General features: G+C 35.5%; 1 protein-coding gene across 1 annotated transcript; it reads right to left on the bottom strand.

Annotated features, from left to right (window-relative positions):
- Positions 1–14,058: 14,058 nt before the first annotated feature.
- Positions 14,059–58,394, bottom strand: LOC134542559 (UPF0047 protein YjbQ). Its single transcript, XM_063386921.1, has 5 exons — positions 58,003–58,394; positions 55,149–55,203; positions 35,974–36,013; positions 24,067–24,108; positions 14,059–23,340 (listed from the first exon to the last, which is right to left on the bottom strand). The coding sequence occupies exons 1-5, from the start codon at positions 58,160–58,162 to the stop codon at positions 23,125–23,127; spliced, it is 513 nt and encodes a 170-aa protein (XP_063242991.1). The 5' UTR covers positions 58,163–58,394; the 3' UTR covers positions 14,059–23,124.
- Positions 58,395–59,725: the final 1,331 nt, after the last annotated feature.

The following is a 59,725-nucleotide window of genomic DNA, read 5'->3' as shown; positions in this document are numbered from 1 at the left end:
ATATCGTGCACTGTCTTAACTTTATAGCCTCGAACACAGGTGCAAAATAAATCAACAAATTTACAAAAATTAAAAGTATGAGCATAAACACTAAAGATTTTAAGGGCAGTGGTAGAAGAAGTAAATAATATGCCTAAATTTAATGCCTGCGTATTCCATATTTCAGTACATTTCTGCATTCAATGTACAATAGCACAATGAATTGGGTGTTAGCTAACGCATGGCAATACATTTAGCTATATTACTTAAATTATCGTAAAAATTATACCACATAATATAAACACCTTGGAGCTTCAAATGTGTATTTTACCAGCAATATTATAAAAGGCTTTACAGAGATACAAAATTAACAAATCTTATCAAAAATATAAGTGGCTACCTTACAAATTGAAAATATAAACAGCCCGGGCTGAACTTCCTAAAATAATTACAAAAATCTCAAGTTCTAACTCCAAGTGGGCGGGCTCATTTTATTGACGTGCGATACATAAGCACACTATTACGACTCGTAACACAGTCTGTCTCAGGCCTTCATGTAAATTTGTACAAGTCTTGCGCACTTGAAACCACACTCCAAATGTAACTACATACAATAGTATTCAAATGACTGAAACCTTTTCAACAGACACTGCAAACTTATTCGTGGTCTCAATCAGCTGAGCTCTCGTCTCTTTTAAATTTCACAGATCATAGCTGGGTCCAGGGGCGTACCCAGGGGGGGGGTTTTTAGGGGTTCAAACACACCCCCCCCCCCCTTGGACCCAATCTTTAATTAACTTCTTATTCATCACTCAAACAAATTTCATATTAAAATTAATACAATTTTTACCATTACAATATTTAAATTTAAGTACCAAAAACTGCTAAAACAGCACTATTTTACACCTCAAAATCCAAATTTTCCCGGAGGAGGACCCCCGGACCCCCCGCTTTAATACGGGGGGGGGGGGGGGGGGGGGCATGCTTCTTAACACCCCCCATACACAAATCCTGGCTACGCCACTGGCTGGGTCCAAGTAAAATTGGGTACACAGGGACTGGAGCCAATGTGCGTTGGTTTGCGCTTCAAGGCATGCCTCTTGACTTGCATGCACTCATGTTGCGTGCCGACAGCTCCGAGCTCACGAAAGACACAATACAGCCCATAAAATGGACTGTGCCGTCGCTTCACCGGACATCAGCACCACAGCTCGTGTTCAGCACCAACGTAGTTTCTCACTTAATGTAAAAGTAAGGAGACGTGAACACTCCCCTCGTATTTAACGGCCATAGTCCGGCCCGAAGGCACCCGCGATGCTCATGCCTGCGCGCTACTGCCCACTAGCGCCGTGCTCAAGTTCAGGTCTGTTTCTGCAACTACCTGATGATCACATTTTAAACTATACCTTAATTATGTGTAAAATACACTTACTAAAAATAGGTAGCCATTTTCATTATTATCAAGTTCTAAAATACAGTTAACACAAAAACACTAAAATAGCATCTATTTATTTTACTTTGGTGGAAAACTTCTCAAGAAATTCTGAAATTGCACACCAAATTAACGTCTTGATAGTCGCCAAACCAATAATTGTCAATGAAGTCTCATTTCCAGAACAAAGTATAAAACTAGGTAAAGTATTTAGAAGTAATATTCTTTAAACTTGAGACCAATAAATTTAACATATAAAAAAAAAGTTCACAACCAAATGACTAAAATAAAAATATGTGCAAGTACCAAACATACGATGTACCAAAAGGGGACAGGGGATACGCCACTCTCTTTGTTCAGATTTTGCCCACTAACAAACTTGACGAAGATTTTCCATTACCTACTTGTTATATATTGGTTTGTGAGCGATTTGTTAAAAATTACGACATTTATTGTGTCTATAATAAAGTTATAAACATAGAGTCTATTGACCACGGAAAAAAAAACTCTGTAAAAATGTTCCAAAAGTTGCACCGCAGTATAGGCTACAATAGATAGACTATTCTTTCCTTTAAATCTACCGAATACATACTGTCATACCTTTACTACACAGAAGTTTTATTCTAACTGCAGGTATAACAATCTTTGTGTTCAGTATTTATTGAGAATAAATTTACTTAACAATTTTTAACCTTTTAACTTAAAATTTAGAAGCATATGTTATAGTTTTATACCAAGCTACCCACTAACAGCTACATCATAAGAGTAAGGCAAAGGTTTCACACTACAAATGTACTTTTTAACACAGAATCATTTGTGGACTGTGTTGTTCCTTATTAAAACCTTATTTTCTGGTGAATTTATAGTCTGGATTTGTATACCTAAGCTAAAATATTTTTGACTGACTGACCATTTTCCAAATTAGTTGGGTACTCGTAAGGTGTTTACAATCAAAAATATGCTACTCACTGATTTGCACCTGTTATGGAGGAGAGAGCAAAACCCTACACTCCATAAATTGCCAAAACATCTGTATTTAGCAGAAACATTTGATAATTGATACATTAATAAGTAATTGTATTCTAATACTAATTTAAAAAGTGTTAGAACATTGGTTGTCCTTAAAACCAACAACTTTTATAATGGAAGAAACATGTCCAGCAGTATGGGTAAAATGTAATTTTGTCTTCTTTAGTTTGAATTTTTAAGAACTATGCATGATGAAATAACATTAAATCCAATATTTTATAGGAATTTTTTGTAATAACAAGAAACCTCATTTCTTTGTTAATGACTAATGATCATATAAATTTGTTAAATGTATGTGATGTTTTGAATAAAAGTGCAAATAAAAAAATATATACATATATTTTGAACGAAGTACCTACCTACATATTAAGTGTAAACTATTTTAAATAGTGACCAACAGTACATGCATAGTCCAGTGTGAGCCATACGTGAGCCTGCAGCAGACCAACAGAATACAGGCTTTACACCTAGACTCTAGTGCAGCAGTCTCTGCTGTGACATTGTAGCGAGAGTATCTCAAGCTGGCAACCCCTGAATGTGAAATATAATTTGGAGCGCTCTCACTGGTAATCTGAAACCACACAATCCCACCCCAAACTTTGTAAATCAAATGAATTGATCTGGGTCAACATGTGGGACAAAGACAAGGAAAAAAAAGTCACGTGGATTCAAATACAAATTCCTCCTGGAATTTCTAATACAGTAACTTTTATAATGCATTTTGAATTAAATCCATGTCGTATGAGTAGGAATTACTGACCAAATTAAGCTCACCGGATAAAAAATTAGTCACACCTGGGAAAATCATTACAAGCGCCATTTATTATCGTGCAACTCCACCTCTGGACTTGATAACCACCTGGATTTGGTTAGGAAGTGAGTCCCCAAGATTGTGCAGGCATGGTAAACCACTGGCTGGAGGATTTGACTGAGCAATACCACCAAATTGCGGGGACGCTGATGCCGCGTTTTACCCGCTGTTCCAACATGTGCCACAGATTTTCAAAGGTGTTCAAGTCAGGTGATTTTGCAGGCCAATCGAGATGTAACAGGGTGGGGGGGAGTGTTCATTAAACCAGTCACATGTGTGTCCAGTCCATCGATGAACTTTCGCTGTTGTTACCTTGAACAATTGGGGTGTACTCATCATGCAGATATTGACTGATCACCCAGAATGTTTAAATAAACATGCTGGTTCATGTCAGTGGTCACTGCAGTTAGTGGGCCCAATCCACGATACGAAAAACACCCCCAGCTCCGGCTTGAACCTGACCTTGAACAAATCCAAGATGAAATGCTTCAGTTGGCCTTCAGTGCACTACACAACGTGCATCATTGGGATACAGGTAAAAATGTGATTCGTCTGACCACGTTACGTTCCGCCAGTCAGCTACAGTCCACGTTAGATGATTTCCAGCACATTGAAGATGCGCAGCTTTATGTGCCTGTGAGAAATGGCCTCCTGCGAGGTGACAGTCTCCAAATGTTTATTGCATGCAGTTCCCGTCGCAATGTTCTCTCACTAACAGGTCAGGATGGACCTTCAATCACTGGCTGCAGCAATTCCTGTCGGGTTTGGAAGCACTTTTGATTCCCAAGCCGTGAAACGCGCCTCCGGTCCCTGTGTCAGGATCTTTTTCCGACCACAATTCTGAAGTTGTGTTTCATGGCTACGTGCAGTACACCACTGCTTGTAGACACGCTGAACAATCTGCTGTGAAACACCAACAAATCCAACAACTTCACGCACCGTATGGCCAGGGACACGGCCAAACACGATCGCCCCTTTTTCCACTTCATCCTTACATCTACCCATGTTGATGTGCACTGTACGCTTAAAACATCAATGTCTCCCTGATCGCTACTGCCTTATGCTCATGTAAAGGCAGTGTGGTTGAGCACAGGACTCGTTTGCTGTGCTATCTGTGCAAGCTTAACAATCCATTTGTGCGTGCCAACTAAGGTGACTAATTATCGTCCGGTGAGCATAGAAGCAAATAATGAATATTTTAAAAGTGCAATACAAATTGGTAACATTCAGCATTTTAATTTTGAGTATATTGTTATAGTTAAAAATGTTTTGCTCAAACATCTAGTGATTTGCACTGTCCAACTTCAGGTATTCAAACTTCAAGACCGTTCATCCATCACTCAATTTAGTCATTCATTCATCAACCAACTTCATTTATAAGTAAAATGCTTTTTTAGCAATTGGTAACAAATTTATGATAAACACTAATGAATTTAGTAACAAAAAGTAACTAACTACCCAAAAAAAATTAATGATATAGTCAGTGTTGCATACCAAAAGATTGTATTCACTCAATAACATGAAAACATACAAAAAGTGAGTCAGACTTCAACAACAAGGTTCCCTTGAGTTGTATTTTGTCATCTTATATTTTGGTAAAACACACCTATCATGCGTCCCACATGGTAAATTTGAAATAATTAAACCACAAAAAAATGTTTGCTCTCAACATGGAATTATCCTCAGTATTTGTAGTTTAAACGTAGATTATTTCATATACTGGTTATCCAATTATAATTCCAAGCTATCACAGTTTTCCAGCTATATCCATAGCACTGGTTTTAACAGGTTACCTAGCATTTACTGCTGTATCAGAGGGCACACAGACCCACACGAGACTCTCGCTCGTACAGGTGGTCGCTTGGCCCGGGCCGCTCTCAGCGTCAGACACACCGACGCCGTGAATGCCTGTGGGCTCAGCGTCCCACGTGCTCCCTCGCTGTCCAGCAACTCCAACTGCGTGTCAGATGAAGGCACGTTTATAATGGCCCGTCTACAATAGCAATGTCCTAAACTGTGTCCGAAGGACACTCGTCGCTGATTGGTCCACGTGACCCTCTGACGTCACGCGTCAAGTGGGCGAAGGTCCGAACCTACCTGGTCTGAAGACATTCGTCAATTTGAACTTTTTGTCCCAACCTGTGTACTTCGGACACAGAAAAAGAACAGAACACTCACGATACTTGAATTTCCGGTTCCCGTTTGAAAACGTGGTGTTTTTTTTTGTTATTGAAGGAATTGGAAGGTGTTGTAAGTCACTTATAACTTACATAACTTTCATAAGTTCAATCTCAAACTACAAAGCATCAATTCAATAAACAAAAACATTTGGTTTGGCACATTTACCGCGCTCTGGTGACAATTTTAGAAATCAATACAGTCGGACATAGGACATCGCAATTGTGGACAGGGCAGTTTTCGGTGAGACAATGTGAAGTCACTCACATTCGGATAAGGACACGGACCACACACAGGTTCGGACTATTGTAGACGGGCTCTTACTCTCAGCACCGGCTCACACACGACTTGGGTACAAGCCTGTTGGGACCCGGACCAGCCGCGACGTCATGCGGCAGAGAAGTTCACACCAGCACGTCCACTCTCTCCGGCGAGCGGATGTAGCCGGCGCTAGGCTCGCGTTCATCATGAAAGAAAGACACAATTTCAAAAATATCCCACTAAAGTTAATTCAAAATACAAACAATAAACTCTATTGCTAAAAGTAAAAGACCCCTTATTAATAAAGATTATGCAAACAATACACGATTAAACAAACAACTATATTACGTAAAGTTAAATTTAGTGGCATCACTCAGAAGTTCTTTAGAAAATGATGAATTATTAATAAAATATTTTTAAAACAAACACTCATGTCTAATCTTAAGGAACACATTAAACAATTACACAAACTATACTGCAGACACATACGCTTTGTTAACAATCCTTCAGGGGTTGTCGGTGTGCATTTGTACACAGTAACTCGTACACACACACTTGTCTGCAGTGACTGATCACCAGAAATGTGGCATGCCACGCAGGCTTAAATGACACGGATGATGTCAAACAGTCTACAATTGGCAGCCTAAACTAACAGTCACATTTTACACTTTGTTTAAAATGCCTCGGTATTATATATTTCAAAAAACATGTTTTATAAAATATAAAGGGAACTCCTTTGAATTTTTTTTTTTTTACAAAATATTTATCATTATTTTAGGTTTGTGCGAATTATATATCTACATATTATGTGAAAAACACTTTTTGTATCTTATCCTGTTTAGGAGCTATAAATATCCAACAGATGGACAAAGGAGTCACTCTTAACATTACCATATCTGTATAGTATAGTGTTCCATCACTCTTGTTCTGCTTTACAAACACTCAAAAATATTAGGTACAACATCTAAATTTCTGAATTGATTTGTTCTATATAACGTTTCTTCTTTGAGTAGTATTTCAAAATCTGTGATGATTTTAATCAGTGATGGTACAACTTATCTTTATTAAAATTATATTCTGCTCTCTTCACGAAAATTATTAGTATTAATAAAAATGTGTGATGTACATTCACAATACAGAGATTAGAAAGATTTTCAATTCTGAAGTTCTTGAATACCAGTTTGAATAATGTAAATATCTAACTTCCTAAAATCATCACTACATAGTATAAAACCAAGTTGCTTCCCGCTGTCTGTCTGTCCCAATGTATGCTTAGATCTTTAAAACTATGCAATGGATTTTTATGCGTTTCTTTTTTTTGATAGAGTGATTCAAGAGGAAGGTTTATATGTATAATACATGCATAATATAGTAGAGAAACACTGATAATTTTAGAGGTTTATAATGTGATGTCGTAAATAAACACATTTTTTTGCGCTTACATTGCAAATGCTGGCTGAACCATACGAGATAGATCAAAATAATGTACTACAGTATTGTACACCTTAAAAAGGTCTACAAAAAAGTCTGCGATGGTATATGTCTATCTCTTAAGGATAACCCACAATAACCATTTTTTATCCTTTACTTCTTACGAGAAATGGCTTATTTACGAAGCGATTTAAAGCAATACAGTATTAATCCTTATCCAATTAAGTACCTTAAATACAGTATGCATTTAATTGATCTATATTATGTTTGTATTGTCTAATGACAAAAAAGCTGTGAACATTGTATATAAAGACATTCTGTAGTATATTTAGTATCAGCATTTCACCCGTGCGAAGCCGGGGTGGGTCGCTAGTATGTAATAAAATTAGGCTATGGAGAAATTTAGATATTAAAACCTTTTGTGTTTTAAAATCAGCAAAAACATCTGTAGGTGCTTTGGAAAAATAAAGCTGCTTATTTAATGGATATTTAAGTTATGGTATTTTCTGTAATTTGAACACTAATTGCTACAAATGATATACGTAGCTACACAATATTATTTTAGGGTCATTTTAGAATAAAAATTACCTGTAAAGACATTTAGAACCTAGTACTAGAATCACAACAGCTCAAAAACCCCAACACGATGATTAAGGCACAACGAACAAAGATAAGGTTGACCCTTAATATGTTTGGGTTTGTTAAAAAAAAAATTGATCATTGTGTGAGTTTACATTCATACCACAAATACAATAAAAATAAAAATTGGTTGTCTGTAAAGTCGGTTTACGGACGATAGTTTAACGTGACGTCATAACAAAACATTTACGAAATGATTGCATAATTTATGAATAAAATTGAATCATTTTTATTTTAATAATAAAAGAATAAATAATTGAAATTATACTAGTAATCAGATTTTTAAAATGCAAGAATAATTAACCTTTATTGCTGAAATTATTATTGTTGTAATAAGCAATGAAAACCACATGAACTTTTCACTTCACTTTATAAACAGTCGAGTGGAAGAGAGATAGATGCGGCGCAAGCTTATAATGAGCGTAACGGGACACAGTGTAACGGAACAATGTGCATAATGGGACACTTTTTCGTGCATGCAGCCTGCGTTCATCGATTTATTAGACGTTGTCACGTCAAAAATGTCTGTGTTAAATATCCCTGAGCCCTACTGTTTGAAAAAAAAAGGGTTTAAAAAAAAAGGTGCCTTTTGAAATTCTGTAAAAAACTATCAACCCATGCGGTCACCAAGATTCTGTGATAAACACATAAGTTAGTGTTTGAGCATACGTGATAGTGATAGAGAGTTATGGAAGTCAATTTCTCAGGAGCAGCAACTTACAAATAATCTTCCTGCCTAGCAATAAACTTAATTTAAGACATGGCCCTCACATGATACACAGTGCAGTATGTCCATAAAAGTATGTCCCCAATTATAAATTTTAATAGCATCAACTGTAAGCATTTTAGTGTGTTGGTTCAATGTCACAAACAGTAACTCCGTTTTAGATAATTTTTTTTTTCATTATTACAGTTATGACATGCACACCAACACCTCATAAAGAGGGTACTAGGGTGTGCACGGGGATATAAAAAAGAAATGAAAACAATGAAAAAACCATATCACAATAAAAGATACAAACAAAAACAAAATGCAAAGGACAACATAAACAATAGACACAGACACAATAAACAATTGATTAATGATACAATCATTCTCACCAGGAAGAGATAAGATAAACAAATATAGACAAGTCAAAATCAAAAAGTTAAATTCTCCGGATGTGGATGAAAAATAAATTATCTTTATTAATACATAATTTTTATTTATAGTTAATTATTTATTTATTTTATTTATTTATTTATTTATTTAACACTTGAGAATCTAAGGATGAGCAGAAGAAAAAACTTTTTTAATGAATATTCTATTAGGTATTTGTTGTCTTTAGGATTTCCTGATATTTATTGTAATTGGTAATTAATCTGTAAATTATATCATGAGTATTATATAAGGCAGGGGTGCCCACAAGGGGGGGGTAACGACGTAAACCGAGTCATTAAAATTTGGGGGGGGGGGGGGGGGGGGGTTAAAAGACGAGAAAAATGTATATATTATTTACATAATTATAGCTTCTAATGTGAAAATACGTTTCTAGTGCTTTGATAATTGAAAGGGATCAAATTGGCAACCCCGCACTTTCCTCAACAAAAGCAGTTTGGCATCTGTCGGTTCAGGATGGAAATATTACCCGATATGACCAAAATTATTATTAGAAAATCAGTTTTAATTAATGTGATAAAATATAATACTAAAAAAGTATAATATTATAAAATAATTGAGTAAATCATTGAGAAAATGGCATAAAAAATTTCGGGGGGGGGGGGCACCTCTGTATAAGGTACATAAAAATGGCGGTTTGCGACTGTTGAAAGAAGGAATTTTAATCCCAGTAGTTTCAAAAATGTGGGGACAAAACAGTTTATAGTTTTAACAGGTATGAACAAACACTGCATCTAGAATATTTCTTCTATCACATCCAAGAGTACTGCTTTTTTTTCTTCTTCCTTGCAGCGCCACCTACACAAAATGGCGACTCCTGAATGTAATTTCCACAACTAGTAGAGGGTGAACACACAAACTTTATTTGGCAACAGGTTGGAGCCCCTCCCCATTGGAATGTCTGAGTACAAGAGTGGTTGAACATTGAAGTCCCTGACCATTGGATTGGTCGTAATAGTCGAGATGACAGAGCTCTTTCTCACTGGCCTCTGCGTTCACCTGACATAATGCCATGCAATTTTTTCCTATAGGGCTTTATAAAAAATTGTATCTACGTTCTGCCGCTACCTAATGATTTGCTACTTTTGAGACACATCACTCCGGACGTGTTAATCAAAGTGTTGGAAGAATTGGACTTTAGGTTGGACGTGTGCCGTAAAACTAAAGGTGCACATATTGAACATTTGTAAGAAAAACTAGGTTTGTTTGCCTTTGCCTTTAATTGGTTGTAAATAGTCTAAATTAAACTGTTATAATATTCCATTGAAACTGGGACATTTTTTCATTATTCTATATACTTCAGAAGACAGCACAGCTACAGAACGCTTCCAAAACCACCATATATGTCTCCCATAGTTGCGACAATACGCGAGGCAAAATCTTCTTATGATTTCACAAGGTTCTTGTATGCCAGGCTATCCACATACCCTCACAGAGAAAGTCAAGAGGATTGAGATGGGGTAGCCATGGCAACCAGACAATGGAACCTCCTAGACCTATACATTGTCTGGGGAACACACAATCCAGATGATCTTGTGCCGTACATGATCGATGGGCTAGGACACCCACGTGTTGCAACCATATCTGCTCCCTGATCTCCAGTGGAACTTCATGTTCCACGAGCAAAATATCCTACAGGACGACACAATACAAGTTGCTGGCGAGACAGGGTGGTAACATGTAGGGGCTAACTAAAACATTACCACAGAAACACTGTTCAGTAACTGCTGACAAATGTATTAAGCAGATTGTCCGATTCTCACACTTAGTTCTGCAGGTAAACTGAATGTTTATACTGAACTCTTAGTGTGCTGTTAGTAGTTCAATCTACACCATTCTGCAAACTCCATCTGGCAGGGTTGATCTGTTTTGAAATACCTGCAAATGGCGTACTTATTGCTCCAAAAATCCCTGAAAAACTCGCAAAACAGTGCTCTGATAAATGTACAACCCACAAGCTACAGCACGCGTACTGGTTTCTTGATGCGTTCTCCACTCATCCCAACACATTCTTAGAGCCCTGATGTTCACACAGTTCATCTGCAGTCAGTCAGTTCATCAGCATTGTCATTTACAAACTTCCACCTCATCCGTCGGTTCACAGAAACAGACGTGGTGCGGCGAGGTTGCTGTCAGGGTATTGCTCTCCGTACAATTGTTGAGCAGTTCGTCCATTTGCTGCTCCTAACAGTAAGGTCATGTCTGCAAGTTCTGGTCAAGAGAAATGTTTCATCATGCTGATTTAAAAGTCCTTACACAAACATAAACACAACTACTTAGTGCTGGTCACTGTTATGATACACATCTGTTTTTTGGTGATTAATGCACTCCTTTCCAAGCAGCTGCCTCTTATAACGTGGTGTTCCCATTACTACTAGTTAAAAGTGCTGCTTCACTTCCAGTTACCCAACGTATTCCTCAGATATTACATGCTACATTTTATGAACTGTGGTACAGAAACTAAAAAAGTCCCTTTATCATAAAGTTTTTGTTTCAAAAAACTCATTTACTTGCTAATTATTAAGCTGTGGTATTTGTCTAATGGTGATTGAAGACATGCATGCTCTGCATACACCAGCCTTGAGAAGCACTTTAGACCACAAGACTGTATATTTTTTATTTCCACATGATGGACCTCTAGCCAAAGTTAACAAGTTGATCTGAATGTGTAATAGAATGTATGTAATGGTATCACACGGCTCACCACAGCAGGATCTGCTACTGAAAGCTAACGGCCAAATCAGAAAAATAACTGGACACAACTTGGACAAATATGAATCATGTGACAAGGTAATGTTCTCCTTCTAATAAAAAAAATACAGAGGACTGCCACTAATACATAAATAATTTAACAATGGTTGACCAGATTTTCAGCTACAAATACTAACTAATTAAAAGGGACCTAAAAACACTATAATGCTAATAACTTACGAGGTGTGTGAAGAATATCATTAAAAATTTGAATTGAAGTCACATACAAGAATCTAAAAAGTCGCATACAAGAATCTAAGTCTACACAAAGTTCTTAAGTACCTACATGTGTTAAGAACATAATGTGAGTGTTTCACAATGAATAAAAAAGAGTGGAAAATATTTAGTACAGTAAGCAACTGCCGCTGCTTGTAAATAAATAGAAATACGGTATGTACAAAGGATATGATAAGATCAATTCCTGATTAATTTATTACACAAGCCAAGTAATATGTAAAAAATAATTTCTCTTCTTTCATTTCAGCAAAAAATACTAACATTGGTTAACATTCATTAACTCAAAGGATTATTTTCTTAAGTTAGTACAAATTTTATAACCACCTTGCAAATAAGACACCATCATTTTTCAGTAGAAGAACCTGTTCAGTAAAAGTACTTATCTTGGGCTAATGGTTCACATTATTTTTTTTACTACATCACACTAAATTACCAAACATTTACACATTACTATTAAATTGTTTACTCAGAACAAAAAGTATTTGATGTTTTCACATGTTTGCATTTTGCAAAAATTGCAGTGTGGTTTGTTTTAGGGATTGAGAAATGTACAAAACATTAGAAAAACATTGCTTAACATGCTTTCTTGTGCTAAATAATTAATACTATTTGGTTGAAACTGTTTGGTTTCAATACTTCACCTTGGATGTTAACAGTTACTTTCCGAACTCTGCATGTAAAGTACAAGGATGGAAGGAACATAGCAGAGGCTGACAGACATGACCATTACGTGGTCCTGGCAGACAAGAAGTGATTCCGCAGTGGCTCACCACTGCCTTACGTATCATGGAGGTAGAGGGACAACACCACACATCCTAAGCCCGGAAAGGAAATCTTCTAACCTTGAAGTCCTCCAAACTGACTGGAATTCAAACACAGGACCTTCCACTTAGCAGCCAGAAGCTCTGATCAGAGCTAACAGGTTGGATTATTAAGTGTAATAAAAAGTTAAATTACTACATACAAATTATGAAAAAAAAAAATTCCTTTAGAATTTATGGAGAAAAAAAAGTATGAATTACAATGAAGAAATAAAAGTGTGACTAAATGGAAATGATTACTGGTGGGAAACAAAGTAAAAATTTATTTTTAACTGTGAATTAATTTGTTAAAAATTTATCAATTGTATTCTCCAAAAAGGTTTGGAACTTAAGTTTTTTTTTTTTTAATTTTCATGACATCTAAAAAAAGTTACCCGTTGTATCTTTTCTAAGAGCTTTGCAGACGTCTAATACAACCATCAATCAAATGACAAGCATACACACTGCTTTATACTGAAGTAAACACACAATCTCTCAAAGACTTGAGAGGAAGCACAAAACTAAAAACAAAGGCAGTCTGTCACATACCTAACCAGATAGCACATGCTTTCACTTCTACATTGTGTATTTACTGATTAAGACTCTTCCGCCCCTTCGCAAGGAACCAGTACTCTGTCAACAACCTCCCTTCGAACACTTCCCTCCACTCAAGATCTGCCACCCCCAAAATCTTACCACAGTACATAACATAACAAGAATAAGGGGATTATTTACCAGTCTAGTAAACTCAGTGTGTAAACAAACTCCCTGGTTTCCTGTTCTGGAGCTGAGAACCTCCAGTTTGTCGTGTGCCAAAGCACGCAAGCACACGTGTGAGTGCATCTGCCTCTACAAATGATACAAGAGTTATTGAAAGGTGATGAATTCCAACTAGCTACATTTGGAAGTTCGTTCACTATGGTCTGAAGCCCTTGTACTCTATTTATCTTAAAAATTTCCTACTACATTGAATGCTATATGTACCTATAAGTAAATACGTGGAAGATAAAAGAGACAAACACACAAGGCTGGCTAGCAAAAATGCACCAATAAGTTATTAGCTTGACTGAATTTACTAACTTGCCACTTCAGCTTTGTCAAGATGGTCCTGAAACGAACTAATGAACACTGCTATGAAAACCAGCTAACCAATACAACAGTCATAAGAGATGATAGCAGAAAAAAAAACAAGCAAATTAAAAAATTTAACTTCATATTTTAATGGAAAAATCAGTGGGGGTCATAAAGTATTTGAGTTACTAACCATAAAAACAAATTTGTGAGGCCATAGTCACAGATGCACATTAACACATTGCTTGGAGTAAGGGTAATGAAATAAAAAATATATAGAATCTGTAATAAAAGTATTTATAGCAACAAAATATAGTAATTCACAAATACCATAATAAAGAATTCTATATACTAAAAACAGTTGTGCCATGTAACTTGCATGCATACCATGAAGAATATATTACACTGTGATTCAAATGAATCCCTTTCATCGTGATTACCAATACGCTCTTATATACCGACGAAGAGTCTAAAATATACACAATATACACTCCTTACACCATGCATGTACAAGAAGCAACAGAAATTGTTAATTAATTGTAACCAAATTATGAGAAATGTTCACATCATATATATTCCTGAATGTTAGACTTGGCTTTTATTTTATCATCCATACTTACTCCATAAATATTTATTCATTATAATAGTTACCACACCAATTTCATTACCGTTAGAATGTTTACACAAATAGATTATAGGGAATGAAAATTCCAATTTTTTTTATGCAGTCACATTAACTAAATGAATATAATTTTTTTTATAGACAGTCATGCTCATAACATCAGTCTATTTTCTTAAGCAATGTTGTTTACATTAAACAAAAATTTCTGTATACATTAAAAAAAAAAAAAAGGAAAATTTTCTTGTATTTTGGATTACAGTTATTGCAAACAATATTGTAGGAAAACCTTCTCCTTAAGATGAAAGAGTTAGTGGAAGCCATTAATTTATTTGCTCAAGCAGGATTTGTCTATATAGTTATATTTCTTCATACAAAAGCTGCATTTGCATTCATTTTCACAAGCAATTCTGCAACCATCTGCGTCTGTCAATACACAACCTCCACATCAGCCACGACTGCTCTAGAGGATGTCACCAAGTCTGGTTAGCAGCACTGGGGTTCGCGATCCACCACCCTCACCTCAAGTTTCCGACCACCAACATGAAGTGGGGACATCACCAGGCACAATCGTGCAATGACGGCATATAGCTTACTAATAAAATAACTCCGAAGTCAAACTTCCTTGGCATACTACACCTATGAAATCCAAACTGATATTTAATAACAGTAAATTTAGAAGATTTTGTCAAAAAAAATGTTTATGGCACCACAATAATTTACAATACATTCTAGAAAAAAATTTAATATATTTTTTTTACTCCCCTTCCAAAAAATAATCTGCATGCAAGAATGTTTTGATTACTAAATCAAAATTAGGGTTAAAATACTGCAGTACAAGGGTGTGTCTGAAACGACACAACACTTTTTTTTTACTCTGTTGCAATGGAAATATACGCCCACTGTAGTAAATGAAATTCAAAAGCACGTGTGGTCCATTTTGCAGGAATTCTCCCTAGTACAAGCTCAGGCAAGACTCCCACTAAGTCTTAGGTCAACATCTTAAATCCAGGCACAATGCCAGTGATTGTAACAAACTCATATTTTTAAACAAATAAAATAAAGCATTAACTAGGATGGAATTTATTTTTAAATGTAAAAGTACGATGCCAGCTAATCAACCAAATTTCAAAAAGGTTTCTAAAAACCATTTGTGATTTTCAAAATTAAACAGTGTTAAATATTTTAAATAGATCCCTTTTTTTTGAGCTTCACACCAACTTAAATTTCATCAGGGAACTGAACCTACACAGGTTACAGCCCTCTAATGGCCAACAATTATTGTATTTGAATCAGCTTATGAGCACATTTTATTTATACCACAGATATCTGCTGGAACTTCAGACACTGTACTTCAAGATGGTTTAGTCTGATTATTGCATAAGACTTCTCATCCCAATTTAATTACATTCAGTTTTACAAACTTTTTTAAAAACTACAACTTCATATAGCCAATGAGAAAAAAAAATTGCAATGTACATATGTCGCATTATCAAACTGTAGGGATGAGAAAATAAAAAACTTCAATAAAGTTACATAGTATACTACACAGTATAAATTTGTACATAACATTGGAGAGAGATTAGTACAAAATCATGTGGCTAAAATACCCTGTCAATTTGTAAACAATCACTTTTCCACTAAATAAGCATAAGTTTATGCTAACTGAGTATAAACTGACTATTTATACTAAATTATTTCTAAAGATTAATTTTCTAACTAATCATATATTTTATATCATGAGTATAAATCATGCAGTTTTAAACTCTAGATCAATGTGGCTAGTAATTCCAAATATCTAAAGGCAAATATATTTTGGAAATAAGTTTTCTCACCCCTACGATGGGAAAATAAAACAAAAAAGGAATGTGTTTTGTTAGTTACTCTATGTGATACAATCAATTTCAAAAGTGAACAAACTTCAAACATACAACTATCTAAAAGAAACTTACAGAATTCGTATAATTACAAAAAACTGATTATGATTTGGAATGGTCTTGATGTCTCAAGAAAGAATATTATTAGCTTTGATAGTATAGTGCGATAACTAGCTAAAGAACCTGCCCTAACACCAATGTCAATGTCCGAGAAGGTTCTTTTGTTTCTCGTCGCACTATAACATGTCATGTACTTGTTACATAATATTTACACAACAGATAGTAGGTACTTCAAGAGGCACAAATCTTGGTACAGCTTCAGACTTTGAATATGAGCTTACCTTTTAATCAAATCTGAACGTATTACTAATAAATAACACAATGAAATGAAAACTAAAATATTTATAAAGGCCACACAAGCATACACACAATGCACACAATTTGGAACAATCAGTAATGCACATGTGATGTGCCTACGCGTTACACAATAAACTTCACACAAATACAAGAAACCATTAAAAAAAATATACAATACATATTCTACAATGTGAGATGGTTTCATAGTATGCTCAGAAAACCGTTTCAATTCTTAAATTAGATTAGCAAAGGTTATAGACTTGTACAGAAGATTTATTACATTCAGAACTTCAAAATTATCTTGATACAAACACATTTTAATTTTGTTGTTTTATTGTTATAAATTGATTTGAAAACAATTTTTTTATATAACCCATTTATCTTAGCAAATTAATAAAAAGTTTACTTTATATCTGTAGTTCTCAGGTATATCAAGTGCACAGTTAAACATGTATACTCTTATGTACGTAGGTCCAGGGAAGCCCAGCACAGCATCCAAACACCCCCCCCCCTCCCCACATCCCCGGGAATCAAAACGTTTTCCCGCAGGCAGCCCCTGGAAATCCCACAGCTTGTTGCCCATGTATACATTGATTATTATAAATACTGTATTTACCCATGTACCACCCGCACATTTTTTCCGAAAAACAACATTCAAAAATCGGGGTGCGGGTCATACACGGAATTTGAGGTTTTGGACAAAAATTAAGACTGAAAAAAATGGATTTATCGTACATTACAGAATGCTGGAAGCATTTATTACAATGAAAATATAAGTATCCAACCCGTTACTATCATATTGTAGCGCGGGTGAATAGCAAACAAGCAATATTGTTAACTACGTCGTGCGCCGCGTGTACAGCTTGCGTCGCCCGCTGGGATGTGCCAAGGCGGCACCGAACCGTGCCGTGCAGCGCCGGACCGTGCCGACCTAGCATTCCAGGCAGCGCCGGACCGTGCCGAGCAGCATCAAGCCAGTACCACCTACACCTCCACCCGCCGTTATTGTTCTGTTAACGGTGAATAAGTAGTGAAAATGAGTGCTAAGCGATTGCGATCATTCACTGTAAGTGAAAAACTGAAAGTGGTAAAAGAAGCAGAAGAAATTGGAAATTGTGCTGCGGGTAGGAAATACAACATTGATGAAAGCTGTATACGAGATTGGAGAAAAAAGAAGGACATATTTTTTAACAGTGCGGGCAGTCGGAGAGCATTCCGTGGAAAAAAACCATTTTATCCGGAAATAGAAGAAAAACTGAATGAATATGTAGTTGAAAAACGGCAATTTGGATACGCAGTCTCAACAGAAATGTGCACATTGAAGGCCACACAAATTGCAAGAGAGTGTGGGGTGGATAATTTTAAGGCCAGTCGTTCGTGGCTAAACAAGTTTTTTATTCGGTTTGATTTGTGTTTGCGCCGTCGTACCAACATTGCACAAAGACTTCCAGATGCATATGAAACAAAACTGACGAACTTTCAGCGCTTTGTGATTCGGCAGAGAACGGAACATTCGTACCTTCTCTCTCAAATTGGGAATGCGGATCAAACGCCTGTTTATTTTGAAATGCCATTGGATACCACTATTAACAAGAAGGGGGAAAAAAGTGTCTCCATAAAAACCGGTGGTAACGAGAAGCAATAGCAACGCTGCACGGTAATGCTATGCATTACGGCCGACGGTCGCAAGCTCCCACCCTACCTCGTGGTGAAACGTAAAACGGTGCCTAAAATAAACGTTAAAGGTGTTATCGTGAGAGCGCAAGAACGTGGGTGGATGGACATTACGCTCGTTGAAGAATGGGTAAAGTTAGTGTGGTGCAGACATCCTGGGGCACTTCTGAACGTTCCCAGCATGCTCGTGCTAGACAGTTTACGCGCGCACACATCGGAAAGTGTGAAATCTGCCTTAAAAAGGCAGAAAACGGATCTTGCAATCATTCCCGGTGGATTGACGTCCCTTCTGCAACCCCTCGATGTCTGTGTAAACAGGCCTTTCAAGGCAACGTTGAAACGCCTGTACACAGAGTGGATGGCAAGTGCGGAGCATCAATTGACACCAACGGGCCGCATTAAGCGACCTGACGTAGATGTTATCTGCAAGTGGGTGAAAACAGCGTGGGACAACATACCCGCAGAGCTTGTTGTCAAAACCTTTAAGAAGTGTGGGATTTCCAACTCACTTGATGGGAAAGAAGACGACGCAGTCTGGAACGACAATGACTCTTCTGATGACAGCATGATAGATGATCTTAGTGACGGCAGTGTAAGTAGGCCCTATTTTTACTTGCAGTTGTTTTCTTTTGTGGCAGGTTTTATGAATGAGTTTGTTAACACTACGATCTTAATTTTTCTTTGCAGGATGTTGAAACAGACTGAACAGTTGACGATCGTTTTTATTGCATTCCAACATTTTAAAATTTATTTCACCAAATTGACATCTGTTGTTTTAGCAATTGAATATTACTGGTTTTTTCTTAATATTCCATGCATTTATGTTAATAAAATTCTGTGTTTACTTTGTTGTTACAATGACAGACTCTTTTTCCCTATTTATGCTGGCACATGTAAATGACATTATAGTGAAAAAAAAAAATTTTCCTGGAGTGTGTGTTGAAAATTAGGGGTGCGGGTCATACATGGGGGCGGGTGGTACATGGGTAAATACGGTAAATACCTGTATGATGTTTTGTGTGATTTCAGTTACAGAACTTTTGTTTTTTTGTACCCTACACATGTACCAACATTTAAGTGTTTTAGCTAACCACCCTTATACTGTACGTACATTTTTAGATTTTTTAAGTTGAAATTAATGTTTCCTTTTTTGGCTCTTTTGCGGATTACCCGCGATTTTCACTATCCGCAGTGGCCCTGCCACTTAATTTCGCGGATAATCGGGAGTGTACTGTATGATCATAACACAACAAATCAATGAACACAAAAAATGTGTACAAATCTATGTAACTAATTAAGTCAAACAAAAGGGTTTTTAAGTTAATTTTTTCCACAGAAATGGTAAAAATAGTGAAAAATATGATTTTGAACATAAGGTGTTGAATACCAATCAAAAAAAAAAAAATTTCATTAACAGTGAGAGATAATTTGTGTCTGGTACAATTTGTAATTAAATAGTTATCAATGATCAGATTTTTTTTTGCAAAACTATAACATTATCTAACGGTGCGTGCCACTATTACTAACGTAACACCCCGTTGTAGGAATAGTTTTCCTATCATCTACAAGTGGAGGAAACAGGAGAAAATCACCTAGTGTACGCGTGTGCTTGCCCTGTTTACCGGTGGGTTACCAGCAGCGAGACAAATGCGCTTGACGTCACACTTGCTGCCCACTGGGTGTGTAAACCAGCAGTTCCCCAGGGGGCAGCGCTGGGGGGAAATAAGAATCGTGGAGAGCAACTAGTAACTTGTTAGCCAGAGAAGAGGCGTGGTCTGCCAGATCCACGCACAACAGTGAGCTGGTGAAACAGTGAAGAGGATGAGTGGCTTGGAGGAGGTACCACTGGGCCATCAAACCCCCTGCAGCCACCACTATTTCAGCGAGGCGTCGGAGAAACCCATCGAGCAGGAACTGGAGTCAATGCAGAGCAACTTTCTGCGAGTCACCAGTGCGAGAGGAAACACGCCCGGAATCAGAAACGTCAGGGACGTGGAAACTGATCACTGCCAGCAGGGAGTGCAACTTGCTGGCCTGCCTCGCATCAGTATCCCCGACTGCCGAGGGTCCGCATGAGAAGCTGGAGGTTCAGCGAGCCGAGAGCCACCTTCTCCACCCACGAGCGCACGGCAGAATACTTACGGAACGTTCCCAACTTTAGTTGCACCCACGCACTCCATGGAGGAAAAATTATCAGGCATTAGCTTGGACATTTTCAGATAGGACTATATATACCTGCTTCTTAGCACATTGAGAACAGTGTTTGCCAAGGCTCAGAAATAGTACATTGCGGGGCCTGAAGGCCACAATTACTAGTTCCTTAAACTGTTCACTTATCTCACCTTATTAAGTATTGAAGTGAAGCGGTGATGTTCGAGGACATTGGATTTGTCAATATAATCTTATCTACATATGTATGCCATCACAAAGATTATGTATTATTTTTTAAGTAAATATAAAAATGTGTTGATGTGGAGTGGATGTACAATGCTATTCACTTCCAGAACATTTTTTTCACTTGCCTTACATTAAAAAAAAGCTTTCAATTATCTTTAACATTATTCTCTTTTACATATAGACTTATCAGTGAAGTGTTTAACTGACCATTAGTTAGCCCCGATGTGCAAATACTTTTTATATGCACATATTAATTCAGCGGTGGTCAGGTACAGATTAACTCACAGAGTCTAACATAGTCAGGGTCCTTAACCATAAAAAAAACATGTGACGCTCAAATGGTAAGGGTTGTGAGTTTGATCCCAACAGCCTGATTCTCTCAAATTCATGAGCACTGAGTCGGAATCAAAGTGGTTCAGAACTCTATAACCTTAGTAGTTCAGTCACCTTAAGCCTCCGAGCTCAAATGTGGGACATTAGCCTTGCCAACTCAAATCCACTATGTTTACAACCTAAGGCAGGTCAACAGTGTAAAATTCCACTACTATAAAATAACTCGGTATGTAAATGTAAGGAAGGCGGAAAAACATACTACCTATATTGTAATACTTTTCACTAAGGGGATAATTAAACATTTAGTAACATGGGCCATTAGATACTGTCATTGCTACACTGCCAAAACCTGAAGATGGAAGAAACCGAGTGTCTGTAAACCGACCAACTTGAAAGCAAAATTACCTAAAAACTACCTACTTGCTCCATAAATATACCCCCTTGTAGAGCAGTATGGATAAGTTTAGCAAGGGTATTCAAAATTACATAAAAATACATTGTGCAGAAGCAACACTTCACTTGTGAAAAAATTACTCTTAACCACAAACATTTAAAATCCACAATTCATAGAATAAATTTTAGAGACCACATCATGAAATTAATTTGTTAAACTATTCTATAACAAATAATTATAAGGAAATCACAAACATGCACCAAAAGAAATTTGCCTTTTCTTGTTCCAAGGTGAAGTAAATGAATTAGAAAAAAATATATTCACTATTATTAATAAAATTTTCTGCTTAAAATATTTATGATTTCATACTGCACAAGTCTATAACCTTTTAATTGTAAATGACTGACATCAAAGTTTAATAGATAAGACAAAGAGACAGGAACAATTACAACTCCAGTATTAAAAGAAAAATAAAAAATTTTTATGCACAAATATAAGGCCACAATATACTAATGTATGTACTTGATTTCCAATAAACCTCATATGAGCTATGTAACTGTGTTTGCAAGCATAGACATGTCTGTCTGGTTTGTTCAGCTACTTCACGTGAATTATTCTGTATGTACAAAAACATGAAGTATGTACTGATGTATCCCCAATGTCGTATTTCTTTACTACAGAATGTGGAAGACTTCTAAAAGTGACTAGCAAGCACACCTTTATTTCACATCAGACACCAAAATTAAACAAATAATTAAAAAAAAAAAAAATAAATAAGTACTGATAAAATGCAAGTCACAAGATAATGTCATTATGGTCAAAAAGCATACATTCATTAATTATTCTTGAGGCATCAAGATATTAGAATGTACATATGTATTACACTTTTTACATAAACTTCCTATTCTTGTAAGTCTGAAATGAAGATTCTACGCAGCTAGATGCTAAACGAACCAGCCAGAAATCCATATGTAGTTGCAAGCACTCTTAAAATAATACAAGAGTAGACTGCAAAGTACCATGTAGTAACTTGGTTTAACAGTGGGCATGACAAATTTAAAATAGGTATTACAACTAGTTTTAAAATGCTTATCTCTTACATAATGCTATTGTATAACTCTATAATCGTTGGGATTTTTTTGTTATCAGGTACGAAGGAATACTTTTTTGTTTGTATAAAACTGCAGTAATTAAAAACAATTGAAAATGCCACTGTGAAATTGGGACAGTCAAAATTCAACATGACGACCCTCTGTCTCAACAGTGTACGAAGGATTGTAGATTCATTCAAGTGTAACACAAAACTGATTGAACTTAAATTTTCACATATGCAGTACATAACTTTTAGAAGGCAGCAACCTAAAAAAAAAATTAGTAATTTTCTAAGGAATTCCTATTGACATCTTGATGGTTGTGTACAAAATGTGACAATTTCAACACTAGTTATGAAACTACATAGTGTTTTTTTGTAGTGTGTGTGTGTGAGGTTCCCAAAAAGTTGCCAATGAATTATGGTTTTGACTGCGGAACAACTCCGTGCTTGTTTTTGCGTTGATGTTGCATGTCCGCACCACGTACACCACATATTTATCGACCCAACCCACAAATACGAACTAAACGTTTTTGAGCTGTGGCAGTGAATAGCCAAAATCTTCTAGACGACTTCTCTCCACGGCACGGCGGAAGGAGCGTGCCTTAACTGCTGGTGGAGGCCATGGGCGACACGGGGGAAAGGGGGCTCCGGCTAGAGTCCCTGAGGCAGCCGTTGAGGGTGATGACCACCTTGCGGGAGCCCGCGTGGTCCCGGTGCTCGCACAGCCAGATGCCCTGCCAGGTGCCCAGGTTCAGCTTGCCGTCCGTTATCGGGATGGTGAGGGACGAGCCGAGGAAGCATGCCTTCACGTGCGCCGGCTGCCGAACACACGCCCGTGCGTCACACACTGCCTGGTGGCCTGGTTGCCACCGTCACACACCGACTGAGTTGCATGTTCGGATGGCAACCTTTGTAACGGGAACAATTTCCCCTAACACTAAATATTTGGTAAATACACATCTATTGCTGGGGACACGATTATGTGATGAATCACGATAAAATGGAAATCACACAAAATTCATTTCAATACACAGTAAAACAACGAAACATAAACACACACACACCATATAGCACCATGTGCAAGTTAAATAATGAAAAAAAAAAAAAAAAAAAGTAGAATTTAACCAGAACGTAATCAAAATTACTAAAAAGGAAAAAAAAATAATTAATGTTTGAAGTTCAAGGTTATGTCATTATTTACAAACAAAGTTTGTACCAAAGTGCATAGAAAGTAAAGTTAATTTAATTTGTTTGATCATGCATCTCTTCTGAAATCACTTTTAAACTGCAAATGCTAGCCAATTTATTTTTATTGTTAGTTGTGAATGTATTATGATTAGACAAACTTACTAAAAATTATTTTACCATCATAATTCAGCATGTCAACATGACTATGTATTTCCGTAGAATAAGTATTAGAAAACAGGATATCTAAAAATAAAACCATAAAGACCTTTATCTATTACAGAGTATATTAAAACTGATTTTGTACAGGCAATACTAAAAAAAATACTTTCATGATCTTAAATAAGTTAAAAACTTACCATGTCATCCGGGCCTTCACAGGAATGTCTATACGCCAAACCCTGATAGAAAGAGCAAAATAATTAAGTATTCTATTAAAAGTTCATAATCTGTATACTCTAACATAATAAAGATAACATTACTTCAGGAATTCTAAATTGGCTATCATACACAAATCATGCTTTAACTCGCTCCTGGGGAAAAAAATTAAATAGTCATGTATATAGAAGAAACAGCTACAACCAATCGTTTAATGTGAGAAAAAATCTCTGAGCAGCCAAACATGACATAGTCTTAATGTAATGACACATCTAACGAGTCCCATGCAAGAGTTTCAAAACTGTAGTGTGTGTACCTCGAGTGTATTCTCCAACGATAGTGAGTAAAACCATATTAATCACCTAAATCTGGATATTAATACAGTAAATTTGGTAAGCTTGATAAGGGTGCCAGAACACCACTAATAAAAATAATTTAAAATAAATAAAGAGCTGAATTTGTATAACTATTATATTCTTGACAAATTCAGTGTACAACAAACCTTTAAACATGAATTTGGACATCTTTTACAAACAATAACAAATTTAACATGTTTTAGTTAAATTAATTAGCAAGTTAGGTAAGGAACTTCTGAGTGAAAGATAACTCAAGTTTAGCTTTTATAACATACTATCAAGTGAGAATTCAATTAACTAGGGAAAACTAAAATGTCTTAAAATTAAAACATTGAATAACTTCAATAGCAACGGAACGAATTAGTGTATTCTTGCTTAAACCCAAATTTTAACAGAGAATACAATTATTTGAGTATAAATAGTTAGAGTGATGTAGTTTGACGTAAGGTGATTGATGCAAAATGAATGCACAATATGTAAGTTAATTAAATAATTAAAAAAGACGTCACAAACTATTCTAGTATTACTTGATTCTTAAAGTTTAACTCGAGGTGATAATCAGCTCATCCTGAAGACAATTAGTATTACGCATGACAAGGATGTGGTGTCATCTACTTGATCCAAAATCCAATTGTGAGGCAAGGGAAGGTTCAAAGTCATAATCAGCTGGGCAGAACAGCAACTTGAATGTTGACACCAACAAACATCCCTCCTTCCTTCTTTCCTTCCTTCAATGACTATGGGTCCGCTCTAACCGGTAAGTATCGTTGCCACGTAGTTATATCTCTTCTGGGACAGCACAGCGAAGTTTCGTCTTCTTTTAGTATTTTCTGTACGCTGAACATAGATCTGCTATCCCCTTCATTGGTACTTATGAGTTTACTATATCGTGAAATCTTCTAAGAACTGGTTTGAAATCTTCTATATCAATGACGGGTCTTCCTTCGACGATAACACAAATTTATATCTGGAGAATAAATATTTTTATTGATAATAATCGTTGAGTATTCAGTTAAGAAGTCTTGAATAATTTTTTTCTTTGAGTAATCTCACCTCTTCCATGCAACTTCATAATAAAATATTTTTAAAATAGTACGGTCGCTTCCAGAATCAACGAATGTTCTATTCAGACCGTTTTTAAATCTGTTTTCTGCTGTTGATTCACACTCCATGGCCAAAACTTGAATTCTCTCTTCAAACATAAGGGAATAGTTTTATGCCTTGTATAAACTGTTTTGACCAATCACATTACTATTTACTATTTTGCATCAATTCCTAAAGGCGAATGGTGCATGTAAAATATTACGACGAAACTAATTTAACTGTACATATTTATTTTTTATGCTTCTTTTTAAGACATAATATACCTAGGATCTTTTTTAATAAACTTTTTTTACTGAGTTATGTCATTTTATAAGCATTTATTTTTATTCCAAGCCAGAATTATTAAGAAAACACATAATTATGTTAAACTTAAGTATTGTTAAAGAAACGAGTGTACAAATAGGTTTCTGCACCTATAAAAGTAAGAAATTTTTTTTTTATCATCAAAATTACAGTTTAATATTGACAATTTTCGTTGATAATTGCTGGACTACTTCAGGAGCGATTTAAAGAATAAATTTAAATGAAAATGAAAACATAATTGGCAAAACACTATTGAGTTATGTATATATTTTCATATCCTTTTGTTTTTGATACGATCCGACTAAAAACACGCCCTCTGGAGTGGCAGTTCTAGTGCTGCGTGTAAAACTCTTGCCGCCGGGAAGAATGTCCCCGCGACGTGGCGCTGAGGGGCGGCGCTTGTCAGAACCAGGTAGATCGGCGGAGTTTCAGCCGACTGGACGCGGGAGGGGAGGGGGAAGAATGGGGTGTAGAGGGAGGACAAGAGAGGAGGCCGAAGAAACAAAGGGTCTGTCACGGTCACACTTCTGAGTGGAGTCTATCTTCGCTCAAGCAAGGAAACTGTCTCTGTACAGAAAAATTTGTACCGCGAAATTCTTTTTAGCGGTTATGTTTTGACTTGAAGTTGAATACCGACACGGTGATTATTCTTTGTGGTGGTTGTTTACACATATGAATAAATTTTTACCCTCCAGATTAATATGTTTTGACAGCATAGAACTTCAGTTGTGTATTCCGGTTAGTTAGGGTATGCTATATGCACACTAGAATGACAGATCTAAATTTAACCAAGAACAATAGATTTTATATGTATTAAAATTTATTTAGAACATCAAATTAACACTAGGCTATTCCAGTTATATGAAATAATTTTTTTTTTGAAATGTTAGCTAGCAATGCCAGAATATCCGGCACACTAATTACAAATGTCCATTTGTAATATTACATTGCACAGAACACTGAAACCTTAATACTTCAAATGTTTGTTTAGTTTTATTATTCTGTGCTACGTTATTTAAATTTATATGTTTAATTTATTTTGGGTTTTGAACTATATTTCTGACATAGTTACAGACATTTGGGCTTTTCTCTATGTAATTATTAAGTAATTGCGGCTTTTGGAATTACGTTTTTCACGGCCAGAAATTGCCCGAGGTTTCGGCGGAACTTTCAAAAAGTGCCTCGAGCCTATTGTTGTAAAAGTTACGCTACTAAAAAGAAGCTTGGTTTTGGCCGTTTTGGAGCGCATCTCCGCGTCAGAGCGTTCCTGACGCGGGCCTACCATAAGTTATGTTACGTGTGCGGTAATAGTATGTATAAAAAGGTTATCAAACTGCTGATGGTATGTTAAGTTGCGAATGGGAATACGCGATTTTAAAGTTATTAACGTCAGAAGATATAATTAGTCCAGGTATGGCCATTTTGTTATTACTCTTATCACTAACGCTGTACTGATGCCCTGCAACTTTTTAACATTGCCGATTGATATTATGACTTTGTTGATGATGCTGGGATAAACTAAAACCAGCCGCTATTAAATATTATATTTACTAAATTAATTAGCCTCTCAGTATTATTAATGGCACGATCATTTGAACATACAATGTACAACTATCTTAGTGGTCTTGAGTCTGTAGGTCTTATGTTTCATCGGACAATTGATTTAATTTATGTGTTAGTGAATTTTTCGAACCGTAAATCCATTTTTGAACTTTACGTGAAACATTTACATTTGCGAAGTCGTGCCCATGTACCTGGCAACGATAGTTAAAAAAAATCGGAGTAATATTTTGGTCAAATGGAATTACTGTATTGAGGGATATGTGGTATTTGTTTATTCGTATGTAAGTAATAAATCAGTCTTAAAATCAGTTAATTATTTTGTCTTCCTCGTTCGTATTCTAATGGAGATAAATATCAGATAAGCATGTGTTACTTGTATCACGACATCTCGGTATTATTTATCAGTAATTAATATTTTATTTTTTGTTAATTAATGTGCATAGGGCAGTGCACTAGACATCACTACCTGTGTGTAGTGTTGCGTTACACTTTTTAACGCATTAGAGTTCACATAAAATGATAAATCCAAAATTTCGTTTAAAAGTATAAATATCAGCGATCAATTTAATTAATGTCCAGTATAACTCAGTCAGTAAAACACTCGAAAATATGTATAGGACCTGTTAACCTAAATATTTGTTAACAGTTAAACTAAACCAAAATGTGTTAGTGTGTTTTTTTTTTTTTTTTCCCGTATGTTAGAGGTATGGGACATCAAAATACGCATCTGTCGCCCATTGACTTTAAATACAGAATTATAAACTACATATTGTGAAAACATTCTGCAGCAGTTATTGCTGAACGGAAAAACACGGATGAGAAGACAGACAAAATGTGTTTGGTAAGTGATTTTTCGTCAAATGAAATGGAACAGGGCAGTGCTTATCAGAATGAAAGTACAGAACTACTTTTGTGCAAGGAAATGCATTTTACAAAGACATTTCAAGATAAATCACCTTTAAATGAAATAGATCTTGCTGACATGGAAGAAATAGACTTAGATTTAGAGGCCAGGCCCCTTTCAAATGACGAAATTTCTCTTGAAGGGCTGAAATATGTTTCTGGCTATATAGCTCACCGTTTCAGAAATAAATATCCTGACCTTGGCACTACGGATTTCAATTCGGAGGACGATAGCTGGATACATGTACAATCAAAGGGTAACTTAAAATGTCCCACTAATGAATTTTTTGAATTAATAAATATCACTGAAATGTGTTTTGATAATGTTCATGGCAACAATTTGTGCAAAAAAGAGCGGATTTTTGAATCACTGACTAAAATTATTTGCGGAACTACTGAAAATAAATATCCAGAAGAAGTTATATACTGTTTTGTCAGGACAATAACGTATATGCTTATCAAGTATTTGAACATGAAATATTTTAACGAACAAGACCAAAAACGCAAAGAAAGAAATACGATGAGGAAAACTCTCCTTTAAGATTTTTCAGCGTGATAGTGTCCACTTTCCTTCACCATAATATGTATGTTCATAATTTATTTACGATATTTTTTAACTTATATATTTAAGAAAAGCATTTATTGTGAATATCACAGCAATTATGTAGGGCTTAAGGTATTTATTGTATTCCAAATATTTAGTATGCCATTTTTATTGCTTTTATTAAAAATAACAAATATGTTAAAAATGTAACATAATTGCGATATTTTTGTATTGCTATTGCAATTTCGTTTCTTGTAAACATTATTGTAGACTTTTTCATATTGAAATTAAATTTGCTATAGGGTTGTTTGTATTTTAATTTTACAGTTATAAGATTTTTTATATGTTGTTTACTGTTTACAAACATTTGAAAAATATTTCCTTAACCATATTTCCATTTCCATGGCAATAGTCTTGTTAGCTTTTCAGGTAACTCTTCTACATGGATGATAAGATGGTGCGACATCTAAAACATATCACACAACCTTTACATAACTATTAAACTAAGAGGTTTTTTCTTTACATAATATTAAAGCACAATGTTTCCTTGTGGCGTAGGTGATTTAGAATTTCCATTTACATATCTAGAAAAATGCGCTTTCAGAATGTTTTTTAACACACAGTGTTTCGGAAGGTTTTTGAAGAAAAAAATTGACTACGCGTTTTATTTTTTTGCAGCTGAATTCGGGCACGTGCATGAAATATAATTAATCCGTAGGAAGCGCAATGGTTTAAAGTATTGAAGTTGAAGATTTGAAAAGGTTTATTGAAATAGTGTGAGAGAACGAGCGAGTTGAGTGAGAAGATGTGCGAGAGTGGCAGAGGTTAGCTCTCAGCCACATGACGTTGTGCGCAGTTGCAGACAAAAAAATAATCCATTCCGCCTGCCCATGGCGAAGGATGAGTGAAAGAGAAACCTGCTAAACCTTCCCCTCCTCCGGGCACGATAGAATCGTATCGGCTGTGTGTTAGAGGGAGAGCGAGATACAATCTTCGAGGTTCTGTTAGTTACCGCTAGATGGCAGGCCGCAGAGCGACCGCCAGCAACACCCTTCTCTTCTGAAGGCCATCTCGCCACTGACGAGCTGGAACTAAGCTCCTGACCTCCCTACATAGTAACGGTCACCCACATAGGCATCTAGACTCTTTAGTGATCATATGATACAAAATTCATTGTTTTCGGGCCTGTGACCGTTTTTTACAGTGCACCAATTGCCTTAAAATTTAACACAAAATTTCACAATTCAAAGATAAAATAACAACCATGTTAATTTCATAAATTTAATATTTTTTTGGGTTCTTTATCTACTTAACAACCAATAACTTAAATATATATATATATTTATATGGCACATTTATATATTCATATATCTATATGGTACATGGATTATCCTTGCCAAGTCGCTCAAATATTCTGCATGGCAAACTCACTGGCCAGGTGCTGTGTTTAAACAGCAGCCACACTGCTATGGAATAGCCAGTTATACAATGATTTTTCAGATAAACTGAACTTCTGATTAAAACTTCCGGTAGGCTTCACAATCTAGTATGGCAATAAAAAAATTCAAATTGAACACACCCTGGCTTACACAGATATCAAAAGAACAGACATTAGGACTTGTTTAATATTTTTAAAACATAATTAACTGAAAGGAAAAATGGATTTTAATGTTTCATATTAGCTGGATGCACAATTAGCATGTAATGAGTGTCAAAAAAAAAAAGCTGGAATAAACAATGGGCATGTAATGGCTGAGTGAAGAAATTCACAAACAATGACTTGCTCTAGTACAAAGCATTTAAGCTAATATGAACACTGCCAGCTCCAATAGCAGCAGACTACGAAGTAGCCTCAATCGGATACAAACATCAGTTCAACCATCTCTCGTTAGGTTGTCAGTGGTTTCCCAAAATACTGTCTAGCAAATGCTGAAGAGGTTTCCCCAATTTCTTATCCAATTTTCCCTAATAGTGTTGATGTATGTCAGTTTCTAATGGCTTAGCTATCCAGATCATATGAAACTAAAAAATAAAATAGGTTGGTAAGGATTGATTTTGAGCATGCAGTTGGAGGTTTTACGTAAACGGCTGCCCGGAGGGTTCTACTGGTACCGAGAGCAAGTCGCGTGAAGTGGCATAACAAGGACGCCACTGTTCTCACAGCTTCGAGTGTTAAGTCGAGGGACCTTGATGACATCATCCTTCAGAGGGCTACTAGACGTTTCCACGAGTTAGCCACGACCTGCGATGTGAGAGGCTGGTGCCGATACCGGCGAATGCGCGGAGCGACACAGGAGTGAAGTGTCAAGGGCGAGTGGTAGCGGGCGACGAGCGAAGGTCTCCGTGTGTGAAGATCAAATCATTGTGGATGGGTGAGTGAGTAGTGCGAAGCAGTGTGGTGAGACTGAGGTGAGTGGTAAGAGAAGTTCATTAGAAAGTGGGGAGAGTAAATAGTGGACTTATAAATGTGTGATTGATTTGTGAACAGTCACTAAGATTGGAGTAATTTTGGAAAAAGTGTATATAGTAGTTAGTTATTTGTGCTATCATTAAGACCTGTTTTTCCCACTCACAAAATTATGTTTTAGGATGTTTATATATTAATTTTGTTTCTTAAGTATTAACTAATTGTAATCCGTCGCAATCTTAAGAGTCAGGCGAGCGGACATGTCATTGCACATCAGCTCTGTAGTTTTTCTGTGAAAGACTGACCACACGACGTGGTACTGTCGTTTCACTTATAAGATAGCAGGCCACAAAGCCTTTTAGCTGCTGGTAGCAATAATTTGAACACATGTTTGTGTAAAGGCATTACATCTAATAAATGATCTGCTAAATGACATGTTGTCATGGCATAACAGCATGCCCAACACTTAAAGGCCCGATCATTTGTGGTGGTATAAAACGGGGTTAGTCCTCTTGCTTACACAGGCAACGGCATGCCCTGATGTAGAGAGTTCGTCTAATCCATGAACCCCCTCAAATGGTGGCACCCATTGCATCATTACTGATGCCGCTATAAACTTATCACATAGACCGTTATGACAGCAAGGTTAAATGAATTAACAAATTGAGGTTTGATGCCTCAACATTTAGTTCACTAAGAGACCAAGGTCTTAATGAGATGGAGCTGAGAAGGAATAAGTCATTTCCTGCACAAACCAACAGCTCACGGAAACATCCACCACATTTATCACTTGTGAAAAATTTTGGTTTAACCTCGCTGGAACCATAACAAGCAGAGTGATCCGACTAGTCAAACACCACTGCCCTCGTTAGATAACTGTTGCTATCTCAGTTTTTAATGCTAGTTTAGTGTACATATATAATATTAGAACATTCTAGTGTAGTATTGTATTATATACAGTAGTTACAATATGTTTCAAATAAGTTTTTGAAAGCCTTGCTTCAGAGTGATGAGCAAAATCACATAATTTATTAAATATATTCACAACTGAGAATCATAATCTGCTTAGTGCAGAGCTTTGAAAGGTGTTCCGGGAAAAGGGACAGCACGTCTTGTGAGACGAGTTCATTAGAAGCCGCATATTTATGCCATTCCAGGAAACAATCTTGACCGATAGCCTCAATTTTTCTTATCCACAACTGCAGTTTTCTCCTAAATGATGCAATTTTTTCCAATTGTTTCAAGACGTGCATGTTATTGCCTTGCAGAGACCGATTCAAGGCATTCCAGTTTGTCAAATATGTCGCACAAATATTCTAGTTTCAGCAAAATGTCTGGTTCGGCAAAGTATCTGGGATTTTCATCATTTTCCTCTTGAAAAAAAGTTAGAATTTCTTGATGTACCTTAAATGGACAGGATAAGACATTTCCAGGTGAAAGCCATCGTGAATTACAGTAGTACAGCAGGGCTGTGTCTTCCGCTCCCATGTCCACGCATAGTTTTTTAAACAGTCTGGCTTTCAGCGGCCTAGTTTTTATGTAGTTTACTATGTATATGAGAAGTTCTAATATCAAGTTCGATGCAAGTGCTCCCTACGGATGATGCAATGGGTTTACAAAGCTCTAGGTGCTTCACTGCGAATAAGTGCTTGAAATCCTCCATAGCAGCCAGACATTGATAGAGCACCATCAGTACATACACCGATACACTTTTCACAATCCAAATCATTTTCTGTTATAAACTTGATACGAATTTCAAACAAGTCTTGAGCCTTTGCGCTTTCAATGATACTTTTGCAAAATAGAAGGTCTTCAACGATAATTTTATCCTCCAGAAAGTGTACATAACAAATACTGTCAGAAGCCTTAATGAGTTGCAAATCAAATTACTTGCCTTTAATTTTCTCTATTAATTGATAACTGAGATCCTCCGCTATATGACGGATTCTTCGAATAATAGTGTTGTTAGATGTACCTTGGAAATTAGTTGTGCCGCCGATTTTCCCACCATAATACTAACCACGTTGAGAGCAGCCAGTAGAATAAGCTCTTCTGCGATGGTGTGAGTTTTTTTGCACTTCGCCAGCCTGTATGCCACTTTGAAAGATGCTAGCCATGCATTGCTAGGTACTAAGGCTTGTTGAGTGTACATTTTTTTTTTTTGTTTTTGTAAATCTTGCAACTTCCTATTAAAAAATTCACTAGATTTTGAATGGTCTCAAGATGTCACTTTAGCTTACTTGGAAACATACTCGCAGGTGCTAGAATTTTCAAACAGAGCACACACTGCTGTCTTTCTTCATTGTATACTTCTAATGAAGTAAAGCTAAAGTACAAATAGCTATCATCGTATTTGCGATATTTACGCTCCCCCGCCACTTTTTGATGGTGGATCACTCTCATTTAAACTATTGACTTGCTTATTTTAAAAAATCTTTCCACTTTACGACCAAATTTTTACGAAAACACAAAGCAACACGATTAAAACAATATAACTGACATTCACGTGCTAGTAGTTTGGCACTCCTACTTAACTAACAGCCCGTGCATTCAGCCAAATGTTGTAAAAGGACAATATGGGAAAATGGTAAAGAAAACGCCAGACAAGTAATGTCAGCGAACCTGGTGGCATGGAGTGTCACTACGTTTCTTTAAAGTGTGAGATACTAGTATAGTAGTGGCACCTAGCGGCGTAGAGAGGAAAATAGCTAGAAAGCAATGCAGTAATGCCTCTTGCGCACGTAAACATTGTGAATCAGCTGATCAGAGATCACAGTTTTTATGGCACATTGTGGAGGCTCCAGGCCTCACATCCAAATCAGCCGATTTACATTTATACGTTTACGGAACGCACGGGCAGTTAGTTAGGTACAGGTGCAGAAGTACAAACTGTGATGCGCACTCTCATTTCCAAATACAACCCGAGCGTGAGTACAGGTGTACGTTGCGAGTGGTGCATGCAGCACGTGCAATTTTTTATTGTTTATTTGCGAATATAAGTAACTTAAGCTTCTGGAGAAGAGAAAACAGAAGCATCTCACGGTGCCTGTTTACTCTCCATGGCGCCCCAGGGCACCACGGCTCACACTTTGGAAACTTCTGGCTTAGTGTTTACCCAAGTGAAAAATTAATTACAAAATATATATAGTTACATCATTTTACATTTTTGAAGCAAGTTTTCTCATATTCTTATCTGTAACCTAAGAAGAATTTACAAGGAACAGTTACCTTAAGTTTTAGTTTTATCTTTAAGTACATTAATTTGTATGAAATGAAGACTGTATATAGCCTTCAAAACACCTGTAAGATATTCCTACTCTCAGTGATTTTACTTTTAGATGAATGAGAATTACTTTGTTGAAGCAACTTACAGTTACAGAGCCTATATTTTTGTTCATAAATATTCAGTACCTAAAAATATATTACAAAAAAAGTGTATATCAAACTATTACTTGACTGTAAACTACCATATTTGTCTGAAGTTTCATTTTTAAATGGCAAGTGTAATATGAAAAAAAAAAAAAAAACATAGGTTTATAGATAGAGATAGGGTTTTGCAAAGTAAAATTTAAAGCAAATAATTCATCAATTTTTAGTTATTATTTTAACACCTATTTTAATTACAGGTTTATTAAAATGTTTATTTAAAATGTACCTACAATGAAATGCCATACCTGATCAGCAAATTTGAAAGATTATTGAACATCCAAATAGTTTTAAAAAGGACACCAAATGTAAACATGTGAAATTTAACTTGCTAGAAAACAGGAGTGTAAACTGGAATGTAAACCTACAGTAATTATAAACTCTTGAGTGAACTAAAGAATTCAGCCAGCACAATAATGCGACCTGGCAGACAAAGTCAACAGCAGGAATCCTCCCGAAAAAATCAGAATTTGAGCGGATTGAATGGCATCTGGTTACAGACTGTGATGAACTCCCAAATTAAAGGCTTTTCACAGTACCACTGAACAATTATTTTTATGATGATTTGATTTTTGGGTTTATAGTGGCATCTAAACTATTTACTTTGGCTGACCTGGTCAAATGCTGGAAGCAGTTGATGGATTGATTGATTGGATGGATGGATGATGTCAAAACAAAGATAATTGTTTCCTCTGTTAAAGTTTATTTAGCCAGCTCATCCTTTAATCCTTTGAAAAACTAAGCAGAAATAATGTGTGTGAGAAAAATTTAATTTGACTCTTTCTCCACCAAGAATTGATCAATTGATAATGGAGCCAAATCTATGCATACATTTTTCAAAATTGATTCTGCACACGACTACTGAAGATTTCTTTCCCCCGCACTGTGAATTATTCTGCCACATAGGTGAAAATGTAACAATTTTATGTAGTTTGCTTCTAATAATTTGAATTTCTCAGTTAAGAAATTCAGACTCAATAGACCTATAACTATTCTTTATGCAGTGATTAGTAGGAATGCAGTAGAAGATAAAGAGTTCGTGATAAAAACCAAGCAGAAAGAGTGATAATTGTATACTGCAATACTGACCATTCTTTAATGATTTAGTTCACACCAAGACCTCAAGACCTTCAAGTTATATTAGGAAGGCAAACAAAAATGTTTTACATAATAATTAATATAATATATAAAAAAATGTAGATTTTACAAAATCTCAGACATTAAAATAAATTGTAAATATAATATTCCTTGTTATTGGCAAAATGCAATAATGTGTACTTACCTCAGGCACTATTTTATTTAACATCATTTCCATGTCATCCCTAAAACAGATATGAAGCAATATATTAAGCACAGAAAAGTTATTAATATCCAAATAACTATAATGTTAAATTCACAGAGTTACTACAACTATTTTACTAAAAATATTTAAAAAAAAAACTAACATACTATTACAGAAAACATAAGTTGATATAAACAGTAACTAAGTGAAAAAAAATTATAAATTAGTATTAAATATGATATGAAGATAACCAATAATAAAATTGTTACCTTACACATTTAATTAATGAATTAAAATGTTATCACAGTGATATTAATGCCTAATCCATAAATATGAAGTTTTGTTACATTTAAAAGGTTTAAAAAATAAAATATACTCTTTTTCTATGGTAGTAAGTGGCATTCCTAATTAACAAAAAAGGAAACTAATATTGTAGTTCAAATACTGTAGGCCAAGTAAAACATTAAATAATTATAAATAGTCAAAAAGTACATTAGAAGTACTTAAAACCACACTAACAATATGACTTCTCTCAATAAATGTTCAAATTATTATAGTTAAATAAAAATCTCTTATGATTAAATATTTGATGATGTCAGAAAAATTTGTATTTGCATTTATAATAACAAAGCAGAAAATTAAAGATAAATTTGCAAAGGATAACATTACAAATAATTATATGGACTAATAATAGACAAAATAAACAAAGCTGTCTAAATACAGAAAGTTTTACTGAACTTAACTTTCAATATTGCATTTTTACAGAATATACTAATATATACTGGTAATAAATACCATGCAGCATTTTTATACATGCAGTTCATACTCTATTATTTCAACATGAAAGATTATCACAAACTACCAATTACTTAATCTAAACTTAAACCATCAAAAAAATTCTCCACTCAGTATATAGTATGATGGTACTATTTGACATTTCTGAAGGTAACAATTAGTCATTACAGTATGTTGTAGCACATAAAAACCAAGAGAAAAAAGTTATTTTAAAACTGTAAAACATGTTTAGTGAACTGGATGTACAAATTTTAAAACAGCTAAATTAAAAAATTTGAAATACTGTTCAAGATAAGACATCACTTTTTTTGACCAGAGCTTCAGCTCTCAAATAAAATAATGACAGCTGAATAGTCATGTAATAAATAAAACATAAGATTCATGTAGCACCAGACTAGGTTATCATGTAATAAAATTTTGTTGATTTTATGAGAGTATTCAGCTGTCAAAGTCTTAATATACATTGCAGCACCTGTCAAAAAATAATCTATCTTGAGCAGTCTGGATCCAGATTGAAAGGTTTGAGCTTTTACTGTACAGACTAGTGCAATTTTTGTGGGACTTGTATCTTTGCATAAAATATACAATATACATACATTGTAAATCTTAACACAGAACAGGTTAGGTAAATAATTATGATTCTTGTTTCATAAAATAATACACCAACAAAATTATGGTTTCAAAAATTTTGTTAAGGGTAATATCAAAAAAGCAAGTAGTTAAAAATGTGGAATTTGCATCATTTATTAGTTAAATTTTTCTGGCTGATGAAAACAAATTTTCATAGGCTTGTCAATGAAGCCAAAATACTTTAAATACCTCAGTTATCGTGAGTATTGGTAGTATAGAAGTAAAATACTTTCAATTCTTGTTGATTATCAATATGTTTAGAGTCAAGTCAAAATGAATGAATGCTAAACTTCTCGAATAAAAATAATTCATACACTTTCTTGGGCACGCTAAATTTCAGAGAACATGCACAACAAACTTTCCAATAAACACTCTCTAAGAAATTTAAAACTGCTGGTAACGTAACCAGTGGTGTAGTTCCAAATTTTACAGTGCCAGAGCTCTTTGTATTGAAGACTCTTTGGTTCACCCATCCTGCTCATAAAAGCAGGGGGTCCGGGGGTCCTCCCCCGGGAAATTTTGAATTTCCAGGTGCTAATTGAAGCTATATTAGCAAATTTACTGGCAGAAGCAACAAAAAGTTTTTGTTAACATAAACTTATATGGAGGTATTAATTTAACAAATATCGGCGAGTTTCTATTAATTTCACTTTTTGGAAAATACAAATAATACCCTAACATGTTTTTACAATACATAGACACAAAAAGGACAATTGGTAGATTAAGAGACATAGTCATACATTATATAACAAAACTGTAACCTTGCTACATGGCATTGTACAAAATGTCTGCAATTCAAGTTAAGTATTCAACACGGTTTACAATAAATCAGCAAAAACATTTTTTTCAGTATCTTGGTGTTGCCCTTTTGCTACGCGGGTTCTCGTATCATCTGCTGAACCGTGCGATCTCAGCCACGTTGAAATGTAAGGCTCAGGGTTCCAGTCTTTGAGGGAGGGTCCATGCAGTTTGATGAACATTAGTGATGATACATGTGGTATTAAAAGTCTGTTTCTGGTAGGAGATACAATAATGTTCATCAAACTGAACCCCCTTTCGCACTCAGCTGAACTACACGCAATCAGTTTTGTGCAGTTCATTAACACATTTAGTTCTCTGGGAATACAGCGACTGTTGTCAAGATAATCCCGGTAAGAATTTTTTATCTTGGCTTAATTAAGTTGGAATCGTGTACAAAGATTCTGTATATCCTCTTCGCCATACCCTACAGGCAAATCGGCTGGCCATTGATCACAGTAAAGAACTTTTATTTGATTCAACAGAATTTCATATGAAACGTTCTTTGTAACATTCTCGGATGACGCTGACGTTGACTCATTGCTAGACATGGTTGTAAACAGCCGCTTTTTCAGGTTAATTGCAATGCTAGACAATAGTTGTTGCTGGTTAATGGATGTCATTTTCGTGTTATCGGTTAATGGTATGGAACAAAACTGTCCTTTCTTGGTCGCAATTTGGGCCTCTAAAATTTGAGTGCCAGGCTTCTCTTTGAGAGATTCAATGAAGCGAATGCATCGCTTAATTAGTTTGTCTGCATAGACAATAGAAGCATTTCTGTTTTGTAGATTCTCAGAAAGAATGGCTAGTTCTGCTAAAATGTCATACATTATGGCCAAATCAAGTTAAATCTGCTTGGATGAAAATCGCTTCAATAAGCCATTGTACATGCTTCTTTCAGTGGAAGATTTACTCATATCTACTTTGGCTTTTAAAAAATGGCTGAATAAAGAGCTGTATCCAAACCATACCGCTGAAACTGTTCGGAACGAACTGGCCACTCACCTGGTTGACAAAATACGGCCCATTTTATTAATTACTTGGCCGAGCTCTGCAGCGCACACCGCTAATTGGCGTTGATTCATTGGGGACCTACTGTACAAAGTATATAATTTGTCCATAAATATGTGAAAATGATTCACACCTGCTACTTCATCAACAGAATCGGCTAATGCTAACTCAAGTCGGTGATTCATACAATGCCAAATTATAATATTTGGATACTGGGAATGAAATTTCTGAGCTACTGCAGAGTGTTTCCCAAGCATAACACTAGCACCGTCACTTGTAAATCCTACCAAATGTTGTTTGAGGTATTCACTATTAAACCCGTGTTTAACAAGACAGCATAATAAATTTTGAAAAATTGTCTCAGACTTTTGATTAGAAAGTTCTACTAGATCTAAAAATAAACAAGAGGGTGGTTGTTCTTTGCTTATTTCACATCTCAAATAAACTATTAACACAGATTTTGAACTTAGGCTGGTTGACTCATCCATTATAATTAATATTTTCCCAGACACAGCCTTAATTTGTATAATAATCCGTTCCTTCATTTCTTTAGAAATATGCTCTATAATTTCAACAGCACTATATCGAGACTGTAAACCAACACCAACATTTACCCCATTTAGCTTCTGAAGTTCAATTAAACCGAAATGGTCACTCTAAGGTCGGTCATTTTGCGCAATGTAATAAGCTTATCTAAATGTTGCTGTTGTTGAATCATGCTGAGCTTTACTCATAGATTCACAAACATTTTCAATTGATTGTTTTTGAGATGTTTCAACAATTGTCTGTGCTATACGGTGAGCATTAGATTTCTTGTGTTCGATTATTTTTTTAAGTAGTGATTTAAGCTGATCTGATCTGTTAGATCCGTAATAATTAACTGATTATGAACGCCATTCATTATCAATAGAAATTCGCTCTATTTTGAATGCGCCTAATTGAGTTACCTCGGAACATACTTTGCAGCCTAGCGTGCCTTGCCTGCAATCAATCCATGGGAAAGCTTCTTTTTTCCTTGACCACATTTCTTCATTCAAAACATCTGGCCAGTGTAGCAGTTCCACACTTTCAACACTACTTGCAGTTGCAGCCGCACAAGAACTATCTTCATCTTTCTTTACGAGTTCATTATCGTCTCTAGGCGAGTCATTGAGTTGATTATACAGAACCGAGGTGCCTGAGATACATGTATCAACACCAGCAGTGGAGATATTTGAAGCACCAACACAACTAGTAACAGGGGCGGCCCGAGAAAAGAAAGAGGTCAACGTTTTTTGTTTCGGTTTTTGTTCCATTATTACTGTAGATAAATTGCTAATAATGTTCAATTTTTAAAACAACTATCTTCCTCATGCTGTGTAGGTAGTTCACTGACTAAAAACAATAAATTATTTGCTAGTAACATGGCCATAAAAAACTATAACGCACAGCACTTAACCACAGTCTACAAATACGCGCAAATTAACGGAATAGAAAACAAAACTGAACCAGAAATGTAGCCAGTGTCGGTGTCGCAAAGATGCGGTGTTTAGTTTTGCAGCTGCCTTGTAACTGAATAACACAGAGCTACGTCAACTCATTTCACGGCGCAGTGCGCACGCGCATGGTGTGCCTGCCAACCTCCTGCCTCCTCCTTAAAAATATCCTTAAAAATGGAGGGGGAAAAAAGTCACACACAAAATAAAAGATCGTGGTATCTTTTGCTTGCAGTTTTGTTTTTCTCTTTTAATACCACGACCAGCTGCACGTTGCAAGCGAAGCTTCGGTATATAATGCGGTAAAATAATAGGAAGTTTTAACTCCATGTTTTAGTGCAACCGCGCACGCACAATGCCAGCTTTACATATTTGTAAGAGATATTCAGTAAAGAGCACAGTAAATTACGGGACAAGAGATAAAAAAAGGACACGCGTGCACATCAGCAATCATTTGTTTAGAACGTTTATCGCATATATAATTATATATATATAATTTTTTTCCCCCCACCAAAAGTGGCGGAGCTTCCGCTCCTGCCTCAAGAGCAGTGGCGGAGCATCGCTCCGCTCCGCCACCACTACAACCCTGAACGTAACCTTTCATGATGAAATGCATAAACTACAATTGAATATTGAATTCTGCATTACCAACAACACACACTGTCAAAAATTTTTATTAGTTTAGCAACAACTATGTTGTGCTGGAAAATATTTCAGACTCCAGAAACATTATTACTTAAGGAATAAAGAGCATAAACATGTGACAACCCAAAATTTTTATTGAGTTAATTCAATATTTAATAATTTTCATTACAATCCTTTTGAGTAGGAACATAAATGAGAAAACATATCTTATTTTCTAAAATAGGAGACTTGTTGCAGTGGTCAACATACTGTAGCGACGATCAGCGTTTCCAACCTCTGAGCTACCAATCACCACTCAGAGAGACTTTATTATGTTCAAACAATACAAATAACAAAAACAAATAATAAAAGAATATCAACAAAGCTGATTTCAAAAGATTACCAAGTAACTATATAAAGTATACATTCCAGATGCATTCCACTTAAATACATCAACAAAGCAACTCAATCCCCACAGTTATAAGTGACTTCAGGATTAAAACATAAATGAAAGGAGATTCCTGATAAATTTTTTTAAAATATGTTTTACATTAGTGATGGGCAGAATGATTCAACCGACCAAATTGAGTGATTTGATTTAAGTCCATATCATTCTTTTAGTTCTGATCATGGGATATGGCACATCTCAAGAGTCATAACTTGTTCACTCTTTCGAGTATTCGTTACATCTTGAGCTGGCCTCATAGTTGTCACTGGGCTGGTAAATATCTGGTAGACGTCTAGCTGTAAACTATTACAAAAAATGTGTATTTTCAAGCTTTCATAGATACATGTAGAAAACAAAACCTAGACAATACATGAATGCTAATCCTATTACCAATCCACCAGTTTAACCATCTTTCAAAAATCTTACAATAATGTCATGCCCAGAAGATGGAAATAGAATTTATTTCTAATAGGGAAGTCTATCATGTCCGCCGTTTATGTTGCACTGATGTCATAGATGTGTCGGAACATAAATGGTCACGCTGTTGTTTTTCCATGATAACATCATACTTGTAGGGTCACTAACTCCAACTCCTTTATATGTTTTCTTTTATCAGTTATTGTTTATTTCTTTTTAGTGTGGAACAATATGGGAAAATGTATAAAAAAGAAAACATATTACAAAAAATAAAGAGGCAAAAGCGAAGCTTACAGTAATTTAGGCTATCATGCTGAATGAGGCATACTTGAAGAAATAATCAAAAGGCTAATTGAAAACATTTATATAAACCAAACAACTTAGCACTGGAGTTGGTCTGCACACAATGCAGTAATAACTTCATTTTTTCTAACACCCAATATGATCATTCCTATCACGTGTAATGTAAACTGAATGAAAAAAAAAATTACATAGACGCACGCGCGCGCGCACACACACACACACATATATAATTTTTAATTTGAAACTAACTGGCCATATCATATTTTACATATGTTTCAAATCTCTGTTAAGCTAGAGAAACCAAAATATAGTAATTAAATTTGAGATTCAAACAAAAACAAATATAAGTCTACAAGTAGGCCTGAAAACAATTTATCTGTTCACCTAAGCTGTGTGCTACAGCACAACCACTTCATTGACGGTGTTTTATATTTTTAGAGATTCCTCTCTTTACTCCATGATGCAGCACAGTTATGACAATGTGAGATGAGTGACATCACCAAACCACTACTTCATGCCATGATTCTATAATATAAAACAGGAAGTCTGTATCTGTACCTCTTCTACAATACACAACTGATGACAAAACCATTTTTAATTTAATAATAAAGAATCCAGATGCAACTTTGGAAAATCTAAGTTAAAAATACTTTGAATTTAAATTCTTAAAAAATGTCTAGGGCCTGTAAATTAAAGTTTCCTTCATCCTAAAGAACAAGCTTAACATTTTTATGACTATTCTAAACCATTAAAATAAATTTTTGGATATAGAATATGACTATGAGTAATATGACCAATTTGAAATTAGTTGAGACAGCTTACAAAACAGACAGGGTCAACATGCTCCCTATCAAACACATGGCTTATTTGCTCATTCCATAATCAATAGGTACTTAATATAGCCGAAACTAATTAGAACAAAAAATATCAAGTTTTGTAAGACAAGTTTATGCTAAGTACTTCTATAAGAAACTGTGTAAATAATCACAAAAAAAAATGCATATGTGAAACAAACCATTATATGAGTAATTTTATGACTATTGTTATTGTCGCTAATTTTAAACAGAAATAAATATAATAATAAAAATATACCTAGAACTAATTAAAATATTAAGTTTTAGACACAAACTTTAATCACAGACCAGTTAGAAGAATTACACTTTAATATACATTGGCCAACTAATGCCACATAATACGAACATTAACATAAGTACACAACAATAATAATGATATTAAAAAAAAGGAAGATAAATGGTATATGTTCTCTGTGAATTATGAAATTATTATTAATCTGTAATAACAATGTTTCGATATACATCCTGAATCTTGCAGCAAATTTGAATCATTATTTAGAACATAATTATAAATTTATTATTTCATTCACATAACTTCCTTACTGCTGATTTAAATCATAAAAGAATTTGAAACCTATGTTTTGAACATTTTACAATGATGTAATTTTTTATATAAATCTCCTAAAAATTATTGGATGATAATTTTTAATTTAAATGTATAGATTTAAAAGTCAAAATATATTTGGTAAAAAAAAAGGTACATCATAAAAATCCTAGATACATTTAGTGCTTTTCTGAAGGAAAAGTTCAATGTAGTGTTTTATTAAGGAGACTTTTGGTTCTACCAGATTCACTAGAGACAGCACTTTAATTGCTGTGCACACAGTACCAGGGCCAAGTTATGGGACGATTACCAGATTTGTCAAAATGTAGTGGTGCAAGAGTACTCAAAATTTAGATTTGAGTTTTAAGTTCTCGACTAGAGCCTTATTTTAGAGCTCGAAAAATTTAAGTAGTTCATGTTTGGTCTAGGGATGTAATCAAACATCTTTAATACAAACCTGAGTAACCTAAGCTTATATAACCAGTAATTGAGAAGCTTGTACATAGCAGTTCATAGGAAAAATGATTAGTTCATGCAGAACTGAATAAAAAGGTATTCATTACAACTTAAGTAACCTTCAGCATGCGCTGCTTTTAATTCCTCACACCATTTCATTATTAACAATGTAAATTATGAAATATTAAATTTTCTAGCAATAGTGGCTGGTTTTACATAATTTCATACTGTTATTTATGATTACATTTTTGTTTGGGCGTATTTTCAGTCATTTAGTGCATCGTCGTCATAATTTTGTTTGTTAACTTATGCTACAAAAACCAAACCTTGGTATACTTCTACGCAAACATCACAGGGTTGGAAAAAAAAAAGAACAGATTTTTTTAAAATTACATTAATTATTTTGGTTCTCAGCATGTTCAAATGAAAGCCATACAACATCCACTTTCTGCCACTTATTTATTTATTTAAATTTGTAACATGCCCACCAACAGTCACTGGACTCATATGGTGGGCATGACACAATACAGACAAGGACACGCTATCACTGCCAATGCATGGACTCCCACCCCCGTCGGTGCCACAGCAGGAAAGACATCCGCAAATGGCAACACACGAGCGCGGAGTACCATAATTCAGCAGTGGTAACACCGCATACATAATAAGCAATCAGAAAATAATAAACACAAAATAACATTTAAAAAAGGCACAAATATTTACAAAAATTATGGTGATAGTAACAAAAAAAATTGCAAAAACTTTCAGAAAAACTTAAATACATCAAGTAGTTACAAATCAATAGGTAAAACAAAGTAAATAAGAAAAATTTCAGACTAGCAAATACTGGCAATAACTTTTACAAAGATTATAAATTTTATTGAAATTAGAGATAAGTCTACAAATCATATTCTTTTTATGATATGTACATAGGATAGATGTTAAACAGCTGTTAAATAGAGGATCTCTAATTCCAGTATTATCACGATATCAAGAATGTACTTACAATTTAATTTTGAACAATAATAGTTTTTAATAAATGAAGAATCAAGGTAATTATGATGATCAGATAGAGAATCTAAATTAGGTAGAGAAAAGTTTTCAAGATGAATTATTTTACATGATTTATTCTGAATAGATTCTAATTTATTACTATCAGATGCATTGATAGAATTCTAAATAACTGAACAATATTCCAATTAAGATCTAATAAGTGATAAAGTAGCATAGAAAGTAATAAATCTGATTAACACTATGTTCTATTAGAACTAGTAACTAAGTAATTTACATACAAGTGGAAATACAACTTAGAATCTTATAGAATGCCCAGATCTTTTAACACTTTCAAGACGACACTCGTACGTGATACGAGCAGAGTACTTCAAACTGTCAGTCGGCACTCGTATACTATACGAGCACCATATTTCTGTTTTTTTAATTACGTTATCTCGCATCTTGCACGAGTGCCGACTATTCTGGGTCTTATTTTAGTTCTTTGCGAGTCCGTTTGTGGCTCCAGTTTACAGATTCGTTGACTCAGGAGGCTTGTATCGTTATTCTTGTACATCGATGCGTCAGTTGCCGACTGCTAGTCTTTCGTTCACCATTAGATTGCGCAGTGCCGTATTTGTTTGTGGCATGTGATAAGTAAACGTATTTCTTTTGCTGAAATATGATATGGATGATCCACGAGAAACTGTAGATACATTTGTTGATGATTCTGGTTCAGATATAGATAACAGCGATGCCGACGCATCATATATACCAAGAGAAAATGAATCCAGCAGTGACACAGGTATTTATATTTTCAGCCAGCGTAAAAATAATTCCTTTGATTATCCCTGCATTTTCTGTCGTTCTTGGTTTATTACAGCTCCTACTCGCTAGTGCTTGCATTATGGTCATCTATAATATTATTTCAGATAAACATTTCCGAAACTATTTTATTTACTGTTATTCGAGAAATTTCAAAAGCACTGTATTGAAATGTATTTCATACTTGCATTCATAGATTTTTTTTTTTTTATTCAACAAAGGTAGATTCAATACTAAAATTAGTTTGAAAATTATATAGAGTTGTTGTATATATTACAGCCTATGTCTTTATTACGTTTCGTAAAGCTTCCTTTTCTCTTTTCATTCAATAGTGGTACTGTATTGAAGTATGTTTGAAATTACACGCAAATCAACCTAGGCCGATGTTGCACGTTCGTAAATCTTCATTTTACATGTCAGCATATTATTTATATTTTTTCCGATATTAGTAAATGCTTTTCTTGCATTTCAGATGAAATACAAGTGCATCGTTCATGAAAACCGCTAAAAAATGCACCATCTACTTCAAAAACTGATGACAGTGAGTGGTCAGAATCTGAATCTCAGAAACCAGACCAACCGATTTTTCAGTCGTCTTCTTCCGTTGCCATATCCCTGGATGACAACTGTACTGAATTTGAGTGTTTTTTCTATTTTTTTTGATACTGGCGTGATGAAAAATATTAGGGACGAAACTAACCGGTATGCAGCTTCTCGGATTGCTAAAATGAAACGTCAAGGAAAATTGAAAAAAAAATCAATGTGGCACAGATGGTTGACAGTGAAATTGTGCGACATATATAAGTTCTTTGCAATTGTGTTACACATGTGTATTTTGAAACTGCCAGACATAAATGATTATTGGACAACAGATGCATTTCTTGCAACACGATTTTCGAGAAAACTGCTCTCTCGTGATAGATTCAAGGGCATTCTTTACATGCTGCATCTGAACAACAATTATTACTATGTCAAGCACGGTGAAGAAGGTCACGATCCCATTTATAAAGTTCGACCTTTTTTTGATTTTTTTGTAGACAAATGCACACGGAGTTTCAAACCCTATGCTAATCTTACTGTAGATGAAGGGATTTGTCCGTTTCGAGGTCGGGTGGGGTTTCGGATCTACATGAAGAATAAGCCAAACAAGTATGGCATCAAATTGTTTATACTGTGTGATGCTGCTACAGGTTACATTCTCAATTGTGAGATTTACACAGGAGCTCTTGGTAACAAGGACAATAGTATACAGGCTATATTTGAAAGGCTGTGTAAAAATTATTTTGGCAAGTGGCACTGCATCTTCATGGACCGTTTCTACACGAGTCCATCACTTTTGAATTTTTTGTGGGGTAAAAAAACACTGGGAGTCGGTACAGTGAAGAAAAACAGAAGAGGACTTCCATCTGTTTTCAAAACAAAAAAATTTAAAAAAGGTGAAACTCTATTCCGACGAAAGGCACACTTGCTTGCCTGCAAATGGAAGTCAGCAAGAGATGTCTATTCGATGTCGACGAAGCATGCAGCATCTTCGTCTTCGGTACAAGTGAGAGCTAGAGGTGGACCAATACAAGTAGTCAAACCAGACATTATCATTGATTACAACTTGAACAAAGTTGGTGTGGACAGGGCTGACCAACTATATAGTTACTACCCATTCCAACGCAAGACTATAAAATGGTGGAAAAAACCTCTTTTTCCACATGTTTACCATGGCTGTCATCAATGGCTACATAATTTTCAAGGAAAGGAGTCACACAAAGAAAAGTTTGAAGAGCTTCGTCAAAGCAGTTGCGCTGAAGTTAGCTGAAATGGGAGGAGGAATGACTGAACCACGCCCAAAACCACCATCTCTGAATGTTGACAGAACTGTTGCTCGCCATTTTGCTACATATGTCCCCGCTACTGCAAACAAAGCCAATGCAACACGATACTGTAAAGTTTGTTCTGATCGGGGTTTGAAGGAGACTGGCAAAAGAAAAAGGAGGGAATCCAGGTTCTGGTGTGAGGACTGTAGAGTTGGACTGTGTTTTATAGATTACCACACACGTGTGAATTTTACATGAATGATTCACATTTTGTAAAAATACAGATAATATTTGTTATATATAATAGGTATTATATTTTATATTTTTTTTCCATATTATAGTAATAAGCAGTTTGTCTCCGTAATGTTGTCTTTGGTGTGTATGTGGAATAATTGTGTCAAATTTGAAAAACGGCAAACACAAGCAGTAACTAGTTTCACAAAGGAGTAATACCTAAATGACATGTCAAACTTACGTACTTTATTATGGTATAAAATATTTATAATTGGAAAGGAACATACTTTCCGGAGATATAAAATATATTCAGGACGGAACATGAAAGGAGAAGGATAGAGTGGTGTGAGTATTGTGGGGAAGGACAGTGTTTTTTTTTTATTTCCATACAAATGTAAATAATTGTGTAAATATAATTTTGTAATAACTGTTATTCTATTTGTTGTGTGTGTTTCTAGTTTAGTTGATTATTTTCACTTATTGTGACATGAAAGAAAGCTATTCTTTTCATACTCTTGCATTAGTATATGAGAAAAAATTTCTTTCAAAACTAAAAACAATACTTTTTCAATAAAAAGTTATACAAAAGGTAGTACTAAAATTTTTTAAAGTGATATATAGCTAACAAGAACCAATTTCAAACTTTCTAACCATATACAAATCGTTTATGCAGGAGAAAAACTTATTTTACTAAAAAAATGTGAAAAAGTGTAAAAAAACGTCAGTCGGGCCCATTAAACAGTGTATGAGAAGCTAGTCTTGAAAGTGTTAACAAGTTTTTGAATTATTTTATTATTAAGGATATAATCACGTTTTACAGGACAATATTTCCTTGTGAAGGTGGTAATTTTTGTTTTGATTGTTTAAGAGCTACTAGATTCATTAAGCACCAATTACTAATTTCTTGTGTGTCAGTTTGAAGTAATAAGCAATCCTTGATTGAGTTAATACTTCTAAATATTTTAAAATCATCTGCAAACAATACACTAATGTTTTGGCACGTTAGAAATTTCATCTATGAAAATATTAAAAAGTAAGGGGGGGGGAGTCCTGCCTTGAGGGACTCCAGATGAGACCTTAAAATGTGAAGAATTAATGTTGTTAAAAGATACATAAAAGCATCTACAACAGAGATACCGGTAGTTCGAAAATAAGTTTACAAAATTTTCACATAAACCCAAATAAGATAGTTTCCTGATTTACAGTGTCAAAAATCTTTCGCAACGTAGAAGTCACAGGCATTTACCTGACCCCTGTTTGTTACTTCATAGTAAACTGGATTAAGAAAAGTCAATATTGGTTGCTGTGGCCATACTGGTTCTAAAACAGTGTTGGTAAAGTGAAAGTCTGTTTTTAATAGGGAAATATAATATTTTAAAGATAATATTTGTGAATATTTTAGCTAAACCATTCAGAATAGTTATAGGGCGATAGTTGGATACATTTAATTTGGAACAGTTTTTGTGGATGGGAACTACCCTTGCTGTTTTCCATTTGGTGGGAAATGTTTTGACTTTTCAAGCTCATGTTACATAAATGTTTGAGGAGAGGTATTAATGTGAGTTAACAGCCTTTAAGAATGAAATTAGGTAGTCCGTCCGGGCTGGAAGACATAAAAGCTGCAGTAACAACTGTTACTTAAAATGAGCTTTGAATATCCTTTCCCACATAAATATTTTTTATATCATGTGTTACTGAAAAGAAATAAACATACAAAATACACATCTATTTTACCATCTGCCCGGCTCAAAATAATAATGGCGTATGTAAACAGGAAGTGAACACAAATGAACGATGGGCCGATGACTGATGAAGAAACACGGGCAAAGCACCATAGTCACTGCACAAACACAATAGTTACCATAAAAGAACTACCACAAAAAGAATTACAGTTACTGTAAAAACACCATGATTACTGCAGAAGCACAATAACTACCACACATGCACCATATTTACCGTAAACAGCCGAGATAAACTGGGCAAATTAAATGTTACGGCACTGCTACTTTACCTCCGAGCAAAAGCACAATATTATTGCACATACATTTTGAATATTCTTGTACTGGGCGTATATTGTATAGGGCAATAACGAACTTGAATATTTAAAGTAGTGATAAAATTATAACAAGTGTGACAAATTTTCATTATAATGTTCCAAATTAACATTCTAAATTAAAGCCCTTCACTGCGATGCAACTCGATAAACATATTTTAATTAATTTTTATTAGTTGCTTACAAATTGTTTGTAATGAAAATTAAAATAGCTAACTTAAATCAAAATATACAGTTGTAGAATTATTATCTAAATATAAATACTGAAGGTAGGCTAATATGCTATTCACAGCACTATAATAGTGAACAAAAAAAAACCATCACGAGATACCATGTGCATTGTGTACTTTTGTGCCACTATTTTCTGTTAGTTGAGCTTAAAAGGAAAATGAAAAAATAAAAATAAAATCTGATAACTTGACTTGAAAATACTCTAGTTTTTGCACTACTTTACTCCATTCAACATTAAAATATGCTTGTGCACACCTACAAAATATGTAAATTATTATTATTTAATTAGTCATGGAAATGTTATTACAGATACATAGGTACATTATATATACACATTCACACTTTTACAAACACAAACATGCCTATCTTGGATACAAATATATGAATCAAAATACTTGAATGTGTCAAGCCTCATAGCATGTTTGCACACCCCTGTTAGTAAACATTTGGATGAGTACACTAAAGGTAATGCTAAAATTTTCTCTAGGCCTAGCAAAAGTTTACCAACTTCTTGTCTGAGGCTTGACACAATAGTATTTAGATTTTAATATCCGAGTCCCTAAGGTAGGCTTTTATGTGTATGTAAATGTGCATATATATAATTTGTGTATTAAAATTTCCCCAAATAATTTTTTTTTTCAAATATACCTATTTTGCAATTTTCTAAACTGAAATAAAAAAAAATCTGGCCATTTTCCCCATAGCTGGCTTAGTACTCTTTCAATTTTCTTTGTTTCAAACAGAACTTGTGTATACACCATTTTCTAGTGTGCATGCTGTCTGGATGATGGCTGGCTGGAGCATATCATTTTCCTTTCAAATTAATATCACTTGGGCATACATATGACTTTTCCAGACTTTGAAGTAAATTCTGACTTTCCCTGACACTCCAAACTTCCCTGACTTTCCAGAATGTGGACACAAAGATAAAAGAAATAAATATATGCAGGATATTACAGGTTCCGATTCCAGGTAGCTAGCACCCTGGGCAGATAGCCAACCCTCTTCCTTTTCCAGTTCCCCCCAAACTTTATAACATTTTACAAATTCAAGCATATTTATTATCAGTTATAAAACAGCACATTATGCAACTAATTAATAAGGTTATTCAACAACATATGCAGTTTGTAAATTTCTTATTTGAATTTAATAAATGGTTATTGCAGTTTTATACGTTGGGTTTAAGCCTAATATTTTTAAGTGTACTGCAATAGTTAGTATAAACTAACATTTCCCCTTGATACTGTCCATAGAAACAAATTTAATTTCTTACAAAAAATAGAAACATGTATTTTTGAAAATCAAATTGTTACTGTACGTTTAAAAAAATTGATTTCTCGCCCCGCGGCTATTATGTGCTTCTATTTCTTTTCCACCTCAAATTCTCACGCCCCTCAAAAACTTGGTCCATTTGTGAATCGGGGCCTGAATGTTCATTAACGAGGCATACATTTAATAGGTGGTAAGGAATGCCAAAACAACTTTTGTTAATGAAAACATGTCCAGTAAAAAAATTCTGCAACATTACAGGAGCAAAAAGTAGTGCGCAAATTTGAATTTCCAGTGCATTATGCGCCATGCCGGTTTAATTTTTTATTTATTTATTTGGAATTTGTCACATGCCCACCAACAGTCTTAGACTTTAGTGGTGGGCACTACATGTAAAACAGGAACACAGTTATCACTCACTACCAGTGTATGGACTCCCACCTCCGTCGGTACCATAGGAAGAAAACATCTACGGATGGCCAGCAAACGAAAGCAAGAGTACCACACACTTGGGAGGATGCGTGCTCACAGTGCTGTGTCGTTAAAATGCTATAGAAAAGCAGGCGACTAGCAGGAAGTTTAGATTTAGCCTTGTGCACTAGCAACCCAGCTGTGCTGTTTGGTGTGCACCACCTCCATAGTATGAAACTCCCAGTTTGAGACAGCCCATGGTTAAGACATTCTGTTGTGAAAGCGCCCTTAGTAAACATGGACTGATCCTGCTGCAATTCCTCACGCCTCCCCTACACCATGTGCACATAGGACATCTCGGCGAATTTTAAATACTTTCGTTCTGCGGTTGGTCTTAGAATCTGTGGTCTCAGCACCATACTCACCATACCACCAACACTGCGCTAACCGCCAAAACCAAATGTGTCAACTTACCACAAATGACCATCCACTGTGCTGTACAGCAGACTAATGGTCGCTAATGCGCATGTTCGTCACTAAACCTCTGAGCCACCTCGTCACTTAGCATAATGCGCGGGAAATTCAACTTTAGGTGCTATTGTTAATGCCTGTAACTTTGTGGTTACTTTTTCGGACAAATGTTCATTTAGAAAAAATTGCCTGTTTGGGCATTTCCTACCACCCATTAAATTTATGTCCAATTGTTCCTGCTAAATACCAAACAATTTTAGAATTATAAAAGAGCATCTTCTGTCATATTACAAAAAAAACCTACAAATTTTTAAGTAATTTTAATTGTAAGAATTATAGGATTAATAAATATAACTAAGAAAGCTGTTTGGTTCACCAATTATTCCATTTAAACTCCAATGCAACTACATGAAATAAATGTTTAACCTAATGATATGCCTCACAATATATACAACTTGAAAACATTATAGGCTAGTCAAATCATGTAGTCATAACACTCATTGAATCTTCACCACATTACATTAACTATAAGTACACGTGGTTTTGAAGACAGTGCAAATAATTCATTTACAAGCTATCATGCCCTTGATATATCTAGCTAGAGACTTTCTTAAAAGAGATAAAAAAACATACTGCATAGAATAATACGTAAGTACAGTAATACATACTGTAAAGTGTAAATGAATGGTCTACCAACAAAAAAGGCACAAACTATACCACACACTAACCAATATATACATATGTCAAACAAAAACAGGGATTGCTAGAGCTTGTTATGTATTTGGCAAGTAACACTTTTAACTGCCACAAGCTTTCAACACTGCAAACAAACTGCAACAAAATATCAAGTTAAATTAGGAAAACAGACACCACTTGCTGATATTTCAACTGTTATCTACAGTCAACTGGATCATGGCAAAAAAAAAAAATCCAACCTTACTTTCCTATTTGTAGTTAATGAAAACTTTGATTAATCCAAACAATATACACAAATTATAGTCCATGCCTTCAAAGTAAATCACAATAGAAAAACTATCAAGAATTACCATGAAAATTAATTCCGCTAACAGCCGCGAACAGTTGTTTACCTGCTGGAAAGGCAGGAATATAATAATAATAAAATAGAGGACAAATTACACTCAAATTAACAGTTACTCATCAATAAGGAAAATATAAATTAAAAACAAGTCTTAAATTACTTGAGTTGCAAGTAGTTCCGTGCTACACGAAGCTACAGATGTGAGCCTCAACATGGGGAAACATTATCAGATACGCAACGTAAGCACGGAAATGACGTTCAGAATGTTTTTTTTCGTTTCCCCCCCCCCCCTTCCCACATTTTCAGGCCAACATGTAAATTTATTTTATTGGCCTGAAACTAGCTTAGACTGCTGAGTGCTTTAAGTATATGACCATGCACAGCATTCTAAGGGTACTATTATATCGGGCAACAAAAATTCTGCTTCAAAACAAATATCTGAAACTGTAAAAAAAACTACACTAATTTATGAGTATAAAAGTCTCTGTTGACGACAAGTACCCGAAACAGTGCATGCCTTTAAGGCTGAGAATAGTCTGTCGTGCTGGAACCCTTGGCTGTCCCTCGTCCCTGCTAGTCTGACCCAGCAGAAATCATGTCGTACAAGCTCTCTGGCACAGAGCCCAGCTGTCACCGCATGTCCTTGCGAACGAACCCTTCTTGCTCCGACACCTTGTACCTGGTCTTGGCCGACACCTGTAGATACTGTGTACTGTACCGCACCCAAGTACCAACCGATTTACGTTTTCATTATTCATTCTCAGCTGAACAAAATCAACTATTTTCCAGCCTAAATTCCTCGGCTATCCTTGAGTGAAACTGACAGCATTACAACCTGACCCTCCTCGACTTCAGCCATGGTCATCTCTTCGTAAAAGGCTGGAGTGTTAAACTGTAAAGACGGCAGCAGCCGAACTGATGTGAAGAGCGAGGTATCGACAGGCAGAGCCACGGGTTCAAGCATAAATAAATAAATAAATAAATAAATAAATAAAACATTAAAAATATACGTACAGATTTATACATATCTACAGCACTTTCTTAATTATTATGTGTTGATTACTTGATCAGTGAAGAGCAGGAGCATTAATGCAGAGTTTCATTTCCGGGAGTATAAAACCACTAACTGCCCTTTTTTTTGTTCAAATTCTTTCTTTTTGTTCATGGAAATGATGAATTTTTTTAGGATTTCGAGGGGAGAGGGATATCCCACCCCCATTACCACCCCTGTGTATGTCCCTGGTGAAGAATGGTTACACATTTAACATGATTCTCACAGCAAAATATGACAAAATTGGCTATCACATACACACACACACACACAGACAAACTTGAAGTTACACTGGGACTCTTATGGCAATTTAGTGTTTAAATATATTGAATGAGGCATGCCATAAATTTACATGATAAAATAGCCAAATATGTTTCTGCAGAACATTTATTACAGACAATCACAAACAAAAACAAATTTTAGGTATACGTTTAAACTCACCTTACATCAGGATCCCAACTTTCATTTAAAGCAAGGCTAGCTGAAGTGTGCAAAACTGGGGAAAAAAAAAAAATTTATTTTAATTTTTTTATTTTAAAACACAATACAGGATGATTTGAAAGTCACTACACACAGAGATGTTTCATTACTTTCCGTACATACTTATATATACTTATTAGGGTAATTATTCCAAGCTTATCTCTTGACCTTGATGCCATGATCTTGTATATTTTTATTATGTAGTACATGATTCTTGCTGTTTTAATTTAGAATGTCTAAGGATCCTGGACAAAACAGAAACTTGAATATCACAATACTGTTAGATTTACCGCAGGTTCGTAAAGGATAGCCCAATTAAAGATTTTATCACTAAATTGTTTTATTTATTGCCACTACTTATGTCACTTACAATTAATCTTATAAAATGGCAAATAATTAATTACACTAAAAGAAAGGTCTATTCCCCAGTCACTCGTTCCACACACCTCGCTGGGCCGCACCTCTGGCGCAAGTCTCGCCGCAGCACCCCTCGCGGGTCTCCGCCGCGGGACTCCGCCGCCGCCGCCGCCGCCGACGCACTTCCCCCTCGCCGAGATCCCACTCGACGCCTAGCTCGGGACTCCGCTCGGAACTCCGCCGCGGGAAAACTCTCGACTTCACTCTGAACTGACAACTGACTCACTTCCCGCCCTGGAACCTTCGTCCAAGGACTTCGCCACTCTGCTGCACCTGCGGCACTATCGCCCCGGAGGCTCCGCCGTGGGAAAGCTCCAGCCTGAACTCTCTCTCTACTTACTTTCTCTGCTAAGGCCGACGTCCTCTTTTTATATATCAGCCGCCATTTCTGGAACTCACGAGCGCGGCCAGGGCCAGTCGCGTCATTCCGTGCCGACACGACAGCAGAAATCTCTCGAAACACGTGTCGGCGGCTCGCGTAATTCTGCAGCTGTCCGGTGTCAGTAACGTGTCAAAGGCAGGGCGCCGCGCGGGGAGTGTTGGGAAGGAGGGGGGGAAAGCGACAATCCTTGTTATCTTCCAGGCGCGCGCGGCACATATATTGCGACAGTCGCCAGCCAGCTCTGCACCTGCACGTGTCCTGGCCAATGTCACGTTCGCAAAAATACAAACAAATCATGTCTTTTTCTCTTTCATATAAATTTTACAATAATTATTTATTGTTTCATTCAAGTTTTGGTTATGTCCAGGATCTTTTTATACACTAATTTAAACAGCAAGCACCATGAACCACAAAATCAATGTATAAAGGATTATGCCATCAGGATCAAAGCATAAACTTGGAGACGTGATACAGAACTTCTACAGTTTGGAATTTTTAATATTTGTTTTCTCAGAAAAGTAGCTCTTCTTTAGAATTACCGTAATTTATATAACCCATGGACACCTAGGCCAAGCGGCCAACATGACAGACCTGTCCGTAAATGTGTACAAGCAGCGAAGGATGCGAGTCGTTAAATCTGCTTCATTACAGTACAATACTAAGAAAATCTACAGCACAGACCCAGTTTACATAAAAGTTTTAAAATCCATCTTTTCAAACTTAATTATATTCTGGCTATGGTACAGTTTCGCATATCTCACATACACTTTTAACTGCTTACTTTAGTTTAATATTTTGTTAATGATAACTGGATACGTTTCATAGAACATTTGTTCCTGGGGCAATGTTCCATGTCACGTATTGAGCTTATACAAAAGTTTTACAATGGATATCTCTAAAATGAAAAATATATTGGTAATTGTTTAATTTAAAATCACGAACACTCAACTGCTTAATGTATTTTAATATTTTACATTAAAATATGATTATTACACAGAAGAATTGCTCATGGGAACGATGTTCCTTAAAGACTTATATGTATTTTCAAAATATAATATTGTCTGATAATTCTACAACTTTGTATCATAGACAAAACCAATAACTTTATTTATTATTTTATGTTAAAATACAATTGGATACGCTATAAGGAACAATTACCACTCTCACATTTACGAGCACCAAGACAGTACCAAGGTGGTTTGGAGCACACACTAATATTGGGAGGTCCCATTGCCTTGTCTCTGAATGTAAATCCATCACAAACTTTACCATAAACAAAACTTTTTAGCCTCATGCTATAAATGTGGAATCTGGTCTATCAACAGGCCTACCCTACTTATTTGGTTAGTTTTGGTTTTAGTCTCAAGACATAACTCAAATTTACTTTAATACTAACCTAAGTAACAACATCATGCAAATACTTTAAAATATAAACCCACAAACGACATTTGCCATATCAGTAGTGTTTAGTTTTGTATAGTAACTAACATTCAGTTTAACTGGGTGGAAACTTCATAGTCACAGATTCTGGGGGGAAAAAATATGAATAACTGAAGTGAAAAGTTCCCAGTAAAAATAAAAATGCATTTATTTTATAATTTAAATTTCTCCACTAATAAATTTGGTATTATTAATGTAGCCGAGTTAACCTAACCATATCACCGTCACATACTAAACCACTACAAATATACCTAATCATTAAACTTAAAATCTAACAAATAGTTACACACATTGCAACAAAGCATATACTACGCGATCGCACTGATAGCTTGTGCCCTAGCCTCAAAAAATGTATGTAAAGTAGCCTACGACTTTCAGTTAAATAGGCTAGGTCGGCGCATTTGACCACCAAACACAGTCGATCGACGCCCGGCACAACCAACCATCATTAAGAATAGACGTGCCACCGTTCATCACACTTATTTTTAGATCTGAACTACAACATGCCACTTTAAATATTACTAACCTATCAAAGTACAAAATACACAAGCTATGAACACCGGGTCGAATACTTACTCTGTACATGAAATAACCCCACTGAAAACTGGCATATCTCAGGCATTTGCCTAAGAATTTCTTCGGTTACTAAATGTACACCTCTATGTTGAGGTCTAAGATTAATTTTTCGTTGAAACCACGCAGAACCTATCTGAATACCTCTATTCGATGAAGCCATTATGAACACCAGACAGGGATTTATTTGGACGCAGGTATTATCAAATCTTCGGCATGAGAGCGTTTAGCGTTACGACTTCACATAATTTCTTGAGTTAAACTTTAAGGCGCGCATTACACAGAGCAGTCACGAACAAATTATCTAGTCCTGAAACATTTCTGAAAGAAACGCCTTTCCAACCCACTACCCATGTAGTAGTATCCAAGCGTACCGCACCAACCTGCCGCACGATAATCTAGCGCCACTTTCCACAGAGCGCAGTAAAGTCGCGCAGCGAACAAATGACGTGTTTCAAATTGTGTTTTGTTTCCATTGGTTTATGGCGGATGAATGGTCATTTCGCACACGTCAATCAGCGTTTTTTTTATTTTGTTGTTGTTAAAATAACACAAATGTATTGGAAATACTCACTTAAAAAATACAGTTCGTAAATAAGTTTTCTGTGTTCTGTTGTTCAAGTGTAAATGCTTAGGTTTTAAAAATATATATTTTGGCGATTTGTTTTGAAGGTAACACAGTTTACAAGTCACGAAAAAGACCCGAAATAAACAGTAATGGCGCTGGATGTAATGAAACTATTTTCAGCAGACTTTTGCTAACTAGAATTTTTTTAACGTCAAACTTCAGTTTGTAGCCGCACATTTACCGTAAATCCATACGTTCAGTAGATACGAACTTTAGGTCCAAATTCGTATTATATTTTATCATACTTGGTTTTGAATATTATTTTATACAAATATATAGAATGTTCGAAAACTGGGCAGTATACATTTCATTGGTGGCAGGAAAGACAAAAAAAAATGCAATTTGTGTTAAGAAACATATATGCGGACAACAACACTGCAAATTACAGGTGCGAGAAGTAGCGCTCAAATTTGAAATTCCCGCGTAGTAGGCATTACCTCACTGGCTCAGACCGCGCGCGATCGCAGCGCAGTGACATTCAAACGCTCCGCGGGAAGCAGGTAACGAGCCAGGCACATACGTTTAGGGTAGTCAAATGACCAATAACGTTTAGAGTTAGTTGTACACCAGCAGTCTCTTGTACAACACCCTTCGCTTTATGAAACTTCCAGTTTCAGGCAGACATTGGTTACGACGTTTAAAGTTCTTTTTATTCTGTAAAATCGGGTTTATAAACTATGCAAGACACCAAGACGTAAAAACTTCCGTAATGAAGTTTTCAATAATATTCGTGCATAAACTACGCAACACGCAAAAACGCAACGCAAGCACCGCCCAACTTTCAACTTAAAGCGTTGCATTTCCCGCAGCCCATATCTGAAGTGGAGTGTTATTTTTTAAAGCCCAGACGTTATGTGCGTAGAAGGCCATTATGTTGTTTTGATTATACACATTACGTTTTCACTCGTTAATTTTTCTCATAGTGAAATAAAGGAATACTCTTAAATTAAATTATGTTTCATAGGTTTTCATGATAAACAAGAATGAACAAAACACGCCCGGTGAAGAAATTCGTTTCCTACTGCTGTTAGATTGTAGATATTGTGACGTCTTGCGACTTCTGTGCTTCATAAACAAACTTGATTTTCTTGCATCGGT

The sequence above is a fragment of the Bacillus rossius genome (assembly GCF_032445375.1).
Source record: "Bacillus rossius redtenbacheri isolate Brsri chromosome 9 unlocalized genomic scaffold, Brsri_v3 Brsri_v3_scf9_1, whole genome shotgun sequence".
NCBI classification, from domain to species: domain Eukaryota; kingdom Metazoa; phylum Arthropoda; class Insecta; order Phasmatodea; family Bacillidae; genus Bacillus; species Bacillus rossius.
The sequence above is the reverse complement of the archived record's forward strand: the minus strand, read 5'-3'. Positions and strand labels throughout refer to the sequence as shown.

Excerpts from the sequence above, each read along its gene's own strand:
- LOC134542559 (XM_063386921.1), bottom strand. The coding sequence starts at position 58,162 with ATGGCTTCATCGAATAGAGGTATTCAGATAGGTTCTGCGTGGTTTCAA. Across the intron at positions 55,204-58,002 it reads GGGGTTATTTCATGTACAGA|TTTTGCACACTTCAGCTAGC; the intron begins GTAAGTATTCGA and ends TTTTTTCCCCAG. Across the intron at positions 36,014-55,148 it reads AGTTGGGATCCTGATGTAAG|GGATGACATGGAAATGATGT; the intron begins GTGAGTTTAAAC and ends TATCTGTTTTAG.